General features: G+C 35.3%; 7 protein-coding genes across 13 annotated transcripts in view; 3 read left to right on the top strand and 4 right to left on the bottom strand.

Moving 5' to 3' along the window:
- Positions 1 to 1,202, top strand: part of LOC113738924 (cytochrome P450 736A117-like) — a 2,152-nt gene extending 950 nt beyond the window's left edge. The window contains exons 1-2 of the mRNA XM_027266191.2: positions 1 to 39; positions 514 to 1,202. The exon at positions 1 to 39 is cut by the window's left edge and continues 950 nt beyond it. Of these exons, the coding sequence (XP_027121992.2) occupies positions 1 to 39; positions 514 to 1,119 (645 nt within the window). The 3' untranslated portion in view covers positions 1,120 to 1,202. The remainder of the gene's footprint in view (positions 40 to 513) is intronic.
- Positions 1,203 to 4,337: 3,135 nt separating this feature from the next.
- LOC113738923 (berberine bridge enzyme-like 21) lies at positions 4,338 to 6,808 on the bottom strand. Its single transcript, XM_072045982.1, has one exon. It carries the CDS (start codon positions 6,694 to 6,696, stop codon positions 5,098 to 5,100), a length of 1,599 nt encoding a protein of 532 aa, XP_071902083.1. The 5' UTR covers positions 6,697 to 6,808; the 3' UTR covers positions 4,338 to 5,097.
- Positions 6,809 to 11,788: 4,980 nt separating this feature from the next.
- Positions 11,789 to 14,441, bottom strand: LOC113739462 (cytochrome P450 71AP13). Of its 2 annotated transcripts, none has more exons than XM_027266681.2 (3): positions 14,303 to 14,441; positions 12,817 to 13,741; positions 11,789 to 12,673 (listed from the first exon to the last, which is right to left on the bottom strand). In XM_027266681.2, exons 2-3 carry the CDS (start codon positions 13,717 to 13,719, stop codon positions 12,044 to 12,046), a joined length of 1,533 nt encoding a protein of 510 aa, XP_027122482.1. In that variant the 5' UTR covers positions 13,720 to 13,741; positions 14,303 to 14,441; the 3' UTR covers positions 11,789 to 12,043. The 2 variants fall into 2 exon arrangements, with proteins under 2 accessions (XP_027122482.1, XP_027122483.1); XM_027266682.2 differs by having other exon boundaries at positions 12,817 to 13,821; positions 14,303 to 14,437.
- A 10,942-nt stretch (positions 14,442 to 25,383) lies between these two features.
- LOC113738727 (cytochrome P450 71AP13) lies at positions 25,384 to 27,279 on the top strand. The gene is made up of 2 exons (XM_027265974.2): positions 25,384 to 26,315; positions 26,469 to 27,279. The coding sequence occupies exons 1-2, from the start codon at positions 25,437 to 25,439 to the stop codon at positions 27,078 to 27,080; spliced, it is 1,491 nt and encodes a 496-aa protein (XP_027121775.1). The 5' UTR covers positions 25,384 to 25,436; the 3' UTR covers positions 27,081 to 27,279.
- An 887-nt stretch (positions 27,280 to 28,166) lies between these two features.
- On the bottom strand, positions 28,167 to 34,572 carry LOC113740402 (rhodanese-like domain-containing protein 11, chloroplastic). Of its 3 annotated transcripts, none has more exons than XM_027268027.2 (10): positions 34,267 to 34,570; positions 34,065 to 34,160; positions 33,366 to 33,473; positions 32,914 to 33,010; positions 32,617 to 32,656; positions 32,450 to 32,517; positions 29,892 to 29,983; positions 29,743 to 29,810; positions 28,693 to 28,765; positions 28,167 to 28,609 (listed from the first exon to the last, which is right to left on the bottom strand). In XM_027268027.2, exons 1-10 carry the CDS (start codon positions 34,405 to 34,407, stop codon positions 28,526 to 28,528), a joined length of 867 nt encoding a protein of 288 aa, XP_027123828.2. In that variant the 5' UTR covers positions 34,408 to 34,570; the 3' UTR covers positions 28,167 to 28,525. The 3 variants fall into 3 exon arrangements, 2 of the variants coding, with proteins under 2 accessions (XP_027123828.2, XP_027123827.2); XM_027268026.2 differs by having other exon boundaries at positions 29,892 to 29,979; positions 32,443 to 32,517; positions 34,267 to 34,565; XR_003460449.2 differs by having other exon boundaries at positions 28,441 to 28,609; positions 29,892 to 29,979; positions 34,267 to 34,572.
- Positions 34,573 to 36,324: 1,752 nt separating this feature from the next.
- On the bottom strand, positions 36,325 to 55,671 carry LOC113739855 (isoleucine--tRNA ligase, cytoplasmic). Its single transcript, XM_027267236.2, has 27 exons — positions 54,992 to 55,671; positions 54,075 to 54,140; positions 53,329 to 53,472; positions 51,793 to 52,007; positions 50,937 to 51,102; positions 49,373 to 49,486; positions 48,951 to 49,048; positions 48,230 to 48,308; positions 46,169 to 46,327; positions 45,750 to 45,839; positions 44,678 to 44,811; positions 43,737 to 43,896; positions 43,500 to 43,583; positions 43,132 to 43,344; positions 41,983 to 42,108; positions 41,515 to 41,652; positions 41,308 to 41,411; positions 41,030 to 41,093; positions 40,052 to 40,140; positions 39,824 to 39,965; positions 39,107 to 39,170; positions 38,950 to 39,017; positions 38,651 to 38,773; positions 37,281 to 37,346; positions 36,911 to 37,022; positions 36,731 to 36,822; positions 36,325 to 36,634 (listed from the first exon to the last, which is right to left on the bottom strand). Exons 1-27 carry the CDS (start codon positions 55,523 to 55,525, stop codon positions 36,518 to 36,520), a joined length of 3,561 nt encoding a protein of 1,186 aa, XP_027123037.2. The 5' UTR covers positions 55,526 to 55,671; the 3' UTR covers positions 36,325 to 36,517.
- A 6,525-nt stretch (positions 55,672 to 62,196) lies between these two features.
- On the top strand, positions 62,197 to 69,218 carry LOC113740211 (uncharacterized). Of its 4 annotated transcripts, XM_072045980.1 has the most exons (11): positions 62,572 to 62,710; positions 63,097 to 63,240; positions 64,178 to 64,660; positions 64,766 to 64,923; positions 65,177 to 65,260; positions 65,371 to 65,423; positions 66,355 to 66,436; positions 67,294 to 67,401; positions 67,798 to 67,921; positions 68,088 to 68,173; positions 68,773 to 69,218. In XM_072045980.1, the coding sequence occupies exons 2-11, from the start codon at positions 63,216 to 63,218 to the stop codon at positions 68,992 to 68,994; spliced, it is 1,425 nt and encodes a 474-aa protein (XP_071902081.1). In that variant the 5' UTR covers positions 62,572 to 62,710; positions 63,097 to 63,215; the 3' UTR covers positions 68,995 to 69,218. The 4 variants fall into 4 exon arrangements, 3 of the variants coding, with proteins under 3 accessions (XP_027123545.2, XP_071902082.1, XP_071902081.1); XR_011813057.1 differs by lacking the exon at positions 63,097 to 63,240 and having other exon boundaries at positions 62,197 to 62,710; positions 67,798 to 67,926; XM_027267744.2 differs by lacking the exon at positions 63,097 to 63,240 and having other exon boundaries at positions 62,197 to 62,710.
- Positions 69,219 to 70,567: the final 1,349 nt, after the last annotated feature.

Raw genomic sequence — 70,567 nt, 5'->3', positions numbered from 1 at the left:
ATACCCATTGATAGGGACAGCATCAAAGCTCTCCTTCTGGTAAGTGTGTCCCCAACCCCCCCCCCCCCCCCTCTCCTTCCTTTCTCTCAATTTATGCTAACGTTGTCAAGTTAAAGGACTGAACAAATTATATATTCTTAAAAGTTGAGTTTCCAATGATAAAAAAACCGATTACCAATGAATTGTCACCTTTTCATAGTCTAATAATGATACAGTATACTTGTTAAGTGATTCCATGTTAGATGGTTCTTACAACGCCATTCAAGTTAAAATGCTAAAAATTGTTAAAAAACCAATTTGCAGGAGTAATATTATTGAAAGGGATTGCCAAATAATTCGTAGGACCAGCATACATCTGTTATTTTGGCATTATTGTGGGAATATATGTTTAAGACAAAAATTTTCCTGTTTCGTACTTCCAATCCTTAATTCTTAGTTCATCAAAGATGCATTTCATTCTCTAATGGAAGAGAAAATTAGTATATAAGCTTGTTATTTTGCTTTTCTATTTAGGACATCTTCTCCGGTGGAACGGATACTACCTACACCGTTCTAGAATGGGCAATGACAGAGCTTTTAAAGCATCCAAAAGCGATGAAGGATCTACAAACTGAGGTGAGAGGAATTGTCAGTGACAGACTTGAGATCGATGACGATGATTTGGAAAAGATGAAGTATTTGAAAGCAGTCATTAAAGAAACGCTACGATTACATCCTCCAATACCGTTATTGGTCCCTCGCAATGCTAGCAACGATGCTAAAATAATGGACTATGATATTTCAGCTGGAACTATGATTATCACCAATGCCTTTGCAATTGGAAGAGACCCTTCATTGTGGGAAGAACCAGATGAGTTTAAGCCCGAGAGATTCTTGAGTTCTTGCATTGATTTCACGGGCCATGACTTCCACTTGATTCCTTTTGGAGCTGGGAGGAGGGGCTGCCCGGGAATTTCTTTTGCGATGGCTACAAATGAGCATGTTTTAGCAAATCTTTTGCTCAAATTTGATTGGGATCTGCCTGATGGAGCAAAGGGCTCCGATTTGGATATGACTGAATGTACAGGTTTGACAATCCATAGAAAAATTCCTCTTCTTGCTGTTGCAACTCCAGTTTAGTGCTACAGTAACTTAGCTTAATGTAATAACTTTCCATCCTTAGAGATTCTAATTTATCAATAAACGTTTAATTTCTAATGTTATGCACTCATGTATATTTCCATCTTTTTTTTTATTTATTTCTACCTCTTCTTCCCACTTTTCTTTGGACCTAAATGATTGCTGAGTAGATCATTTGTTCCACCCCAATCTTTGTTTTACTTGAACTTGATCCGAAAGATTTGGACCCAGTATTGCATTGGTCATTCATTCTTTAATTTAATGCGTAATTTTTTCTGATCTGAAATTTTTGAGATTCGTGGAAAACGACCTAGGTGGCATTAGGGCAAACTTTCTACTCAAAAGAAATTTTAATAAGATACATTTTACTTACGTTTAGGTCCTTAGGACAAACTTGATAGTTGTTTTATGAATTACTATTTGTTTTCTGACATATAGTTGTCTATATTCTAATTTAACAGCAAATTTAATTTTATCATATGGTACGTTTTGTTTTACACATTACAAGTTTAATCCCTCATGTTTCAATTGGCTTCCTTCTTATTCATCAGACGCACTTATATACCGATTCGCTGTCCGAATTGCTAGATCAAGTCTGTAATCCCATAAGTTTAGAAGCATAAGTCATAAAATATTGAAAAGGAAATATGAGGGACTAAGTTGTAAACTATTGCCAATACTATGGCTTGTCTATGTGGAAAAAAGAAAAACAAAACACCAAGAAATTACATTGAAACTTATCCAAAAGTGCAATTTTCCAAATACGATTGTAGATAAATAACCTACACATTTTAGGTGAATTTGCCTAGAGATGGCAACGTGTGGGATAAAACTCGATACTTGATGGATAATTTGAACTTTGATAGTGAGAGGTTTTGGTAATGAGAGTTAAAACTCAAAGGACTACCTAATAGAATTTGATAAAAAAATTTGGATATGCAAGTTAGAGTTTGATAAGAGAAATTTTTTAGGATACCTGACGTGTTGCCATCCCTATATTTACCAAGAAGCATAAACCCCAGATAGCACCTCTAAGTGCTTATACTTTGGTTTGGAGGTGTGTTTTCCTTCAGGTCTCCCTTAATCCAAATGGATTTCCCCTAACAGTAGTTAAATAAGGATAGGTTAAGTGTTGCTTGTTTTTTTTTTTTCAAGGGACCCGCAATCACTACTCGAGAATGCGCACTGGATAAATTCAACCAACTTGTACAGTAGCCTGTAAATCACCTGGAGGGGTAAGACACACTAAACAAGTCCTATGCGACAAATAGATGTCCCAAGAGAGGAACGAACGCTAATTGTAACATGTTCTACAATTCACTAATTTTGTACACGTATAGGTCGACAATTGCATAAGTAAGCTACACTAAAACAAAATTATTGCTGCAGAGATGCATTACATACTCACAAATTAACTTAATCATTTTATGCTAGCTCTTACAAGATCAGGTTATCATATTTTTGTCTATGCTTAGTCATTATGCTTTGACAAAGTTTTATTCAAAGTTAGTTCACTTGTGCAAAGATATTTTTTTTAACTCGTACAAGGAACATCGCCATGTGGCCGATGTGGTTCCAAATTAATTTTCCCAACAGATCCAGAAGCCGTATGCATTTTAAAGACACTATGTCCTATAGAAGACCATTTGGCTTGACTTATTGGTTAGGTGAGATGAAATCTTTAATTACACTTTTCATGACCAATTAAATAGTTAGGCCCTTTGAATGTATTTTGGTTAAAAATGGTTTCTTAGCCTATTCATTTTGACCTGTTAAATACCCCCGTATAGATTATAAAGTGAAAAGGACATCCGAATGGGTAGAATTTTTGAGAAAAAAAAAAAAAAAAGCATTCGAACACGATTGATTTGTTCTTGCCTAATTAGGTGTTCTTTTGGTTTAAGAACAATGACTGGGTAAAATTTTTTTTCCCGAGTGGATTAGGTTGATGACTGATTTTGTCATCTTGCTTTTCCTCGTATTCCATAATCATGCACACATGTAGCTATTTTAACCTGGTTCAAATCTGTGATCCTTGTTTTCAATTACTAACTAACTTATACTAGTCAAAGTCTAAACATTTTGTATCCATCCTCCTTGGTTGAAGTCACTCGTGGAGCATGGGGAGAAGCTCTATTTCTTAGCATCCATCAATATTTCATCTTTATATAAAACTTGATAACCCATATGCGTTAAAAAAAAAATCTAAGGACCCGAAAAAAAAAAAGGAAGTCCATTTTCGATTCAACTGATTTTTGTACTTTAGTATGTGTATGTAGCTTTCTACAAAGTGATTAAAAAGATGTCAACAACAATCAAAGATGAGATGATAAAACCTCCAGGTGATAGATACAAATAACTTTTTAAGTATTAAATGCCACACAAGATAAAGAATAATGGTCCATTCTAGTTTACTTGTGCCCACATGAGTGGTGATAGGTTTTCTTTCAAAATTCGATGAAATTCATCTGTCTCAGCAAGTATTTCACTTGGCAAGAATGAAGCAACCTCATATAATGGTTTAGTCTTTAATACTGACTAGATTGAACTTTAATACGGCTATTTATCAACCGGTTAGGATCCGTTAAATAAGATATATTGAGTCGTCTGGATTTTATCATTTCAGCCATGCAGGAGAGTTTGGAATTGGATAGAACATAGAAGCCCAGGCATATACATGAATAGGGTTTTGCCATATGGAAAAGTCCATGTATTTGGATTGAATTTTTTATGATGGACTAAGGTAATAGACTGGCTCGGCCTGTGATGACTTTCGAATAGGGTCTTTCGATTACACTTTCACATAGAGTTGAAAGACAAAGTAAGTTGTTAGTATTTGAATCGGATTCGAATTGATAAAAGCTTGATTCATCTTGATTTTTATTCCTTTTCAAATTGGTTTGTTAATTAATGACATTAAATATAAGTAGTATTTTGTGTTCGGTAAGTTTCAACTTCAACTTGAAATTGACTCGACTAGTTTAAAAATTGAAATTTACAATTTAAATTGCTCGAGTTTGGTTTGATGAATTTTTTTTTTAAAATTTGGCTTGATAAATAAACAAAACACAATTTCAAATTTGCTAACATGAATAATGAAGCTTGAAAACTATAGTATTTTGCTTGATTAACCTCATTTACATCTAACATCCTTATTTGCTAACAAAATGAAAGCCTTGTAATTTTCCATTCTGTGTGATTATAAAAGCCTGCAAGAATGTAAAAGACATCCAATTCCTTTTTCATTTCATTTGTTGATCCAAACAGTTAATGAAAAACAGATGTTTGGAGATTATGGGTGAGAATAGTGGCCTGATCCATGAGAAATCCACTGCTTATCCTTGAGAAATCGGCTAGTTAGAAATAATAATAATCAAACAGCATGTGGCCGCCAACTCCTTCAAACTCTCACCACAAATGGAGAAATGGCTGCCTGTATCTCTTAACAGTGATTACTGCAACTATCATAGATATTTTACTTCCAACAATGAACTTGCACTGCAGCCTGGATCACTCCAGTTGAGAGTTGTAGGTGCAATTTTCCCAATGTTATTCTCCTAAAACAAGTCTATACAACAACCAAAACTCGAGTGCAACAAACAAGATAGTACTATTATACATTTAACCTTGTATAACAGACATAATGACTAGAACACGCCATTGGAAACTATACTATTTGTAACACAAAATATATTTTGACCCGAGCTATTCAAAACAATGCTATTTGTAGAACAGATGCTGCAAATAGCAATCAGGAATGTAGATCTGGATATGATATCATTGCAAGAAACTGGCAAGGCAAAGACAAAGAACACAGGCTATTCCTGACCAGAAATATACTGGGCCTGAAGGTTGAGAACTGTACTTCAATTAAAAATGCAGCCGGGCCGAGTCAAAAACTTTAAATAATAACTTTTGCACCCAATTCTGGATCGTAAAAGAGTAAAAGTGTTAATAAGCTTGAAAGTTTTACCCCAACTAAAATGGCCGGAGGGGCCGAGTTGGTATACTCTGCTCGTTCCTGAAGAAATTTTCAGGATCTATCATGGTCTTGACTTTCACCAATCTGTAAAAATTATTTTTGAAATATTTGAGCCCATAAACTCTTCCTTCGTTGTAACTGTTCTTCCCGTTGTCTGTGGTTCCAATATCAAGGTCCCTGTAATTCAGAAAAGCCTGCCTAGGATTTTTTGAAACAAAAGGAGTCATCAAACTGTATAGCACCCGTGTCTGCTCTATGTACTTCTTGGCAAATCTAGGACCTTCTTCCTGCCAAATCACTAAATACTCGATCTTGAAAATGATCCCAGAACGATGAGGGAAAGGCGTTTCGCTTTCTGGAATTTCACTCATTCTTCCGCCATAAGGATTGAATTCCAGTACTGTTTTATTTAGCTCAATCACTTTCTTGAATATTGAGGCCAGCCCATGCCTTGGAATTGGATTCTGCACATAATCTGATTTCCTCTTCGCGAAGTTGGCATAAGTCTTGTCAAGGATGGCTTCCATGGGTGTACCACTCGCGTAACCTTCCCACCGGAGGAGTGATTCACCCCAACTCATTTCCAAACAGTCCTGTTTCTTCAATCCCAATTCAGAAAATCTTCCATTCATAACTGATAAGAGTCTATTGGCATCTCCAAGGAATAATGCTATAAATGTTGCTCCAATTGTAGTCTGACTCTGCCCATTGATTTGTTCAGTAACTGGTTGGACCAGAACTCTGATGAAGAGATCATTGTCAATCGTGTTGGCTACCTGTTGCCAGCTATAAACAAGATCTGTTACATTTTCTTCCATGGTCCTAACAATCCTGAAAAATGTTACAATTTCCGGTACCCTGACTAACTTGATTTTGTACGCCAAAACAACGCAAAAACTCGCACCACCACCACCCCTAATAGCCCAGAAAAGATCTTCCCCCATTGCTTCCCTATCCAAAATCCTGCCTTTAACATCGACGATTCGTGCATCAACAACATTGTCTACAGTTAGGCCGTATTTGCGTAGCATAGCGCCATAACCTCCCCCACTTATGTGGCCGCCTACGCCTACTGATCGGCATACACCGGCAGGGAATGCATGTACTTTGCACTTTTCCCAAATCCTGTAGTAGAGTTCCCCAAGTGTCGCGCCAGCTTGTACCCAAGAAATTTCATTTTCAATATCAACATGAATGCTACTAAGGTGGAACATGTCAAGAATGACGAATGGAACACTGGAAACGTATGAGATTCCTTCAAAATCATGACCGCCACTTCTGGTTTTCAGTTCCAGCCCAGTTCTTTTTGTACATAGAACAGCTGCTTGGACGTGGTATTCTTCTAAAGCTGTGACTATGAGAAGCGGTTTTGGGGTTGTGGAAGTGTTGAATCTCCTGTTTCTTATATAAGCTTGTAAAACTGAAGTGTAGGAAGCGTTAATGGGGCTATAAAGAATGCTTGAGATTTGGTCATCTGGGATCCCTTTTCCTGCAAGGCAATGGGCAAAGTTGTCATAGATGAGGTCTGAGGCTGCAGATGTTAGGGAATTGAATGCAGAAAGAAAAAGAAGAAGAAGAAGAAGAGAGGGTAACATTGCAGGCAATCTAAGTTGTGGACTTGGTGTTGATCACAATTTCCATGTACCATACCAATTTATACTTGGTGAATTTAAGTTACTAGCAATATGCACCCCTAGGCTATGAGTGAATTGCTCATTACTTCAGAACCAACAGTAGACATGTTCCACATTTGGCATATTATTCAACTTGATTAATAGATAAATAATTTAAATAAAGAATTATAAATAGCATTTTCACATATCTATATCAAGAAATTATTGCATTCCAACTATTGAACTACCATCCCAATTTTTCTAAAAAGAGTTTATACATAAATATACTATTAGGTGATAATATCTATACATCAAAAACTACGTTATTTTTTTCTTTGAGGTAGTAATTAATTAAATTTTTACGATAATTATACACCCAAAACTATGTATTTTTTCAATTGTACACAAAAGATTTAGCATTTTAGCCGTCCACTTTCACGTGAACAAATATTAGTTTCCAACAAAGTTCATAAATTTATATACAAACCAACAAGAAAGCAAAAACATGTTTATCTGTTTGTGCGCTGGCCTTCTAAACCCAAGATTCCTCGCAAACCAACAAAAAAACAAAAAACATATCGCAAATATGGCTTAATTTATTGAAAGACCAATCTTAATTGGCATTTGCCAGCTCAAGCAGAGATTAGTTTATCTTCCACCAGCAGCCAAAATCCTTCATTGTCCAAACGATAAATTTTCGAAGACTAAGCAACAGGAATCCCCCAAATATGGACGAGAAGAAACGATTGATAAACTCGGTGGCTTCTAACAAGGGAGGCATGGGAAAATCAAGCTTGAGGACGGCTACCTCATTGAATTGTTGTAGAATGATTCAAATACAAGAATAGTATTGATGGAGTGGATTACCTAAATAATCCCTTTTTTTTGAAATTATGAAAATAATAGCAAATTTCGAAGTTTTCCAACAGTAGAGATTTCGCCATTTATAAAGGTGACTCACTTTGTTATTTTAGCTAGATGACTCACTTTGGGTGAAAAAGTAGAAAAAGAAAATAGAAAAACAAATCAAAATCGCCATCTCAAATGACTATTTTAAAGTCGCCTTCTCCTGTAGTGACTTTAAGTCGCCTTCAGGCCACCATGTAAGCATGCTTTGAAGAAGCCATCTCAGGCCGGCAATGGCCCGAGCAGTGACACTAGAAGATCCGAGAGGCAATAGTTGTCAAAAATCTTTCTCTATCATTTTGGACATCAAGAAATAGCGGTTGGTCGATGCTATTGATTAAAGAAATAAATAAGTGACAGTGGAATACTAGAATCCCATTTGACATCATTCACTAACTAAAGTGCAAATTGAGCTACCTATGATTACAAGCATTTCTTTCCTTTGGATATATACATTGTTCAAAGAGCTCTCTCAATTCAAGAATCCGAATTTTGCAGTTTCACTGACCTGAGTCTCCTGAGCATGGATCTTATGAATGAGTGCTTTACACTTAGATTGTATTTCCACTCTCCTGCAGTCAGCTTCCTTGGCCATTAGGAGAACTAATCTGACTGCAAGTGCCTCCTCATTTAATGGATCCCGTCGTTTTCCCTGTTTAGTTGAGAATCAAAAGAGACAATTAACTTTTCTTGTATGAATGGGTTAGATGATGCTGTTAGTTTGGGGGGGAAAAAAAACAACTAAAATGTTAAGGATGAAAGTGAATGTCTCTGGAGAATTTTGAGTAATCGACTATGTGACTTCATAGTCACTGTTTCATGTTAAAGACCCAAGGCTATCAACCGAGTTATTCAAGGTAGGCTTTGGCATTTCGAGGTTCGAATCACAAAAGCAATAGAATTTCTGGGTTTTGAGCTTTGAGCTCTTACTATGAAGATCATACTCAACTCACAAAGATAATGGAATTTTGAGTATACTTTGGACTAAGAACAAGTTCATAATTAAAATATGCTGTAAATATATACAATGTGTAATAATAACTATATAGTCTCATATAATTATACATATTAGGATTTTACATTATTTGTGTACTTATAAACTCTATAGAGTGTTATTAATATAGACAACTGATATTGGCAAATCCCAAAAAAGCTCTAAGCACTCCATCCTCTTCTTCTTCTTCTTCTTCTTTTTTCTTGGTTAATGAAATGATACAAAAACATATAAGATATTCTAAGAGACGGATTGGCCATCTATGCATTTATCGGTAACCCTTCCTGTTTCATCTTTTCAGTTTGTCTTATTTTCACTATTCTTATATCAGTCCTAATTAAATTGTTGTAATATTAATAATGGAGGAAATTTTTTTAAAATTATTATTCTATAAACTCTTTATGTGTATAACTTATTTGCTAATTCTTAAGTATTAGTCATTTTGATCTGGAGTTGAGCATTATTTTTTAACTCGTTCATTTTTCTTTAGTGGACTTTTACAACTTTAACCAAGATTATGTAATCAAAAGTGTAGTGGTCTCTATGAAAATAATGCAAATCGATCATTTACTATGCCTTGGGGGTAGTTTTTTTATTCACATTGTTAGAGAATATATATAGGTTTTGGATCTTTATATCACTTTTAACAAAAATTTGCAAATTTAGAGTGTTTGAGAATTTATTAGAGTGCAAATATTATTTATCTTCATATAATATATATTTATACATAGAATTGTTTGGGCCAGCCCGACACTAATTACAATCAACTTCAATTCGAGTGACTTTAATTATCATGTTTTGTGTTTTCCTGTTGTTAGATTGTTGTGTGGAAACACAATGAAGTCCTTTTGGAAAATCAAAATCTTTACTATCTTTGGAAATTTTCAATAATAGTAGCATTATTGTGCCCCCATTAGAGTGGCCTGAGAGGCAGAGTCGGGATACTCAGCTCATTCCTTCCTGAAGAAATTTTCAGGATCTACCATGGCCTTGACTTTCACCGATCTGTAAAAGTTATCCTTGAAATATTTGAGCCCATAAACTCTTCCTTCATTGTTGTAACTATTCCTCCCATTGTCTGTTCTGTAGTATCAATATCAAGGTACCTAAAATTCAGAAAAGCCTGCCTAGGACTTTTTGGAACAAAAGGTGTCAATAAACTGTGCAGTTCCCTTGTCTGCTCTATGTACTTCTTGGCAAATGCAGGATCTTCTTCATGCCAGTTCACTGAATATTCAATCATGAACAGGATCCCAGATCGATGAGGGAAAGGCGCTTCACTTTCTGGAATTTCACTCATTCTTTCACCGTAATGATAAAAAACATGGGCTTGTAGCCCTTATAGGGGCGACATGTATAAGGCTAGAAGTGGTTTTGGGGTACATGTCGCCCTTGTGTAAGGCCATTTCTTATATGGGCTTGTAGATCTGAATTATAGGAAACATTCACGGGGCTGTAAAGAATTCTTGATATTTGGTCATTGGGGATCCCTATCTTTATTAGGCAATTAGCAAAATTGCCATAGATCAGGTCTGATGCTGCAGAGGGTAGGGAGTTGAATGTAGAAAGAAAAAGAAGAAGAAAGGGCAACATTGCTTGATATTTGAGTTTAGAACTGCTAATCACAATTTTCGTGTAGCATACCATTTCAGCAAACACGCTAAGTTAACCATTGAATTTACGCAGAACTTTGCTGAGTCCAATTTGAGAGTTGTTTTTAGTATCAAGTGGTAGTGCAATGACAAAACATAGGATCTGGATATAAAACCAACAACAAAATAGAAACATGGTTTTCAACTTCTCTCTACTTCTTCTCCTCTTTTAAGGAGGGAGGCCACATCCCATGAATTTCAGTTTGTTTTATTTATTTTTTCTAATAAAGTATCTCCTAAGTTTTCTTAGTGAGAGTTTTCATTTTCTGCTACTGAGAATTTTCTATTTTCCTAGAGATTCTTGTGGAGATTTTTTTTTCTTTTTTTTATTGATTAGATCTAAATTTATTTCAGATTTGGTTGTTAGATCTAAGATTTTTTTGGATCTTTGATCTATTTTGATAGATGTCATCATCATCATTGGAGTTTAAAACCGTTGATTAATAGATTGCATCATGTATAGGAGAGAATTGCAGTGATTAATCTATTAGAAGACGACTTTAAAATTTCTTGTATTTTTCAGATTTGTTCATAATTTTTCAAATCTATTATATTGGTTAAATTACAAATCTGTAATTTCTAGTGCATGTTTAACATGCTATTAAAGCAGCGATGTACAAACACGGCTCTTGTAATTTGTTAATGAAATTTGATTTTTATCAAAAAAAAAAAAAAAATAGAAACACGGTTTTTACTGTACTATAGCTTAATTTATTGAGAGACCATTAATTAGAAAATTGGTAGCCCAATTAGATGATCCAACTTTCTAGTTTCTACCGACGGCATAGTCTTGCAAGTTGCACCAACCAAATACTAGATCTTCGAACATTACAAGGAGAGTAGATCGATTAAACTCCGCGTCACGCTAATGTACGACACTCGTTAGGATCCAATAAAGAAGATACTGAACTCTGATTTTATCATTTTGTCTTGATTCTACACTACCGGTGAACCTAAAAATATTATGATGATCCAATTGGCGATGGATATTCAATTTGTCTTGATTCAAGTTCTATGCTAGACTAACTCCCCCCACTTTTTTGATCTTCAAACAATATGATATCAAAGAAAATGCCTGCCTGAGGAAGCCAGAGGAGGAAAATTACAGTTGAATATAAAGCCCATGTTACTGTCCTTTCTGTGAGGTTAATTAAAAAAAAAAAAAAAAAAAAAAAGCCTGCGAGATCGTCAAAGACTTCCAATTTTCTTCTCCATTTAATTTCAAGATCCAAACAATTAGTGGGATGTATTTAAAGAATGTTGGTGTTTGCAGAATAATGTTGTCTCGGTGAATTCTTGCTGCGAGAACCGCCTGGACCTGTGAGAAGTTGGCCAGTTTATACTTGAGAAGTTGGCTAGTTGTGAATTTTCACAGAACAGGCAGATGTATTTCGTGAATATATATTGCTGCTACCATATCAATTTTCAGACGGCTTTGAAGCAATCTTTAATTGAAGCACAATTTAGTTTAACTTGCTTTAGTTTTTGGTCATTCTATCTTTACCTATCGGGGACTTGGAGCTGACACAATTAAGCTTTCATTCTGGTGCTTGTCGTTGGTGCATTAATTACAAAATCTGAATACACAGAGTTAGTACTATTGCACATTGATTCCTGTAACAAGTACAAAGACTGGACGTAACTGCGAATATGCCCCGCCTTCGGTTATTCAGGGTACTTAAGACTATAATTTGACTGAAAGAAATACCAATTGTTCAGGGACATAGCATTTTTCCTTAGAAGCAATTTCATGGAATCACCCCTCTCAGATTGGTCTCTATTTTCCATTGAGACCTTCAGAAAAGTTTGGTTTTGCAAGCACCATGAGAGGAGATATTTTGTGCATGGTGATGCCGAAAGCTTCAGTCAGGTCCAAATCTTTTGCTTTAACTCCTGGAGGAAGCTCCCAATCAAAGCTATGCAGAAGTTGAGCTAAAGCAAGCTCAAATGTTGCTGTACTAAATGTAACAGCAGGACACATTCGTCTACCGGCACCAAATGGTATGAGCTCAAAATCTTGGCCCTTGTAATCAATAGGATTATTCATGAACCTCTCTGGTTCAAATATGTCTGGATTTTCCCATGTTTCAGGGTCTCTTCCCATTGCCCAAGCATTGATGAAGAACCTTGTTTTGGCAGGAATGGGATAGCCATCAATTGTCACTTCCTCCATGGATTCTCTAGGGAGTAATACTGGAGCTGGGGGATGTAGCCTAAAAGTTTCCTTCACAACAGCTCTCGTGTAGTGCAAGTGAGACAGGTCAGTCTCTGAAACTGATCTTCTTTCTCCAACAATACTTCTGACCTCGGCCTGTGCTTTTCGTAGCACCTGGGGGTTCATTATGAGCTCTGTCATTGTCCAATCCAAGGTGATGAAGTTTGTATCAGTACCTGCTGCAAACATGTCCTGCATCAACAATATCGAAGCAATTAGGAACTGGAGCTAAGTAAGACAGCATTAGAAAATAATAGTTTTGAGCAGAGCATTTGATTCTTCTAGTAGGATTAAGCTGGAGTCAAGAATGAAATAAGAACTTTGCTCTAACTAACCAAAATTAGTGCTTTGATATTGTCAGTGGTGAGAGGAGTTTCAGGATCCCCATGTTTTTGTAGTTCAAGTAACACATCCACCAGGTCCTTGTGGTCTTTCCTGTTCTCCGGATTTCGATGTTCCTTCAAAATCTCATCAAAAAACTGGTCAAAGCGTCTGAAAGTGTCTTTTAGTCTTGATTCCATCCCGGTAAATTTGTGTAGAAATTCCATGGATGGGAAGAAGTCTCCAATGCTGAATCCTCCCAGCAACATTTGATACTCTTCAAGCAGCTTTTGAAAATTATGCCGAACATGGTCTCCTCCTTGTGAGAAATCTTTACCAAATGCAATGCGACAGAGGAGATTATTTGCATATAATCCAAGCATATGGCTTAAATTGGTGGGACTGGGGTACGATTCTGCTACACGATGAACTAGATTAGCAACTTCTTCTTGCCTTGTGAAGCCAAATGACTGAACTCTTTTTGCACTTAGTACCTCAAGGATACATATTTTGCGTATATTTCGCCAGTAGGCACCGTATGGAGAGAAAGCCATATCAGTGCAGTTGTAGAAAAGGTGTTTGGCTGAAAATATTCGAGGCCTATTTGACAGGGCTAGATCAAAGGTTGTCAGTGCTTCCTTCGCTAATCTAGCTGATGAAATCACTATTGTTGGCACCTGCCCAAGCTGCAAGAACATGATAGGACCATACTTCTTGGCAAGGATGTGAAGAGATTCATGAGGCATGTTACCAAGCAGATGCAGGTTACCAATGATGGGAAGTTTTGGGGGACATGGCGGGAGTTTGCCATTTCTGCTTTCCTTCTTCTTCAACAGCAACTTTAGCACCAGAACCATTGATATTGTTGCAGATATGATGCATAGAAAGCTTTCCCTCTGCCATTCAAGGAGATCCATTGAAGTTTTTCCTTGCAATTTCCTGGAATGGAGAGGAGATCAGTATTCATTTGGAATACAGCTATGATGGTGTGCTTTAGTATGTCTCTCAAAAGGTATTCTCTGCACCATAACATCAGTAAGAGTTTGTCATATTTTGTGACACTTAACAAATTTTTCTAATTAATACAGCAAAAAACTTGCGTCTTCGGTTTTATTCACCATCCAAAAAGGATACATTTGTATAAATTTCTTATTCTTTTGTTTTATTATCTCTATCAAATACTTTTTCTGTAACTTCTAATTTATGCAAAGTGGTGTTGTAAAAACGTTTGAGAAAAAAGGTAAGCCTTTCTTCACTTCTTAGATTACTTTCATTCCCTTATTTCATGATATAATGAAGAATCCTAAATCTTTTTTCACGAAACTACACAAAAATCACATTAAATGTGGTCAGTGACAAAATATACCATCAGAAGGGGGGGAAAGAAGAGACAATCCCATAAATTTTAATGGCCAAATATGATCAACGACAATAAAACAAGACTAAACAGGGAAGCCCAGAAATTTAAAGAGTTACTAAAGAGGAAAATGAGTACAAAACCTGATGTTTCAAGTAAGAAATGGTGGGATGGAAGTGCACTTTGCTCCTGCTCTTTCAAGTAGAGCACACTGCAATTCTGAGCTTTCTAAGAAGAAAAATTAAAGGCTACGAAAATGAAAGGTACATTGATTTGATTGGCCAAATCGATGACAAGGGTACGAGGTCAACATCCATTCTCTCGTATACTTTTCAGGCCAACAGAAACTAATGTTAGTGGACATTAATCAGTAAGTTATAATTTGATTGGACTTTCATTTTTTTATCGTAATGTCAATATCCAAAATTATCGAGAGTTACTTCAGCGACTGGTTGAAACGATTTTATTGTCCTTGACTCAGGAGCTTAGTGTCTCAATGATCTTTGTCAGAGGCAAGTTGGAATCACCTGTATGATTGATATTTCATCTCATTCAATAAAAAATGGGATAATTGCAGAAACCTCTCCTGACTTTTATAGTAATAGCATTAACCTCCCCTATCAATTTTGAAATAGCACTGACCTACCCTATCAAAAGTTGGAGGCAATTTAATAGGCAAAAGTGGATCAATTTACCAAAGTACCCCTGACATGATTTAATTTTACCAAATGAATGTGATGAGTACTTTCATCAAACCCAACAAAACATTTGTTAATAAAAATTACACAAAATTAACTATTTCTGCACAGTTTAACTAATTAACTAATTAACTAATAATCTAATTAATTAATAAAAAATTATCTAATTAACTAATTAACTAATTATCTAATTGTTAATAGTTATTAACTAATCAAACTATTTCTGCATAATTAAACTAATTAACTATTAACTAATTATCTAATTAACTATTAACTAATTAACTAATTATCTAATTAACTAATTTCTGTTTATCTAATTAACTAATCTCTATTTATCTAATTAACTAATTATCTAATTAACTAAAGCTGTTGTCTATCCGAAACTAATAAATTATTTGCATGTTAAACTAATTAACTAATTAGCTGCTTAACTAATTAACTACCTAATTATTTAATTAACTAATTAACTAATTTTTGTTTATCTAATTAACTAATTAACTAAAGTTGTTGTCTATCCGAAACTAACAAACTATTTGCATGTTAAACTAATTAACTAATTAATTGCTTAACTAATTAACTAAAGCTATTGTCTATCCTAAACTAACAAACTATTTGCATGTTAAACTAATTAACTAATTAACTAATTAACTGCTTAACTAATTAACTAACTAATTATCTAATTAATTAATTAACTAATTTTTGTTTATCTAATTAACTAATTAACTAAAGTTGTTGTCTATCCGAAACTAGCAAACTATTTGCATGTTAAACTAATTAACTAATTAACTGCTTAACTAATTAACTAATTAACTAAAGCTGTTGTCTGTCCGAAACTAACAAACTATTTGCATGTTAAACTAATTAAATAATTAACTACTTAACTAATTAACTAACTAATTATCTAATTAATTAATTAACTAATTAACTAATTTCTGTTTATCTAATTAACTAAAGCTGTTGTCTATCCGAAACTAACAAACTATTTGTATGTTAAACTAATTAACTAATTAACTACTTAACTAACTAATTATCTAATTAATTAATTAGCTAATTAACTAATTTCTATTTATCTAATTAACTAATTAACTGCTTAACTAATTAACTAATTAATTAACTAACTAATTAACAAATTATTTGCATGTTAAACTATATACAGTACGCATTACTTATTTAAAGTATCGGCTCTTTATAGGCATTTTACTTTCAAACATTTAATTTATGATAAAAATATCAATGTTTGTAAGTAAAATTCAAAAAGTGTTACAAAAAATATCAATATTCTTAATTTCAAACATTTAATTTATGGCCCTATGTCCCTCCCTTTTTGTAAGAATATTACTGCAACATTTTTTGAATTTTACTTACAAACATTGATGTTTTTATCATAAATTAAATGTTTGAAAGTAAAATACCCATAAAGAGCCAATACTTTAAATAGGTAATGCGTACTGCATATAGTTTAACATGCAAATAATTTGTTAATTAGTTAATTAGTTAAGCAGTTAATTAATTAATTAGTTTAACATGCAAATAGTTTGTTAGTTTCGGACAGACAATAGTTTTAGTTAATTAGATAAATAGAAATTAGTTAATTAGTTAATTAATCAATTAGTTAATTAGTTAATAATTAATCAAATAAGTAGTTAATAGTTAATTAGTTTAACTATTAACTAATTAGATAATTAGTTAAGCAATTGTCAAGCAAATAATAATTGTCAAGCAAGAAGATGGCAAAATTGGAAGAAATTTCTTATCTCACTTCTACAAAAGCTGCCAGGGAGGTTTCTGCAACAAATTGTTACTGTTCAGGGGAGGTGAATGCAATTTCTAAACCTAGAGGAGAGGTCAGTGCAAATGTCAGAAATCTCAGGGGAGGTTTCTGCAATTATCCCATAAAAAATTGACATCCGAAACTGTTCATGTGGAATTAAAACCAGAGAAAAATGCAGTTTTTGTACCCAAACTTTGACGCACCAGTAGTTTTAGTCCTCAAATTTTGGATGAAAACAAATTTGGTACCCAAACTTTCAAATTTTGAGCACATTAAGTACCCTTGACGATTTTTTCCTAAATTATTACCAAAAAAAGCCATGTGACAGTTACATGTCCAGCCACAATTGTATAGAAAAAGGCCAAAAAAATGTCAAATGTCATTCTAATACTAAGTATTAAATTGAAGGACTAATAGCATAATAAATAAAAAATCCAAGGACTAAATAACATCACATGATATTGGTCCATTTGTTATTATGATATTGGGTTCATTTGTTATTATGATATTGGGCCACGTGTCCGAACCAATGACACAAAATTGTTGACGAGTTTTTTTGATCCTGTTATCAAATATTAAATTTTCATTAAAGAACTATATCGATCAATTTATAAAATTTAAGCAATAAATTTGGTGTATCAAATTTGTAATGAAATTGTATTATCTCTCTCAAAATGAGATTTTTAATATTATATTTTGAAATGAATTTTTAATATTACAAAAAGTTTAAACAGGGGAACCAAGCGAAATTTTTTAAAGTTTGAGAATGCTAAGTGAAACTATCAAAAACCTCAAGGGAGGTTTTTGAAATTATCTAAAAAAATTTCTAGTTTTGACCATTTGGTATTGAAAGCCAACTAATTATAAGTTTGGCGGTCACTAACTAGTTAGAAAGGTTTCTAAGAACACTAAGTCCGGCAACCCAACAATTAAAAAAAAAATCCAAACAAGTTGTTGGGCTGACAGCCCGGCAGCCTTTAAGGAAACTTCCTAGCTGGTTGCCGTCAACTGGGCCACCCAACAGTTTAAAAAAAATAATAATAATTGCCTTGGCAGGGCTGCAAACGAATCGAGCCGCTCGCGAGCGGCTCGAGTCAAGCTCGAGTCGAGCTCGAGCCAGCTCGAGTCAACCTCGAACTCGAACTCGAGGTCAGAATATTAAGCTCGTTAGCTCGCGAGCCGGCTCGCGAGTTTGAGTATATATATTTATATATATTTTTTATTTTTATTTAATAATAAAATTACTTATATTATATATAAATATATTTTAATTTTTTATTTTCATAGTGAAATTACGTATATATCCTTAATATTTTATTATTTATTCAGAAAAAAATATTATTTTTTTTTATTTTTTTAAAAATAAAATAATTTTTTTTTATTTTTTTCGAGCTCGAGCTCGAAAATTGCCAGCTCGTCGAGCTCGAGCTCGAGCTCGAGCTTGGTAAAATTTAGTCGAGACTCGGCTCGATTAGCTCAAAACTCGACTCGGCTCGGCTCGTTTGCAGCCCTACTTGGCTCTATACCATTTTCCTGTCAGATCAATATTTTTGCGATTTTTTTTTTAGTAATAAACAAAAGGAAGTGGCCTTTTTTTGGTGGGGTCCAGAGGAGAAAATATACTGGGTCTAGTCACTTTTTTGGGTACCCACGTATTGTTTTATTTATTTATCTTTTTTTTTTTTTCTGAATCTACTGATGCCAAAAATTGGCTCAACGTCTTGAGGTGAAATGTAGACTGTCTTGCTCGGGTGTAACCTGTGATAGAGGGAAACTCTGATGTTTAAGTTAGTGGTTTTTATAGCGAGACAAAACCTTAAGAGGATAAAAGTCTTAAAATATAGAAGCTTGAAGAATCAAAATGGGATGAATCACGACTGAAAATTAAAAGCTAAACTCCCTTATCTACCTTGTATATAAAAAGAAGCCAAGTTACTGTAGCTAACCATCTTTTTGACACATGTATTCATTGTATTGTATATATTTTTGACAAGTAGACCTTTGATTATTTTACCTAAATTTTTCCTTCCCTTTTTTGATTCAATTGGGCTAAAGGATTAAAATATTTTTTCTCCTTGAGAAAATCAACCCAATCTCTTCTTTTTCTTCTTGCAGTAACTACTGTTATCCCTCACCTTTTTTATTTTTTCTTTTTTATTTTTTAAAACTAATCTAACTAAGATTGTTGCCATGTTCTTTTTTTTTTTTTTTTGTCAAGATGATAACTACTTAGCAAAAAGAATTCTTTATTATTTTTTATCCCATTTTACATTTTCTTTTCTTCCTTTTTTCTTCATCTCTAATCTCGCATGTTTGCTCTATTTTTTTATCATAATGTTATAGCCAACTAGCATTTGTTTGTTAAATTTATAGGATGATGTTTTATTTGGTAGTTCTTCATGGATAAAAGGTAAAATTTTAAAATATGTAAAAAAAATTAGAATTCATTTTTTACCAATGATAATTTTCTATGAATAATAGAACAAAAATTCATTCTTTTATTTTCTTCTCCTATGATTTGATTTCTTACTTCACATTTTGTTTCCTTTTCTTTGTTTTTTGGTTACATTTTGTAATTATCTACAATTTTGTGTATTTGTTTAGGAGAAAGATATATCATGTGATGTTTTCACCAAGATAAATCTAGCTAGGCATTCTTGTACCTCCGTTTTTCTCCATTTCTTTCTTTTTGCAATCACTTTATGGCCTATTAAATTTAATTGAAGGATCCAATAAGATTTTGTATATATTTAAACTAAAGTTAAATTTTGTTTGTTTTTTAATTACTCAAGTGTTGTAGTATGAATTGGGTTGGTATACAAGGATTGCAGTTGGTAGTGGAAGTCACAATTGAGACTTTCGGCCTAGAGTGTGACTTGACAAAAAATTGTTAGAAATTTCAATTTTGATTAGGAAGATGTTTTTGCAATAAAAAAATAGTTCAATTCTAATTTGTATATGTAGACCAGGAAACATGGTAATTCATATTTTTATCTAACCTTGCTATTTATATTCAGGAGCTGCAGGATAATGTTGTCACCTTTAAGCAGAATTTAAATAGATGAACTGGATTCTTCTATCAAAAGAAAGAAAAATATGAAAGTTTATAGTAAGCTATATTGATGTTGAAGATTGTGCCATGTTTTAGTGGCTTCCTAAACTTTTTCTCATTATTAAAGTACTAAAAGTATTACGACTGCTTTTGATTTAGTTTTAACTAAAACTATATTACTATTAATACACCAATGCACTTATAGTATATTAAGTTTCTCTCCTTTTTGGATATCATCATAATAGTGGTTCAAAAATCTTTATTCAAATCACAATAAATAGAGAGGTTGACTTCATAGATGGAATTTCTCTTCACAACAAATTTTGAGAGAAATTTTATTTATACTCCATATTGTGTTAATTGTGTTCCTACAATAAACAAAAACTATACGATAAAAATAATAACGAAAGTATGATTAACAAAAATGAGAGTTCAAATAATATTTGTCAAATTTAATTGCTTTAATGCTCAATTTTTCTCCTATATTTCTATTCATTCATCATGTGTCAAAATAATTTGATGTTATGCATTCGACGGACAGTGGGCATTTTGGTCATTTTACACAGCACGTAATTTTGATTGCACGCGGCGTAACTTTGTTTGCATAACGTGTAACTTTAGTACAAAAATTTACGGGCCCCACACACGTTGTAAAAATTGATATATAACTTGTAATTTGGACCGCACATTTTTTTTGGCCAAAATCTCGCCGTTGACTGTTCAGGTCCCTACCCCTTGTCCACATTCGACTAAATTTCTAGGGGGCCCAAACTGTGCTTTGCACAGTTCAAGTACCTCTAGTCATATGAAGAATTGGGAAGGACCTTAACGGGTCCTTGGGAGTCGGCGCGTCGTAAACTAAAAATTGGGAGGGTGAAGAGCAAATTCTATTATTGTGTCAAAATTCAATAAGTACTTTCGCGTGAACAGCTCACCATTAGAGAATACTAGTAATTCTACCTTTAAATAGTACTCCCTCCATCACACTTTGATAGTTCTGTTTTCCTTTTTCATCTGTCCTAAATTATAGTCCATTTTTCAATTGAAGAATGTAGTTGTATTTTAATTTTTCTAAAATATCCTTATTCAATATAAGTTGTTGTTACTATAAACTTATCCCATTTAATAAGAGTTGATTCTTTTTTTACTATCAATTCAAGTTCTCATAAAGTTGTACTCTAATTAATGTGAGGGTATTTTAGAAAAATAACTATCTAAATTGATTGTTCCAATAAAGTTAACTACTTTTCCTTAAACTGTGTGAAAAAAAAAAATCAGGACCATCAAAGTGGGACGAAGGGAGTATCATTTTTACTCTTTTAATCACTCATTCCTTCACTTTTCTGCACCGCTCGACGGTGCAAAGTACCAAGAACACCTTTTTCTGCACTTCAAAATTTGTCATGGAAAAAATCCCCTTTCGGTGTTTGGTCCAGCAGATTCATATTGGAAATATTTAGCCATGAAACTACATGAGCTTCTAATATTACTATAGTCCTACCAGCTACCGAAAGAAGACAACACAAAGTTTTGTCAAAATATACTATTGTATGGTTCACTATGTACACATTCTCTTCTGTACTATTTTTATATGGATGGGCAGGGATTTGGAATTTTTGGATTCGATACCTAGTGCGAGCTAGGAATATTTTATTTAGATTCACAATTCTCTTATAAGGTTTGAGTTTTTTCTTTTTCTTTTTTTTTTAATAGGAAAGATATAAAATTTAAGAAGCGAGAAGATGATAGGAGGATTAGAATCCAGAACTTCTATGATTCGGGGTCTCAACCTTAACTACGAGCCTATGAGCTATGGGAGCAACGGTTTTGAGTCTAGACCAACATTTGAGTTAATTTAGATCGATTTCTATAAAAATACTATGGATTTGAGTTGGATCTACGTAAAACAAATTACATGCTTGTACTATTGTACCTATTAGTGAAAGCCTTCGAAATAATGAAATGCATCTCTCCATATCATTTCTAGGTAGAATTAATATAATTGGATTCGCATTACCTAACTCTACCGGATTCAATCCTACAGCTAACAAGTGCCCAGTCCTGCAGGATGGAACGCCCAAGTGCAGTGCAAGGGAACCTTGCTTTGCCGAATCCCCCGCTGGCTCATATCATATGTGTAGAAGATCCTTGAAATTAAGGATTCGATTCTCCCATATCCGGCAATCCCTACTCCCCATATCATTTTCCTAATCCGTATTCAATGGACACTCTTTAACACACTTGAATTCTATCCAATCTACCATATAAATAAATTATATGGCCTCATAGTTATTAAACCCAATCCGAGACTTAATCCAGAGAGGTGATCGGGTCACTGGTTCAACCACGGGTTGCACAATAGTTATATTATATAATATAATAATATATTTTAAATTATAAAAATAGTTAAATTTTTAAGTTGGTGGTACATTTGGCGGTTTAATCGATGATTTTTCGGGTTCATCGATTGAACCGACAAGTCGTTGACTGATCAACAAGTTTGTTGCTTAATTAGTTTAATTAGCAACTCAATTCGATCCTATGACAGATTTACCGAATTAAGACCGTTGGATCGGGCTAGATTTTATAACTATGCTCTGAATAATCACTAAAATATCGTTTGTCATGATTTTGACTTGTTCTCACCAGACACCATCTAAATATTCTGTGAAACTTAAATGATAAATCATTATAGATGGATCTGTTGCATGAATAGATCATAAAATAGAAAGATAATGGAGAACAGCTTAAATATCAATATGAATTCTCAGTGACTTAGAGAAGGGAAAATAAACACTCAGTTTGGAAGATAACAAAGTATATCAAGTTAAAACGAGTAATGACAATTTTTTTTATGAGAAATAACGACCTGATGAAGCTAGACCTGTCTATTTAAACCAAAAAGCATTGTTACATACCCTAAGATGTTCTGAAAGAAAATGAAAATTTCAACCTCAAATTCATTAGAATAAGTTTTTACACCCATGCCAACAAAAGAAAATATTATGACAAAGGAAGGAGTAATTTTAGTTGTATGAGAAAATTTGTGAATTACCCTGAAGGAAAGGACCTCTCCTTATTTTAGGTCTGCGTCCATGTGCTATATGACCATTTTCTATATTAAAAAAAAAAAAGGAATGCAGGATACTGGTAAATTACAAAAAATAATGAAAGAGAAAAACAGTGCCACAATAATGTTCTATTGTCTTGTGGAAATTGATGCAGCTGATAGGGTGAAATGCACTGATTTTTGTGTAACTATCTAATTTCCTATTTCCCTCTGTACGTCACTTTCTTGGTATCTTCTACCTGTCCATACCTTTGAGTCTTCCCAAATCACATTAAGCACAGCAGAAGGGAAAAGATACTTTATGATTTTTTCCTCAAAAAATATAATATAAAAAAAAACAAAGGACAAAAGATACTGCTTGATTTGTGGCTATCAATATGAATTTTTGTCGGCCCATGCAAAGAATTCCATTTTCTTCTGGAAAAAAAGGCAGAAGCTTCCCGCTTGGCGACAAGTTTTGAAAACAGATGACCGTGATATTGTAAGAATATCAAATTTGAATCCTGTTTCTTCACTGGTGATGAATAGGGAGGTTGGAGAACTCCAGGAAGAAGTAATATTCTATCCCTTCACAGTACCATACAATATAAAATGAAGATTAAAGGAAAGTATCTAAGTTGAAATGAAACAGGAACTGGGTAAGTTTAGTTGAGTTTTCTTTTCTCCAACTCTAGTGATTCTATTCAGTTTATATAATTTTTATTATAAGATTTGGCTTATTTTCATGTATTTTCTATTGAACTAGTGTTCAAACACAATATTCATAATTACACCAAAATTATATGCAAGGACGAAACTTGGACTAGAGGAGGGGGAAGGACGGAAGGAAGGCGGCCATGGAGGGGCCACCACCTCCTCTAAGTTCTAGACATTAATATTTTTTTCATTTTAAATTTAAGAATTTTCAAAAATTCTTATGTATTTTAATTAATTTGAAAGTTTATATACACCAACCCTAGTTGTATAGTTGTATGATATTTCAAGAATTACACCAACCGAACATAATAAGATAAAACGCTCCCGTGGGTAGGGGTGGGCATGGGTCGGGTACCCGCCCCTAACAAGATATGGATGACCCGACCCTAAAATATCGGATCAGCTATTTTACGACCCTAATCCGCTCCTAATGTTTTCGGGTACCTGAAAAAAAGGGGGGTCATAGGGTACCCGCCCCTAATAAAAAAACTATTTTCCAATAAAAAATATTTTTCACTTAATATCAACATGTTTTCCAATAAAAAAAAAGTATGCTTTCCAATTAACATTGGTAGATATATTATAATCAAAATCCATGCATCACCATTCTCACACATTTCATCCAATAATCAAATCGATTTCATAAATTTAGTACATATTAGAATTATAATATCTAAAAGATAAAACGAAATTTTATGATAATTTTGAGTACATCACCGTTCTCACGCATTTCATCCTTCTATAACATAACAAACACAAGGATAATAAGTATATGGCAACTTTTCCAAGTATAACAAACACAAGGATAAAACGAAGTTTTATGATAATTTTGAGTACATCACCATTCTCATGCATTTCATCCTTTTACAACATAACAAATACAAGAATAATAAGTATATGGCAACTTTTCCAACTTTCTTAAGGATATGATGGTACAAGATTGCATCCAAAATGAGTCAATTATGGAATCAAGTCCGGAAAAGAATTGAATAGAGCTAATAATTTTTGAAGAAAGTATAACCAAAATAATCTTGAAAAATTTTCCCCAACTTTCTTACATCTTTGGAATAGACCTTGTTGCATTAAAGGTGATGAAAAAGAAAAAATAAATTTCTTGCACTAAAATAAAGGAAACAAATTTAAGAGACACAATTGCAATAAAATAAATAAATAAATAAAAGAGACAATTGTTTTAATTATCTAGCTAACAGAAAATTGAAGCTCCAAACACAAATTTTTGATTGAATTGATCAAAATTTTGCAGAAAAGATCGATGGAAGTAGAATAAAAATGAAAAAGGATGAAAGGGATGAACAATTTTTATGATAGAGTTTCACAAATTTTTCTTTGCTTATTCATTTGGTTCATGTTTCACCAAGAATATTCACTTTTTTTAGACAAGATGAGGAGATGCGGATCATATGAGATTAAAATATGAGGTTGTGAACCACTTTACTTACACTTAGGATTAAAAATTATAAAATTATATAATGAACCCTTATTTTTTTAATATTTATATAATATACCCTGCGGGTCGGGTACCCGCGGATTTTTATTTTGCTGATCCATATCCGTATCCGTTTTTGCAGGTACCCGACCCGCATCTGCCCTGCCAAGAAAACTATGATCGGATATTCTATTTTTCGGATCGGATCGGGTTGGTCGGGTTTCGGATCGGATCGAATTTTTTGCCCACTCCTACCCGTGGGTAGCTCGGCCGGTCATGTAGTCTTTCTTTAAGGCATTGACCAGTGTTCGAGTCCCATAGTTACCGTGCTCTGAGTGGGTTGGGGCGCTCTCTTTCAGGTCGCAGGGGATTAGTCAGGCTGAAGACCTAGATAATGTGTGTGTAGTCAAAAAAAAAAAAAAAACAAAGAAGATAATCAGATAAACGCAGCTGGACCAGCCGGTGTCCACACTACATATACTGCCCTCTATGAAGTTGATCTCTTACTCAGCAGCTCAAACTTGAAAAGAGAAAACTTCTTCAATGGCTCTGCCCTTGCTAATCTTTTCATCATTATTCCTGGCTTTGCTGCTAAAATTGCTCTTGAAGCACAAAGATAACAGAAATGAAAAGCTTCCACCATGCCCTCCAAAACTTCCCATTATTGGCAACCTTCATCTACTAGGTAACATGCCTCAGGAATCACTTCACAACTTAGCCAAGAAGTATGGTCCGATCATGTTCTTGCAGCTTGGTCAGGTGCCAACAGTTGTGATTTCATCAGCTAGATTGGCAAAGGAAGCTATGAAGAACTATGATCTTGCGCTAGCAAGCAGGCCACAAATATTTTCAGCCAAACACCTTTTCTACAACTGCACTGATATTGTCTTCTCTCCATATGGTGCCTACTGGCGAAACATACGCAAGATTTGCATCCTTGAACTGTTAAGCGCCAAGCGAGTGCAGTCATTTAGCTTTATTAGGGAAGAAGAAGTTGCTCATCTAGTTCAGCGAATCACAGAATCATGCCCAGGTACTACAAACTTAACCAATATGCTTAACCTGTATGCAAATAATCTCCTCTGTCGCGTTGCATTTGGGAAGGACTTCTCACAAGGAGGGGATAATGTTAGGCATAACTTCCAAAAGCTGCTTGAAGATTATCAAATTCTTCTTGGAGGATTCACCATTGGAGATTTCTTCCCCTCCATGGAATTTATGCACAAATTGACTGGGATGGAATCCAGACTCATTGACACTTTCAGACGCTTTGACCAGTTTTTCGATGAGATTCTAGACGAACATCGAAATCTTGAGAACAAGAAAGACCACAAGGACCTCGTGGATGTTTTACTTGAAATACAGCGAAAGCAGGATCTCGAAACTCCTCTCACCACGGATAATATCAAAGCAATAATACTGGTTGGAGCAAACTTCTTATATATTGTCTTTCAACTCAATCTTTCTTGGTTCAATGAGTCTAATGCTGAAACTGTCATTTTTCCAGCAGTTTTATCCAGCTTCAGTTTTTGCAAAAGGGGATTTCTCTGATTGCTTTTCTTACATTTGTTGCAGGACATGTTTGCAGCAGGTACTGATACAAATTTCATCACCTTGGAATGGGCAATGACAGAACTCATGGTGAATCCCAACGTATTGCGAAGAGCACAGGCTGAGGTGAGAAGTATTGTGGGTGAAAAAAGATCGATATCCGAGAATGACCTGCCTCAGTTACACTACATGAAAGCTGTTGTGAAGGAAACATTTCGACTACATCCTCCGGCTCCAGTGTTAGTCCCAAGAGAATCAATGGAAGATGTGACAATTGATGGCTACAATATTCCTGCTAAAACAAGGTTCTTCATCAATGCTTGGGCTATTGGAAGGGACCCTGAATCATGGGAAAATCCATATAAATTTGAACCAGAGAGGTTCATGAATTGTCACATTGATTACAAGGGCCAAGATTTTGAGCTCATACCTTTTGGTGCTGGTAGACGAAGCTGTCCTGCTATTACATTTAGTACACCAACTGTTGAGCTTGCTTTAGCTCAACTTCTGCACAGCTTTGACTGGGAGCTTCCTCCAGGAGTTGAAGCAAAAGACCTGGACATGAAAGAAGTTTTTGGTATCACAATGCACAGGATATCACCTCTGATGGTTGTTGCCAAACCACACTTTTCTTAAGGTCTCAATTTAACTCTACAGAGAAACCAATTAGAGAAGAACAATAGCCTGCTCTCAATTTCTATAGAATAAATACTTAGTTTTCTGTAATTCATGAGATGATGTTGTATGTGCAGGATCAATGGCACAACTAATAGTTTTCATAATTAATATGTGGACATTTATTGAAGTGGAATGCACGAAGCATCACTGTTGATCATTTTTTGCATATTCCAACTTAAACAACTTGAGTGTAAACATGTCTGCAGAAAATTTTTTAGACAAATGACTAGAAGTACAGGACAGAAAAAAGTTCAACCGTTGCAGTTTTAACTAGAAGTCAAAGCATGGCAGAGCCCCAAGAATCTTGTAAAAGCAACAGGCAGCGAACCCAAAACAATTAAACTGATGTCCTACCACCTGGATGAAAACTGTCTTAGCTTGGTGGCCCTCTATCTTGGTTGAGGATTAAATGCATTGATCAATTATATGATTTTAGAAATTTCAGAAGCTGCAATGATTTGCCAAGTTTCCATGATCATAGAGCTAAAGAATAACTCAATATTTCCTGTTTCCTGCAAGAAGTTTTTTTTTTTTTTTTTGGAGAAAACAACAGTTTTTGCTTTGGCAGTTGGCAGGAGTGATAGTCACGCACTTTTCCATTGTGATCAATGTAGGAGTTCCAAATATTGTCAAGCATTATCATTCAGTTTCGTCGCGGTCAGTTACCAGCTTATTGTCTTAATGCTTTTGGCTAACTTACAGCCCCAATCAGCCAATTGACACCCCTATTCAGAAGGTTAAAAGAACTTGTGTATGACATTCTTATGGCCTAGTGATGAAATCCTTGTATCCATCATTGATTTTTGTCATATCTTTCTCGGATTTTATATATCATGGATTCGTGCATCAAAGTTTATCCAAGATTCTTATGCTTTCTTTCTGAAACAACGGTTAAAAACTCTTTCAAAGCTCTGTAGAGAGTTCCACAGATTAAACATCAAAGCTCGAACCACAAGAAATGGAATTCAAAAGGGAAAACTTTGTCTATAGTTCCATCTACAAATTGTGGGAGAAATATGAACAATCTTGGCTGGCAAACTCGAGTAGTCCAAGGAATGAGTTCGGAATCATTAACTTGTGAAAAAATGATTCGAAGCAATCAAATATTTCACCAACATTGAATACGTTTGAAAGCAAGTAATCCTTACAACAAAATTTGACGAGGCTGTCACACAAACACAAAAAGGTCACACCAAGATATGTTGCAGCGGTAAAGCAATGACCATCGCTTGAGCTGCAGGCCAAAAGACCGAGAAAAGGTATACAACAATGGCATCACCCACCATTTACAGGTTTCTTGGATGAAGTCTGGCATGTCTTTGGACTAAATAAGGCAAAATGGAGAGAGGACAAGTCATTTCTTGGATACTTGGGCCAGAACCACCTTCTATGTCTAAAAGCACTTAATGTGCCCTTAAATCTTGAATATAACGGCCTACTTGCTGTGCTCCAAAAAACAAGGCATCGGCAGCGAGAATGACGCCAAGCTGCAACCATATAGTCTTGTTACTAAATTTCAAATGAACCACAACACAAATCATTCAAAAGAAGGCCAGGGATGCATAAATACCAAACGACCAGTAAAAACTAATCGGTAACCCCAGCCTTCCTTCGCAGCTGCAGCTCGTTGCTGGTCAGTCCAACTGAGGTTAAACAAGGAAACAGCATCAGTGATTGCCCAAAACTCAAGCAAGAACTTCTAGCTGAGGAAGTTGTGCTTCAACTGGATATGTCATGAAAAATATGCAGTGAAGGTATGAAATGTAATACATGGGAGGTTGGGTCTAATAACATTGGTCTCCCAGGTCATGAAGGCACATCTGTGATTTGTTTTCACATAGAAAACAAAACCATTTCATAGTGACACTAATTGCATTCTTAATTCGTGAAGTAGCCATGTTCCATATTCATCTGTTTAAAGCAAATGTTCATGAAAAAGGAAGCTTTTTTCCAGGACTTTGATCATCTTTTGTTGAGCATTAGGGCATTGTTTCATCTTGCAATTTCTTCAAGCCCATTCCATAAGGACTAACAAAAGGTTAGAAAACTGCTTGAGTCTAATATGTTGCTATAATTATTCAACAACGAGACCAATGTGCTGCAAAACTACCAAGGAGTTGTTAGCTGAAAGTCTAAGATCAAGATGGCATTAATACGACAAGGAAAAAAGAGGATTGGTTGGATGTATAGTTTGAGAACATAAGGGACTTCAATAGCTCTTTGGCCTTTTCCTTGGTTTCATTATTTATCATATAGTGGTACAAACGCAACACATTTACACAAACAGAGCAACATATCCATTAGTAGTAGACCCAACTGTACATGAATTCTAAACTTATATATGACCATTTTGCAAATTGTCATTTTGGACCATGCAACTTTATGAATCAAACTAGTGAAATTCAGGCATGGTACCATGAACGAATTTGTTCACTTAAAAGGCTGAAATATGATTTTAAATATAGTGCAACTACCTAGAAAATTGCATCTCCTATGCCTATTCAACTCCCTTGATCAAATCATAGCAACTAGCAAGGTTTCATATTTGGAACTAAAGATATCCACATGGTAACTCTTAAATTAAACAGGTCTGAAAGAACAAAGAATCCTAAATTGTTACCCTAAGAACTCTGACACTCCACCAATTCCAGCAAGTTTAAATGGTTGAGGACCTTCTCTGTCAAGATCCTGTCAAGAAAAGACAAGCACGGGTCATTGAAATAAGAATTATGGCAAGGAAAGTGGAGTTATCTTCTATTGACCAAATACCTCCTCTTCTGCAGCCTCCAAACCTTCTTGAACCCAGAAAAGGTTTCTGTACCCAGCATTGTATAGAAGTTCACAAGCCGCAAGGGATCTGTCTGATGCATAAAGTATTAAAAACATGACTTGTGTTATTTCCCCAATGCCTAAACATAACTTATCTTCAAACATCATATCAGTTAGTACCCAAAAAAGAAAATTTGACCAAAGGCCAAAAAGCAGTAAAATGGAACCAACAGGCATATAATACACTGACTTTTTTTATTAATATGGACTCATTTTATTCATAATATTCCATAATGGCACATAAAGTATTGCAGAAACCCAAAATGTTAACCATTGACCTCTACTTATATACTATCTTGTTTGTTAATAATTACTTTGTAATCCCACATCATGAACAAACTTCCCATAGAAGTTAAAAATTTTGGTCCTAAGTGAAAATCAATAGTTTTGGCCGCAATGCACACCAGAAAAAAAGTATGTGTACCTTTTCTCTAAAGTGTAAAATTACCTCACTCCCCTCTCTTGAAAATTGGACTCTCTTCTAGAACAGTATAGTCTACCATGCAACACACACTGGACAGAATATGCAAATGCATTTAAATTTCTACAAGATCAAAACACACAAATACTGTAAAAATACAAAACAAGATCCCCTCAGACAAATTTATACACACTTCAAAAAGGGTTTTTTGAAGATCACTGAAAGTATTGTCTTTGATGAATCAAAAAAGATCTAAAGTAAATCTCTCATTTTCTCTAACAGTTCCAATAGAACTTGGATGCTCATAAATGCCCAATTTGGATGTCTTTCCAATGTGCCATTTTATACTATGTTGGTATACACTATTTTTTTGTCCACGCTTCTGTTGTACTTTTAGTCTCAAGATACCAACTTTTTGTAGCTTAATATTGTAAATCTACATTAGTTATACCTATTTTGTAAGGACCTTAATTTATTTATGCACAGTTTCCCTACAACATTAAAATTACAAAATTTTCATTTTTGCAACATTGATAGAGGTTACGGTCCTAATGATCATTTGACATTATGCTGTACAAGAACCTCTAGCATGTGCTTCTACTTTCACCCTCTCAGAGATTTGCATGGAACTCCAACTATCAGTCATATAAAATTAAATATTTATTGTTCCATAATGACATGTTTCTAACACCTCGCTGCCTTTAGATTTATACAATCTAAATGTCTTTCTTCAAGAGGTGATAGTATATCAAGGGAGAAGTCAGACTGACCCACGCTTCACATTCACCACCACAACTCAAAATTCAAAATTGGGCTGCAACTTGCCAAATTCATAAAACTTCATCTTTTGGTCACTTAAAACCAAGTGGAAGCCCCATCCAGAATACGTATTTCTAGCACCTTATTCCCTTTAAACTCATGTCCTACTATGTAATCGTTGTTCACGAAAGGGTGATAGCAGATGGAGGTATAGATGAGATAGTCCCTTACATTCACCACCACACATCCAATTTTCAATATTAGCTCCCAGCCTCCAATTCTGGAACCCAGTCATTCTGGTTTGACAGATTTTTCCAACAGTTGGGTAAGCTTCCTCGGAGAAAAAAATCTAGACCATGCACATTACAGTAATAGCTCATCCCCTATGAGTTTTCTGCACTGGATAAATATATTTCTAACTTCTTTCCTTGAAAAATGAAGAGAATTGAGCAATTGTGAGCTGACTGTAAAAGCTCATGGTATCTACAATATATGCATACTAATTTGAACTTAATTACTAAGAAAAATTAAGAACTATGAATCAGCTATTTAGACAAATATTTTGACCAAATGTTTTGATCAGAAAAGACAGCAGGTAAATTATTTTGTTAAGATATGCAACTTCTCTGCAAATTTTTTAGCAATGGAATAAAAGAAAGTAATTGTTGAATAAGTCTAATTGTTAGAATAGTTCCACATTTATTGTGTTTGACTAGTTCAAGTTTGATTGAGTTCTAAATATTATGTGGAGATTTCTTAGGAGATATTTGTGTCGGGATTTGTTAGGAGAAATTTGTGTAGAGTTGTTTCTTGCACTCTCTATAAATAGAGTTGTTTAATGAGAAATCTAAACTCATTTTCCAGCCCTCAACACAACTCTAAAATATCCTTGTTTATGCTCTTTTTTTCCAAAATGTTTTTAATGAAGCACAAAGTTGGTCCACGGCTTTCACGACAGGGTGCAATGGTAATAGTTCATCCTCTATGAGTTTTCTGTAATTTGGTACATATATTTTGACTTTTTTCTTCTCTTGCAATATACAGAGTTGAGCAAATGTGAGCTGACAGTGAAAAAAAAGGAGTAGATACTGACACACACCCCTAAAGCCTTGGTGTTTCTGGACATTGGGATACTAAAGATTCATCTATCTATGATTATGTAGCAATTCTACCAAGTCTACTACAGACACAAGAGGCACTGAATACACTACATATCTATTAATGTGTATTGAGTGGACAATGAATCAGAGGATGATGTGCAATCATTTGAAAACTGGATTTACACTAACAGAAATTAAAAATGAAATTCACCTCAAACCTTTCTGACAGGCCACTATAAGATCACTATCTTTCGGAAATTTCTCCTGAACTTTTGATAAAAATTTGCTGTCGAGAAAATGAACTGGTGAATGAACAGAACACAATACACCAAAGAGTTGTTGGATACTGATATTTATTTGGAACGAGAACAATTAAGCAGCTTACTTGTCATACGCTAATGCTGGCACACCACTCCACCAGCCACCTACATGGTATAAAATTCTCACACTTATCAATAATTACATTAAAGATTTGAGATATTTCTTGAATTTTTTTCCTTAATAATATTGAACACATCAAATTTTTTTATTTCAAGAACAAACAATCTTGTTTGAGTTACAATATAGCTATTTTTGTCCTCATCTTTCATTATATCGTTGAACCATTTGTATCACCTTATGAAACATGCAAATGGTGTAAGCTGAATATGATATTGAGGCAATGTAATAGGACAGTGCATACCCATCATGAAATTTGTCATCTTCCTGGAAAGATTAACAGCATCAATACTGTTATCAACATCAAATAATGGAATCCATGTTGAGCCTTTAACCCATGCCTTCAAAACAGCAGTTTAATCGAGGTAACTGGATAAGAAATGAGACATGGAAGTAGGCCCATACTAACCGGTACCCCATACCCTCCTAAAAGGAGAATCGATAGAATGTTTTTACCTTAAAAAAAATGGGGCAACAACTCTACTAATTAACACATCAGTAACCAGGAATGTCATTCAATTACAGTCGTCAAATCATCACATCAACCACATTCAAACTAGATCATTAAAAGACCATACTCAAGAATAACTATGACACAGCAACTTGTTGAAGACTCAGTATCCAGGACAGATGAGCCAAATCGAGGTACCTGTCTAATCTAATCACAAAATTTGATTTAAAGGCAAATAAAGCTACCTTTTTACGCTCTGTAGATGGACGGACATCGAGTAGAACTTTATTTGAGAGTTGAATAGCATATCCAGCTTCCCTAGGTGTGAGAAATTTTACTTTCCCATTCCTTATCTGTGATAAAACAAGTCAATGCCACATAAGTAGAAGTTAAGAAGAATGAAACAAAAAGGTACCCATAGCCTAAATACTAGAGTATAAAGCTAAGGCCCACAAAAATAACTTCCATGATTGAAGGATGCAAATGATCACTAACCATATCATGTTGGTTATAATCAGCACTCAATTTCTACACCTGAAGTCAAAAGAGTATAGCATGGACTAAGATATCAGACCTCCAACCACTTAAGCCCTTTGAGGTGTCCTTGACTTTTGGGTCACCTTATAAGTTTCTAAGTTGTCAAAAGATGAGATTCAAAAATGGCTTATTTTTTGAACCATTTATTATCATATTTCAGTTCGATTGGCAATATTAAAAATTAAAAATTAAGGAAGAAACATACTTAAACCACTCAACTAACCAATGACTCTCAAACACCAATACAGAATTAAAAATTCAGTTGCAATCCACACAAACCAACTACTTGAATGCTGAAATTAAGCAAAAATTACCAAGCAAAATTCAAATCCAAGAAACCAAATTACATAAACACCTGCAAGAAAATACTAAATCAAAGCGTTATAAAATTAATGGCAGCAAAATACCATGGCCTCCCATCTTTTTTTTGCAGCAGCCATATCTTTTGCTTGCTGCACCTCATACTCTTCTTCAACAATTTGCATTCTTATGCCACCCCTGCACTGCCAACAAAAACTACAATCAATATATTCACATCTACAAAAAAATTACAGAAAAAAAAAACTTGATTCTGGTGAGGTGGGAGTGAGAGTTTGAGCATAAACGGACGTTTTGCTGGGTTCTGAAGTTGAAAGAAGGCATATTTGTAGAGTTGAAGAAATGGGCTGTGCCCAAGTTCTTCAAAGTTTGTTGTTTGCTGGAGGTAGTGACAGCATTCAGAGGTGAAAAACCAAAACTCAGCGCTCCCATTGTTGTTGAGGCAGTTGAGAATAAAGCTCAATAACTCTGTTCAGTGATTAAATTTGCTGGGCGTTATCCATTTGAGTCACATGAGGTACTCTGGAGTGTAGTGTAGACAGATTGGGGAAATTTGTGAGAAGAAAAATTGCAGTTTTACTCCCAAACTTTATGTATAGTATTAGTGTGGTGTGGCTTTCAAATATGTTTCCAAAAAATAGTATGAACAAAATGGTCTTTAAAGGTTCGACCAAAATCCAATTTAGTCATTAACAAATGTCAATTATGTTGAGGTACTACGCACAAGAGTCATGTAACTAAAGTTTAAAAAAAGAGTCATGTAGCTAAATAGACCATGTAATGTACATTTGTCATAGTTGATTTCAAGATAACTCTTTAAAATCACTTATTTGATATGATATTCTTTCAACAATACTTATTTTTTTGACATGATATGATGAAATTCATTTAGTAGAGTAATTTGTTCCATGTAATACTGCAAACGAATTGAACTGCTCACGAGCGACTCGAGTCAAAGCTCAACTCGAGTTCGAACTCAAAAATATTAAATTCGTTAACTCGCAAGTTTAAGTGTGTGTGTATATATATATATATATATATATATATATATAATTTTTATAGTAAAATTACACACACACATATATATATATATATATATATATATATATATATATTTTTCTAATATTTTATTATTTATTAAAAATTATTATTTTATTTATTTTTTAAAAAAATAAAATAATTATTTTTTATTTTTCGAGCTCGAGTTCGACTCAAATTTGGGTTGAGTTCGAGCTCGAACTTTAAATTGACAGCTCGTTGAGTTCGATCTCGAATTCAAACTTGATAAAACTAAATCAAAGTTCGGCTCGATGAGGTCAAAACTAAACTCGACTCGCCTTGTTTGTAACCCTAGTTCCAAGACACGATGAATTTGATGTAGTAGAGTAATTTGTTCCATGATATATCTATCCTAATCTATATATAAAGGATGAAGCATGATCTTTAGTGTTAAAATATTTTTGTCATAACGTTACTCTCATGTAAGTAAGAATTTACACTTAACCACTACAAACAAATTATTGGTAGTAATTAAATTTCATTGACTTCCATTAACTTTTATTACTTCAATAACTTCTACTATTTTCATTTTTAACATCTTCTTTTATTTTTCTTTTTAAATTAGATTTCATATTACTACTTTACGAAGTATGCTGAAATGAAGGGAAGAGGACCATGAGGATTTAAAAAAAATAATAATAACAAAAGCATCACTCATGAGCACTCATTTTGACCAGGCATTTTTTTTTTTTGTTTCTTCTTAATTTAATCTTGTTTATAGTAGATCTCTAATTTCTAGGACCTCAATTTTAATCACAAAGTCTCAATATCAGTCATTAAATCAAAACCTCCTTTGGCCGCGCCGGGCACTTTCAATTATGATCAAATGCTGAATGACCTGACAGGCAAGACATGACCACCGCCACTCAGTGATGGATTTCTTCCAGTATCATCCTTATATAGCTTCAACCACGCCGGAGCCTAAGGCTTCTGCCAGGGCAACAACACATACAATGGCATGTATCTATCAGGCGGTGTCAATCATCAGTCACACTGTAAAAGAACTATTAAAGAAGATTAAAGCTGTTCCAGATTACTGCAAACACTTGGTGAATCTGAAATTTCAAAATTTAATGAGTTCTGCTGGAATAGATAGAGAATACAAATTGGTTGTAACAACTGAAGGTGTCGTATTTTGATGGCGATACTGATGAAAAAGAATTCTTGATGCATAGTAATATCATCCCAGTTGATTCTTCCATTGACAGGCGTTGTATGGCAAAGAGTCTTGGACCTTTGTTCCCTACATTATGACTGAAACGACCAAATTTAAGAATGAAAAAAGCGGTCTCGCTACAACTATAAAATTTCTTTCATTTTGCTTTCCAAAATTTCATTTCGTATACAAACAATAACACGTATTAGGCACCTCTATCTTGCTTTGGCAGCCTCTAGGTTTTCCTTGTCTGACCCATACGACTAAGAGGATGGGCAAAAAGAAGAAAGAGGAGAATGGGGGGAAAAAATAGAACAGTATAAACAATCAGTTCGATTGTGAAGCTTTTGTGCCCAGTAAGTAATAATCTCCAACGCTCAAGTAGACGTGTTCTCTTAGCACCACTTCCACTGGCGGCTGATTTTCAATGCAATTGACTTGAATCTGGGGAAGGCAGATAATATTGCAACAGATTAGGCGAAATTAGCAATTCCACTGACTTGTTGAAGCAGATGGTCAGAGAGGGTGAAGAAAACCTACCTTCCCATTTCCAAGTTGAAATTCGGACTTTAAGTTCGATAGATCTCTCATTAACAAAAAAGCTTGTAAACCTTGCGCAAACTTCAAATTTCCTGCAAAAATGAATTCGCAACGGAATAAAAACCCATAATCTTCAATCAAAATTACGTGTACAAGTACAGTATAACCCTAAAAATGCACCTGCATATAAAGAGACAATGGCATCCGGGACAAATACTAGAGATGGTCTTGCCAATCTGACTGCAAACGAGAGATTCGAGATTCCATAGAACTTCTCTTCAGCAAGAATAACCTGCAAAGTCATATTATCCTGTTTGAGAATATAACCGACCAGAGGAAAGCGAAACTCTGACGCCCTCTTTAAAGAACAGGAAATGAATGCATGGGTCACTGTTTACTTGAGAATGCTTCATTGGATGATATCTAAAGATACCCCAGAAGGACATCAGGAAACATCATTAGCCTACTAAAAGAAACGGAAACTTGCGCTATTGGAATACTCCAACCAATGTAATAAGAAAAATAATATCAGGGGCTGAAAACAACTTACAGCATGTGGTGGGATTAAGGTGGAAGGTAGCAAAGGACACCCAAGCGCATCCCTGATATTTGCCTCCTGTAAAAGGTATTTGATTAACTTGTTATGACATGCAATTGGAGAGCAAATGCATACAATTTCCCAAATAATATAAACAACTGTACCAAAACACATTCACCCAACCTAAAGCAGTGGAAACACAAGCAGAAGAGGACAGAACCCTAAATCACATTGTAATCACCATATGCCAGTGTTTGCAAATAAAATGTGAAGAGATTGGTTTATAGAGACATCAGTAGGTAGCTAGATACATTTTTTTTTTGGGGGGGGGGGGGGGAGGACAGAAAGAGGGGGAGAGAGAGAGAAAGGATTGCCCAAAATTCAGGTCCATGGTTACTAAGGTATAAGTTGTTAGCGCAACACAAAAAAAAAAAACTGACAGCAAGGCTGCTAGTTCATTTCCCTCCACCTAGAGGTGTCAAAATGGGTGACTTGGGCGGGTTTGGGTTGGGTAAAATGGGTAATGGGTATAAGTGAGTCAACTCATTTATACCCATTTAATTAGATGGGTATAAATGGGTAAGTCAAAAAATGAATTGGGTAACCCAATTACCCATTTATAACTCATTTATTTTAACTTGTTGCAAACTCATTTAAATTCATTTTTGCAAACTAAGTTATCAATTTATACCACTCTTTGTACCCATCATTAGTTTTAAATATTTACTTATAATGTTCAATAAACTTAATTACCAATTTTTTTCATTTATACTCTATGTCACAAAATTACCTATTATTTAATAATTGAATAATACGAATATAAAAATTTGAATTAAGTACTATAAAAATTAATATAAAACTTAATCCAAAAATTTTGAACCCCTAACATTTTTTCATATATAAATTTAAAATTTCATTTTATAAAGATAAGAAAATAGGCTAAAATTTATCATAAATTGGTAATGCTAAAAAATGAGCAAGTTAACAAACTAAGAAAAAATAAAATAATAAGATAAAACCAACAAATAATAATAATAATAATAATAATAATGTTAACATCATGACAAAATGAAAAATTTGAAAAAAAAAGGTAGGGGAAAAGAAGAGACTTGGGGGAAAGAGAATTTTAAATGGGTTAATTGGGTTTGATGGGTTACCCAATAATACCCATTTAATAAATGGGTATTATTGGGTAACCCATTTAGACCCATATACAAAAATTTAACATACCCATACCCATCCATTCATGGGCGGGTATGGATAAATCTAGTTAAGTGGGTTGATTTGCCACCTCTACCTCCACCTCATAACCTTATTGTTTAAACATACATAGAGATATGCATCAAAACCAGTTGGTGGAAGAAAACTCTATGAAAAATCACCTGAGCCTCGAGAATTTGTTGAGAATTTGACTTGTCCTCATCCAATGATTCAAAGTATACTTCAACAGTGTCTGTAGGTTCAAGCCCAGCTTTCTTCCGCAATTTCTGGATTCTATTGACAACCTTCAAATAGCGATGCATAAAACACCAGCAATCACAAATATGAACTGGCACAAAAAACCAAAGAGGAATACCAATGCAGCAACAAGAAGTCTAGTAAGATGCCCCCCAACCCCCCCCCCCTCTCCGAGTGTGAATGTGTGTGTGCCAAGAGCAGATTATATTAGTCCACAAAGCACCTCACGAGCTACACCAGCTTCAAACAGTGATTCGTCCTGACGTAAATCCAACACCACCAAAACATCACCTGCAATTACAAGTGAGAAAGTTTCATTTTCATCATTACATGAAAAGGAATATAAATGGAGGAGGGGGGTAATTTTACAAATAATCTACCATCTCCTGCGGCATCCATGTCCTTATCACTAATATTGTCAGGACGTCTGAAACCACGAGAGATCTGCAAGTTTAGGCAAGTAACAGTAAGTCAATAGTTAATGGAAATTCCCTTCAAAAGTGTAAATGGTGAAACATTAGTCAAATTCCAGCACAGGTAACTAATGCCAAAGATACTTGAATAAACATCCAAGAATTAAATGGAGTCCAAAAGAAAAACTAAAAGCCTTTCAAACAACCCGAAAAATATATGATTTAACCAAGTATTTTAAAATACAAATAAAGCGTTCATTCCAGAAGTTTCCCCAAAATTATAAGCACTCAAGAAATTGCATCTGATCTAGCTGTACAGGAAAAGGAAAAATATGTGTGATCTACAGATTTTCAACTTTCAGCCTGCCATTCTCTTGTACTGAGTTCACGCAGCATGTCTATCACCTAAACCCAAATACATAGCACTCGATAATCAAGGTTTGCACTTACAAAACCTGCCTCTTTTGCACCAATTTTTCTAAATTTCTAAAACTAAGTTCATGCAGGAGTAGCCGTGAGAAATACAGCACAAGAAGCTAAAAATCTTCTCAGTGTTAATAAAAAATTGGATTCCCAAAAGTGACAGTATTTATCAAGATGAAGAGAATGTTATATAGCTCAATGAAGAATTTCACATTCAAACAACAAAAAAGTCATAGCAACTTTGCCAACCCAGCTACAAACCTTAATATCACTAAGCTTTAGAGAGAAAGTAGCAATATTTATTTCTCCAGCCTTTTCAAAAGCCAATATATCATCCGTGGACATGGCCTTAACCTCTTTTGCAACAACTCCCATTGACTTTCCAAGCCTTTTCCCTAATACACTAAGGAAGAAAAAACACAATCGTCACAAACTAAAATTGCCAAAGGTCCAAAAAAGAAAAGCCTTTCAGCACAGAAAATTAATTACCTAAAATCAGGTTCTGCACGTAAAGAAGCATACTTCAAAGTATCATTACAAGGGACCAATGACTTGATGTTGAGTTCCTCAAGCACATACTACAATTGAGAAATCACAATATCAAAGGGAACAAAAATTAGGTTAGATGAAACCCGCAAGGAGAAAATAAACAAATTTCCAACATAAAGGCTACCATATAATATATGATACAGCAATTACACAATCTAAATGAGACAATATAACCAGACAGAGATTCAAACAGATGCCAGTAAGACGTGAAAATAGACTCCTAGGCAATAAGCAAAATTGGTACTTTAGCACTAGTAGCTATTAGAAGAACCATGCTGCATGAAAGTCAGCATCATATAAGCTTGTACCAGTATGTTCGTAGTTAAGGCATTCATCAAACTGTCATTAGCTTAAAATGTTAAGATTCCCATAGCAACCTGAAAGTGACTGTTTAAATTTGCAAAAACTACTTTTGTTTCACCACACGTGCAAATTAATAAACCAAAACAGAATGATGGAAACTATCTCACAAAACACCCTCCATCGTTCCAGTGAATATAATGATATTTTCATAAAATAATCTATTTACAGATTTTTAGAAGGAAAGTTAATATGAATTATCAACCTTTACATAAAGACACAGTTTTAGCTTCTTTATAACCTCAAAGCTTATCCCAGAAGCCCCTCTCGTATTGCTTTTCAGGGAGGCCTTTGCTTTCGAAACTCTTTCAAGCAAAACCACCATTCCAGTGTTTGAAACCAGCTTTTCAACTAAGCACTTGTCTTAAGCTGCTTTAGAAAAACTAAAGCATATGACATCAGGGACAACATCCCATTCACAATCACAGTGAACAATGCTTACTGTCAGTTTTGCGCCCAACAAAAACAGTTACAGCTAGACTTCTCTTAAGTAAACAGTGAAAAGAGTTCAATTTTAATATTTAGCTGTACAACTTTGTCGGTAATGCCTTCACATACCTCTTTTAGTTTGCCAGCAATGTCACCAAGGAACTCTGCATCAGGGTGCACCACCACCATCTCCCTGAATTAGAGATACAATTACAAAAGATCAACATAAGTATGTGCGTATGTGTGGCAATACAATAGATTGTGTATTCTAAGAAGCAAAAAATTTCTTTAAAATTACTCTTATTCTGCTGGAGATTTAGTTCAGAAGAGTTGGAGCGGGAATGTTCAAGGAAGCAAACTTAATCGTGAAACAATATCTAAAAACAGATGCAATCAAAAGGCACGACCTGAGTGGTGTCTTGAGAGGTTTGTTATGACGTTCACGAATGTTGCGTGCAAGATCAATGATAGTCATCATCCTGCTAACACTTTTTTCAATGCGTTCTCCTCCCTGATATCATAGCAAGTACAAATTTTTACCAGAGACAATTTTGTTTTCAAAACCTGATAATAACATGATGAATAGACATCCTTCACACAAAAATCAGCTGTACCTCCCCTTCAACCTCTGGAAAACTACAATAATGAATGCTTTCTTCTGATCCATTGCAAACTTTTCGCATATTCTGATAAAGAACCTCCGTGAAAAATGGTGTAAATGGAGCCATTGCTTTACATGAAGTTAGCAGAACCTGTTATAACCAAAGTAGCAATATGACAAAGATTTAGAAGCAAACAGCAGTCAAAAAAATGGGAAATGTTTACAGATGTGAAATTTAAACTATGGTAATTTATGTCATAAAACACACTGAAATAGATAACCAGATCATCCATTAGCAGGACTGATCTTTTACACACTATAAAGATTTCATCAGAGGCATAATCTGTAAGAACAAATAATCCCACTGAGATTATAAGACGCAAAAAACAAACTACATGTTGCTATTAGTAAAAAACTCAGAATCTTCACAGATAATAATCCATTGTAACCCTAGGAACCCACAAAAGTAATGCCAGCTTACATGGTAAAGAGTTGATAATGCAACTCTGCAATCCAATTCACCTGTACGACCTTTCAGTCTCTTCCTATTGAACCGCACATAGATGTTTGTCAGGTTATCCAGAAATTTCAGGAGTTCAGGAACAACCTAAAGAAGAAAATATGATGGAAACCATAAAGTCACATGGATTGATCTAAAATAACATTACATGTGCAAATGCAATAAAATCAGCAAACAAAGCAAAGTTATGTTAATTAACTGTAAGTTACTTAGTTTTCTTCTTTAACCCAGGAAGTTGCAAGACTTAATTGACTATTTCAAGCATATAACAAACTTCAATTACAAGTACTTGACTGACAAAGCACTCTGTAACTGCCCCCTTGCAAAACACCCTACTCCCTGGCCGGGAGGCAGCCGGTAGTGGGGAACCAACTTGATGTTTGAAAATGTCAATTGGAGTAGAGAGAAAACATCCCATGCTAGAGAAAATGGAGACTCGTATATTGCTTCAGACGGGGGAAAAATGGCCCCAAGAATCAACGTATATCACATCCTTCACCAAAGTGAAAAATTACTTCCCTTCCTCATTTCCCACACTGCCCTTCTCCATCCTTGAACTACACAATTCCAAATCACCATACTGACCTAATTCCTCGTTCCAGAATCGGGTACGAGACCAAGAATCGTGCACACTGCTTTCATAAAATGTGGAAAACTAAGGTATGCTACTTCAGAACAGTTAGAAGGAATGAAGGTTAATACACTTCAAACATGGAACATCTTATTGGATTTATGATTTAACCAAGTCCCAAGTACCACTGGATGAACTAATTGCATCACTGTTTAGCATGCCAAGCTCGTGGATTTTAAAAACTAAGCAAGCCATTCACATGACTTCTTGAGTCAACTGCAACAATAACATCGTAATTCAAAATCAAGTTCTTAAGACCTAACTTAATAAATTTAAGAGTTAACTAGGTTAAACAACTGATAATTACTACCAAATGGCAGATGCCATCGACAATGATGCTTGCATTTCTAGGGAAGCAAATGGATTTCCCATACCTCATCAGGCATTTCTTTCAGGAAATTCATCATGAATCTAGAATAATTGTCAGTGATGTCATATAATTCCCTATTCATATCCATTTTTCCCTAAATGAAACTTACCGTATACAGTCTATAAGCACCCATTTCTTTCCGTACAAAATGTACCAAACTCAGAGTTGCCGAGTTGATCCACTGATCAAGAACATTAGAAGAATTCTGGAGAGTACATTGATCCATTGGAGCAAATGGTGCAAGACCCTCAACCTCAAGCCTTTTTGCATTTTGTACAAGGAATCTGTAAGCATTATACCATGGCAAAAAGACATCTTTAACCTGCATAAAGAAAAAAAATTTTAGTGGTTCACGTTTATAAAGAGATGAAGAATATCTCAAGACCTTTGACAAAAAGAATGTTATGAACCAGTGAAATCTAAAAGAAAGTAACATTAATCAATTCAAACCAAAAAAATTCCTAAAACAGTACTAACCACACCATATACTCCGTCTTTTTTAAAACGCAAAGGCTCAGCACGAACAACTGGAGAGTTAATAATGTACAATCGCAAAGCATCCTGCAAAAAATGGAAGAGGTAGTACAAGTCAACCACTTGCTGCACCCAGGGTCATGTAGTTAAACAAAATCATAAAGTAGAATGCATGAGTCAGAAAAAAAATAGTAGCTATCAGTGGTAAAAATGAAATAAGGAGCATGTAAAAATACTTACAGCACCAAATTCATCAATTACTTCTCCTGGAGGAGGATAGTTCTTCAGTCTTTTGCTCATCTTTTTTCCATCTTCGGCCAAAACAAGTCCATTGCATATGAGGTTTCTGAAAGCAGGTTTTTCGAATAATGCAGTAGACAGTACCATAAGAGTATAGAACCTGTAAAATCATGAAGCAAATCCACTATCAGACTTAACCATGTAATGTGAAAGTGAGATCCACACACTCATTAAGATAAATATCAAGAAATCCCTCTACATCTCTCTCGCCCTTTAAATTTGATACATTTACTTTTCTTCAATGCATCTAGAATAAATTGAATTAAAAAACTTGCATATGCCATAACAACTAGTTATTATCACTTAAACATGGCGCCCTGCATATAACTATATGCCCTCTCTTCTCTTGACCATTTGCCAAAAAAATCTTATTGTCTTGGAAAAAGAGCATAAAAAAAATGAGAATTGGCAACATTAGCTATAGGACAAAGTAATGTCTATTTATTGGCAACCTAAGTGCTAACAAGGCATGCTCTACATGCCTAAATTCATGCATGAAAGCGCTGAAGATCTAAAATAACATGTCTTTGCATGCTCAAATTGTAGGCCTAAGAATGAATTGGATAACATGATGCTAGGTCTCTTGGAACTACAACATATGTCAAATGCCCTTGACCCAAACCAGCCTTTAACCCAGAGACCACAATCAAACCTCAAAGTTTGAAGGCTCAAGAGATGGTACTACATCAGGCTATTCCTGAAACCTTTAAAGGCTCCTCCATCATAATCCAAAGAATGTTTCATGGCCACTTAGATCAATATATATCCAGGATGAACTAAAAAACATCAAAAGTATATATATTATCCCCGATACTTATTTTTATTTCATGTCATGAAAAGTAAAGATCAAAGGTAGTAAAACATAAAAAAGAATAACTCACCATCCACGTGTCTGATCCAGCCCCTCAGCCACAAAATGACCAGGAAAGTTATTTTCAAAGAGTTCAACGTTTTCAAATGGATAATGGATGTATGCATATGGCATGGACCCACTCTCAAACCAGCAATCAAATACCTGCATACAAGAATGCAAAATAGTGAGGCCAACAAAAAGCTAAGAAAATCAAATCAGCTATCCTCAGACAAACAGAAATTCATGATGATTTTTTAAAAAAATAAATAAATAAAGACAAGAAGAAACAAAGCTTATATCAAGACCAATCAGCATGAATAAACAACTACAAATAAAAGCAGATTTGACATTCTTAAATCATCAAAAAGTTTTATAGTGATGTACTATTTGGTGTACAAATCTTGTCCTATAATCAGAATGCTTGAAGAAACAATGATACTGGCTGGATCATGCCAAATAGAATGAGAAAGAAGATTACAAAAGAATTCAATGATAACAGAAGATGCAAGCACTGCATGAATCACAACTAATCAACATCAACTTTCATACACTTAAATGAATTCAGATCCATCTTCTGGCGATGAGGCACTGAAGGAAAGACTAAGCTTCATGCAATGCCACCCAAACTTTGTCTCATTAAAAAGTTAAAACAAAACCAAAAAAAGATCCATACACAAGATTCCAATATTGTAACTGTCACAAGAAAATATGATAACTGGTTAAACCTACTCAATATCCCCAATGAAACCATTATGCCCCCAAACCAGTCCAAACCCCAAGGACTGATTGTTTTCATTGAACTGTATATTCCTGGAAATCAACAAAAACAAAATAATATCTAATCCTTCAATCTAAAGTTCTGTAACATATCAAAGGTTACAGGCAACCTACATGTTCACCATCTTACATAATATATCAAAGATTACAGACAAACTACATGTTCAGTATCTTACTGATTTACACAACCCAATAGAGTCCCAACTTTTTCCTCACACTCAACTTCTCGACTGCAGCAGGGATAGAGGATCAGGACCAATTATCAAGATCAATCCTATGGAAAAACATGAAGAATAATAGCAATTGCTACTAAAGCAACTTACATCCTCCACACGTCGAAGCACACCAAACTCTGGGCCACGACGGGATTGAATTGTGAGATGATCAATTTTGTGACGATGCAAATCAGTCACCTGCATATTGAGCAATATGAGAGAGAGAGAGAGAAGGGGGGGGGGGAGAGGGACTTCCATTCATAACCACGTAATGTCAAATAAAATCTATATTGACCATATTAAACAATTGCCTACATCTGTATTTCTGTAGGTAAAGCTTAGACATCTTTCTAGAACAGATAACTGTCCATAAAATGTTACTGTACCCTAGTACACAACACTAATTGCTGATAAAATACCCAGATAACCCTTCAATAGCAACAATACACAGGACAGAACCCTGCATACAGCAGAATATAATAACTGCACTTGCATGTATGTATATAGAAAAACTAGAAACAACAAACCTTAGAACCAGAGAGCCTCTCTAACTTCTCAATGGAATCCATGACTTCAATTTCTACGCCATCCTCACTAATCCATAATGGAAGTGGAGTACCCCAAAATCTACTTCGACTGACTGCCCAGTCTCTTGCATTTTCTAACCAATTATGAAAGCGCTTCTCCTAATAAATGGAATGCAGAATTAAGTATCAGTTAATACACAAAGAACGTCATTGAAAATTCAAAAGAGAAGGAAAATTCTTTAGTAATGGATATCTTATGTGTAAAGGATGTTAAATCCATCTATAAATACAGGTCATCAATTTTACAATCATCTAGTTTATTAATACAGATAGCAGCAGTAGTGGATGTATTAACTGACTGAGGAAAACCAGAGTCAGTGGTACATGCGATGACAATTAAAAAGCTAAACATATATATAAATTAGCAGAAGTAACAGGCTTGGTACCATCATCAAAGGGTATAAATATCAATACAAAGTGGCAAGCAAGCATTCATGATCGAATGATGGTTTTGAGTTGTGTCTTACTTACAATATGACTTGCAACATAAAACTTCCTAAATAACATTAACAGCACAAAAGACATCAAGGAATAGGCAATTATGAAATCAATGTTTTGGTAAACAATACGGAAAAAGGGTAATGACATTGATCCACAAGAAGTTCAGCGAAGAGGAAGCTAATATGAAAAAAGCTGACAACAAAGAGAACCAGTCTTAAAGTGAATGAATTCGAAAGAAGAAAGGAAATGAAACGATCTTTCTTGAACTATATCATAAACAGATCTCCTCCTGTACACCAATCAAGGGTTTTTCTCCATTCCTCTTGTATATCAACGTAACACCCTTAATGCTAGGATTTGAAAGTCACTTTCCATTTCATTCCCATGCTTTTTAGTTAAGTCCATACAGTTGCCAAAATAAGAGAATTTGAGCCACATGGTAAAGTTGTTAATAAAGAAATTGTTTATCTTAAACTGGACATGATCCTCAAAAGGAAACAACACAGCAAGGAAATGAAACAACTCTTTCTTGAACTATATCATAAACATATCTTCCACTTGTACACCAATCATGATTTTTTCTCCAATCCCCTTGAATATCACTGCAACACCCTAAATGTTAGGTTTGAAAGTAAAATTTCATATCATTCTCATGCTTAATTAATTGAGTTCATCCAGTTGCCAACAGAAAGAGTTTGAGCAAAACGATGGGAAGTTTATTGGCCACATGGTCAAATTGTAATTAATGCAATCGTTCATCTTAATAAGGACACAATCCTCCAAATGAAACAACACAGTTTGAAGGTTCAGATGATTTAACTGTTTCTATGTACTCAACCAGCTATCCATATATCAATATTGTGATACAAGCTGGTACCTGCCTAAGACATAAATTCATCACAAGAATAAGCTTGTAAAACAAATTATTAGACATACCAATGTCTTCCTAAGTACAAAGCCATAAAGAATCACGCTCTTAAATTGGTCCATGGAAAAATAAGGTGATAGTAGAATCATGCTCTTAAATTGGTCCATGGAAAAATAAGGTACTCAACTATCTTCAAAAGTTAAGAGCTAAGTAGTACTATCCAGCATGTCAATGCATGGAAAGAAGGAAAAGTGCTATAAATCCATCTGATCCAAGCTTCACATTTGAAGTGACAAAAATTAGTTATCGTAACTCAAAAATTACAACTTTTTTTAAGTTTCAGAACCTCACCTCATTTGTTGAAAATAACACACTTGGAAGCTTTATAAAAGTGCAATAATTCAGTGGTACCATAAAATCATCTGTCAAGACTGAATCTTCGGAAAAAGTGTAGATAGCAGACAGAATTTTAGTGTTTCAGTTACCAACCCAGAAACCCTTGCCCATACCCCCTATTCAAGCACAGAAATTTAAAAATCACCTTTTCCAAATTATATATTGCAAAGTAAAGATAAAGGGAATCAGAACAAACAAGACAACACACAGAAGAAAGAGAAAAATTAGAACAGAAGGGCATCCGAGCACGTCTGTGTACACACGTGCGCGCATGAGAGAGAAAGAGCATGCCAAACCTTCACAAAATCTGGAACCCAGTATGTCTGTTTGTTGTTCTCCAGCAACTGATCCTTTATCTTTTCTACAGCAACAAACCTAGACATAGAAGTGTAAATTCAAATCAAACAACAAAGATAAACAAGCCAAAGACCTACAATAATATCTATTGCAAAGACAGTTGAGCCACAATTTTGAGATATCTAGTCTAGCTATACAGCGTCTCCAGTAATGTAAAGAATCTGATTTGTGTTATCCTCTTATCTAGCAATTCAATTGCATCAATGATCTCCATACCAGTTTGACTTGCACTTAATATCCGATAAAGAACCCAACAGTTCATGGGACTGAATCATTCTGGGTAGTTCCCCATTTTGGTTTTATAGATTGTCTTACCATCTCAAGCAGCCATTGTTGGAAAGCTTCCTAAATACTTTCAAGCACTAGGTGTATCATGTGGAAGAGGTTCTACTTCCTATATACTTGCAAGCACCATGTATATCATATGGAAGAGGTTATGTTATAGGTCCATAGATTTGTCTATTAAATTGTGAATTTAATGGAATCAAAAGCTGGCTCTTCTGATGAAAATGTCCAACACATTGGCAGATATGAACACAAGAAGGCGACAAAGAAATTAAGATAGAACCAACATACAGATATTCAGAAGAACCAATAGCAGAAGAAGATTCAATATGAAGAGAAAGGAACGACACAGGATATGACAGACAGAGAATATACCAGCTAGGAACTGCTCTATATATAAGGGGGGTATCAGATCTCCAACAGAAGGGATATGAATGCATAAAGCTTCCAGACTTGACAAGCCTGCCTTTTTCCTGCACAAATGAGACTGTTTTCAAATTCGACAATAAACAGTAGAAACTTTAAGTTGTGTAGAACTGCCTGACAAAAGGGGTTCAAATACATTGAGTAAAATTATTGACTATGAAAAGATTGGAAAAAAGACACCTCCCTAAATGGGGTAATCAAATTATCAGTGATGGATAACATTTATTATAAGCAGCATTTCTTCAAGATGTAGCTATCATAAAAAGTTTAAAACATCATAGGATAGACACAACATATGCATTAAACATTAGCATTCAATCATATAGGCATTTTTATATAAATGAAGATAAGAACATGTTACTAGATCTTGCCTTCACAGCCTGAATTATGCCCTTGTCTGCATCCTTAACATAGCAGCCCTTGAAATCAGTTATCCTTTCCGTAAAACATCCATCGTCGTCAACCGCTACAACCAGGTTCTCACCCTATAAAAAGGAGGCCCGATGAAATTGGTGCCAAGAAATGTAAAAGAGACGGGACCAATTTCAGAGCAAGACAACCACTCAGACCAGAGTATGCTCAAAACTTTGATTGCAGAAAAACAACAAACAGATGGTATTCCATGGAAAGCAAGAAACTAAACATAACCAAAACAAAGCCATTATTGTCCTGATAATAAGCTAATTACAATGCAATTCTACCATCAAACCAAATCGGGAAACACTTGAAATTGCTAAATATTAGATTTGATGAAGCATTCTACTTTCATCTACTACAAGATAGAAATGTCCACTCACAAGCTAAAACAGACAGAAACAAATACCATAAACGTATCCAAATACATTTGTCATGGTCAATTATGCATGACCAAAGAACAATTAGATGGGTTGGTATGCTTTAGTTCGTCATTTCAAATGGTTAGCGAAATTCCACATTGAACAAACCCAAAAAACCATATTACAATTCTAAGATGAAAAATGTCCTTGAGGCTTCTAAGTTTCTTATCTCTTAACTCACACACCCGGACGTTCATTTCTTCATCCCTTGTAACTCTTCAGCCATCTCTGCTACTCTGTCTCCCTCCTGTTTTACTATTTCTGTCCTCCACTCCAGTTATCTAGTTGTCTGTTCCCTGCAAACCCTGCCGACCCCTTGATTACAACTTCACCCTCACAGTTCCTCAATGAGTTAGAATACTCATCCAATCCAGATCGAAACCATAGTGGCATTGTGTCATCTTCTTGGAAAGCAGGAACAGAATTGAATAAATTTCATTTTACATGTTTCAGCATTTCACACTCAATTGTGTTCAAATCTGTAATCTGTTTAAGCTACAAATGTATAGCATATTCAAATCAAAGTTATCTTATACATCACATGCTTTAAAATTAGGGTTTTGTATGGAAGTAAAAGCATTTATGTTTAGCCATAAGTGTCATTTTGGGGTTTGTTTAAGCAGTGATTATATGTTTGGTGTTCGTTATTAAACTTCTTCAACCAGAATAGTTAACACGACACCCCACAAAACCAGCCCACCCCTTGCAAGTAATAGAGTTATGTATATGGCTAGGAGGAAAGAGTACAACTGCATTATGTTCTGATTATCAAGGGTATCAGTCCACATAAATACATCAAAAACATCGCCAACACCATTAAGAAACTAAATCAACCAGAAAACATTCCAAAGTTCTGAGCATTAATCCTAAAAGGAGAGAAATTTGTTGCAGGATCAGAAAATAATCAGCATGTTATACATACATTATGCATGTCAACAAACTTAGATTCGCACAAAAGTTCGGAAGCAAAGAAATAAAAGAACAAAATATGACAGCACACACTCTGATTCAAACAAGTCAAAAATTTGCCACAAATCTAAGAAGCAGGCATCATCTAAGACAGTATGACTGAATCATACAATATACCATAAATAAACACCTTAGTAATGATGTGATTCTCCATACAAACACGATAATCATCTTCACCGAATGCCGGAGCACAATGAACTATTCCAGTACCACTGTCAGCTGTTACGTAGTCATCTGCTACAACTTTGAATGCTACATCTGAAAAGTCTTTGAAGTAATCAAACAGAGGCACATATCTGCAAAAAAAAAAAAATAATAATAATAATAAATAAACCACTTAACAGAAATCAATATATTACAAAACTACTAGATGAGATTTTTTTTTAATTCTAAACTCATGTAAATCGAAGTTCCTACTGGTATAAAGTACAATTCTAAGTCGACTTGTCAAAAGAAGTTCCAGCTTGAACTTATTCTACAATTAACTGGTTCAGATCTATTAAAACAAGCAGCCCATCACATGAATATTGGGTTTTGCATGCGTGCACGGAGGGGCGGGGGAAGAAGAATATACAACAGATTGGTGGATTCTGTGTTCATTCTTGCTGAGATATAACATATACAGATATATTATTTTCTAATTTCAACCGATAAATTCCACTACATTCTGTCAAACAAGCATCTTCATATAAATGTGAAGCAACCAAAGTAACTAAAATCCAAGGAGGTTTTTTTTTTGGGGAGGGCAGGGGGGGGGGGCTTCTTTTTGACAAAGTATTGAATTAGGTTGCTTGACGCCATCACATCCAACACATAAGAAACATCTGCAGAAAGACATAAAATTGAGCATAATCACAAAATAATTACCAAAGAAAAGAACTTGTACTGATGGAGTCAATCCACGAAATAAAACCCCGGACAGAAACAAATGAGTAAAAAGAACACATACACACGGGGGAGAGAGAGAGAGAGAAGACAAGGCTCACTTTTTCCCCACCAATGAGCTCCCAGAGAATTTTTCCAGCACCTCATAAGTAGCGAGATCCTTTCCTTTCCCACCAGAAGACTTTGTCTTAGGATTTGTGCTCTCAGAATCATTAACGGGTCCATTAGGTACACCCTTTTTTGCCTTCTCCACAGGAAGCTCAGATAATCGAGACTCTGCTACCACATAAATCTTCCCATTGAACTTGTTGCGCACCTGGTTATTTGTCCACCTCAAAATCAATTTATAACTTACAAAAAATGAGAGACCAAATAAATATGAAGTCTATTACAGCCATTTGTAAAAGCATAATACACACCTTACTTTACTTCCATCTAAACAAAATATCTATGCAAGACGTACCCATTTCAAAAGAAATCCAAATACCTCAATAGGCACTAAATACAACTAGAGAAACCTCTCGTACAAGACTAATTCATCTTATGACAAACAAAAGCAATATTTAAAACAGCCACTTCTTCTCAGCAGAAAGTAACAGAACTAAAATCAACTGCTTCAAAAAACACAATAAAACAAAAACATTGATCCAAGGTCACCAGGCAGATGATGATTACAAGTCTCTGAAGCTCAATTCATTTATTAAGTTTATGGCACAATTCACAAGTAACCCTGGTGCCAAAAGAGATGCACCAAACAACTCAATAACAAATATTAGCATCTAAAAACCTTATGAATATCCAAGAATAGAACTTAAAATTGACAAGATTCTACTGGAATTCAGCTGATGCAGCAGCAAGAAAGCAGTTTGTGGCATAGATTAATTAGACAATTCTTACTTGTAGAAATAGATGATAGAACACATAGCAGTAATTCAGAATATGAAGAAGAAAAGAATGTCCAGCAAGGACCTTTAACTTAAGAACAGTATTTGCATTTGAATCAAATTTAACCTAAATGCTGGTACAACAGATATGCATGCACATAAAATGCACACAGAACACACATTTAGGAAACTAGACATAGAGGCCAGGGCTTTTAAAGGCTAAGACAAATTTAAAAGCTAAGAAAACTTGATAATAAGTATGTTAAAAGGGAAAAAAAAAAAAGCGGGCAATTTACAAGGATAAGAGAAAGAGAATCAAAATTTTGACTCTAACACCCAAAAAATGACTCTTATAGAAAGCCAACTTTAGATATTATCCGATGTAGAACAGAGATGAAAGAGGACTGGACCAGTTCCATCAGCAGATATTACCAAACTAAACCTTGCACTCTGAAATACTAACAAGACATTGTACTACAATCACTATTAGCATATAAAAAAGTATATCAAATTGGTAATAGACATAGGCATAAGTTGACAAATCCAAAATTTGCTGAAAATTCTGAAATGCTATACAGTTATTTATGCATTCTGTATCATGACTCAATTGACAATTTATCCGTTCAGCATATACAATACCAAATGTCAAAGAGGCGGCAGCAACAGCATTTAAAGCAAAGAAGATATCTTGGTTGATCTAATGCATGATCTGTATCACCCATGGATGATAAAGAAAGCATAGCAGCTACTAACCTTTACATAGACAAAATCCTTGTTAACGCATAGTGCCAAATTACTAGGTAGCGTCCATGGTGTTGTTGTCCAGGCAACAAGAGATGTACCCTCTTCATCATCCGCTAAAGGAAAAGATGCCATTATCTCAGGATCAGGTACTTCCTATAAAGCAGAACAAATTTGAAATCAGCAATGCATTGTAAATTCTTGCAACTGATACATTCTTGAATAACACAAATACACATGATTATGTTCCTGCTCCACTTGATGCCAAAAAGGATAATGCAAAGTAACATACTATACTCACTCTGCTTGAAACCATGTCACCATTAACTTCACTACAAAGTTTTTAAGGCAATCCATACAAAGACAAGAATTTGCAAATCATAATTTCCAACAAAAAAATAGGTGAAAACTTCCAAAATTGAAAGAGCAACAATCCAGGAGCGAAAATTAGACGATCATAAGTTGACATATTCAAACGCAATCAAAAACTGGAACGTCCTAAAATAAAATTGTGAATAGGATAATCATAAATAGAGTAAATTTTCAAGATAGCCCAATGAAGTCCGTCGCAAAGATATTAAACATCATTTGACAGTTGCAAAAGCAATGAAGAGCCACATGAGCGTTTGCCAGCTCTATCATATAGGATTAATTAAAATAGGAAGAATAGATGTTGAATTTACTGCAGTGTTAAGCTGCCAGTCACAGTTGTTAAAGAAGATCAACAACGAATTCAATGAAAAAATCAGATTTCAGACCTTATAATTCGAATTTGCTTCAAAATTGGACAGAGGAGTTTTGCAGCCAGTACTGTATGGCATAACCTGCAAAAGTCAACATCAAGAAAGTCTATAAGTTTTAACTCCATAAGACAAAAGAACCAGATAGACGCATTTGGCAGCATTTAGAGAAACAAAATCATAAGATTACCAAATATACAATCAGTGGCAAACGATCCCTTTCATCCCTGCTTCTTCAAGTTTTTCAGCATTTAAATAGATTACAGAAAATAGGAGAGAGATAAACAAAGTAATCAACCTCTACAACATGGAGAGACAATTATTTAAATTACACATCTCCAGAATATTTCATTTCCCTCAAGTTTATGAGAAAGCCAACAAGTCTCATAAGGCTAATATTTCCATCAATTTCCAAATACAATTCACCAAATATAATCATGAAAAGATACTTTAACAGAATATAAAAAGACAGAAAAATAATTAAAGACATAAAAATTTAGACATGCATAATCCCGAAAACCCAGTTCGAAAAGTTCGAGAGAACTGCACAAATTTTTACCCATCTTCACTAATGCAAATTATTAAAGGTTACAGAAATTATCCGATCCTAAGAACACTTCCTCCGCAGTTTAAGCAAAAAAACTATTAAAGAAAGAACATCAAACGAAGAATTAAGGTTAAGCGAAATTCAGAGATACTAAAATTACTACCAACTTCACAATAGAAAGAAAATATCACAATCCGCTTCACCGGCTTCATGAAAACCCAAAAAACGGAAAAAGCAGAAGAAAAAGACCGAAACTTGCACCCGATCTCACTTGCACAAAAGCTCATTAAGCAGAGAATAGCATAATCAACATTTCGAGCATACATACAAGCCAAAACAACAAGATTTCAGCTAACATTAACCACAAAAAAAGAGATTTTTGACAGACCTTGAAGCCTCGGTAAACAAGTCCTTTGTTATACAATTGAGCAAAAACCCACCAAACACTCTCCATAAACTTCAAGTCCATAGTCTTATAATCATTCCTAAAATCAATCCACCTCCCAACTCTCACCACAGTCTTCTCCCACTCCTCCACATACCTCGAAACGATACTCCTACACTCGTCATTATACTTATCAATCCCCATTTTCAACACATCTTCTCGACTCTTAATCCCCAATTTCAAATCAATCTCGTGCTCCACGGGCAACCCATGGCAGTCCCACCCGAACCGCCGGGTCACATGATGACCCGTCATCGACTGGTACCGGGTCACAATATCTTTAATGGTTCCGGCCAAAATGTGGCCGTAATGGGGAAGGCCGGTTGCAAATGGGGGGCCGTCATAGAAAATATATTCAGGAAAATCCTTGGTCTTTTCCAATTGGGTCTCGAAGGCTTTAACTTCTGACCAGAATTCGAGGATTTTTTCTTCTTGGTTGGGGAAAGAGAAGTCCTTGCCCTCGCAAACGTCATCCATGCCTTCAATTGAGCTGAAATTTTCACTGGGTTTAGTGGGGAATGAAGGAAGGAGATGGTGGGCTAGGTTTTAGAGAGACAAGGGAAGGTTTGGTGGCGTTGGAATTCCGTGGGAATTGATTCGTTTGCAGGGTTTAAAAGGTTTATGGAAGTTTTTGAGAGACAAGGGAAGGTTTGTGTGGCGTTGGAGTTCCGTGGGAATTGACTCCGTTTGCAGGAGGGCTTAAAAGGTTTATGGAAGTTTTTGGCATTTGAGTTTTTTTGCCAAATTTATTTGCTATAAATTTTTTAAAATCTTTATCTTCTAGCAGTATTAAAATTATATGAGTTGCTACTCAAGAATCCTGAACCTATTACTGATGAGTGCATAGACGATAGATGGAAATATTTTAAGGTATTGTATATTATAAATTGACATAAATATTTTGAATTTTAATGAAATTTTTCTTTGATTTACAACATATTTTGTTACTAATTTGATACGTTTGGTTCTATAATAGAACTGTCTTGGTGTTTTAGATGGGACTTTAATTAAAGTAATACCACTTAGTGATCACAAGCCAATATATTGAACAAGAAAAGTAAGTATTGCAACAAATGTATTAGGAGTTTGTTCCCCAAACATGAGATTTATATATGTTTTGTGTGGTTGAGAAGGTTCTGCACGTTATGGTAGTGTGCTTCGAAATGCTATCTCTAGACCTAATGATCTTAGAGTACCACGAGATAAATGTATCATTGGAATATCCAATATCCTGATATGATTATCTTCAAGAAAAATTTTATTAATTTCTATGTGATTTAATCTTGAAGGTTGTTATTACTTGGTGGATGCTGGATATTGTGATGCAAAGAGATTTCTTGCCCCATTTCGAGGATAAAAATATCACCTTAATGAATTTCATGGTCGTCGACCAGAGACATCAGAAGAATTTTATAATATGAAGCATTCGAAAGCGAGAAATGTGATAGAGAGATGTTTTGGACTACTAAAAGGAAGATGGAAAATTCCAACATCACCTTCATTTTTAACAATTCGAACACAAGTACGAATTATAATGGCTTTTTGTTTATTGCATAATTTGATTCGAAAGTTCATGTCCTATGATCCACAAGAACAAATGCCATGTGAAATGTCAAACAGTGAAAAGGATGAAAGTGATGTCAACGATAGAAAAATGGAGTATATAACAACTATTACACCAAGTGATGATTGGACCAATTTTAGAAACAATTTAGTTGAAGAAATGTTTACCACCTGGCGAGCTACATTTGATGGTTAATTTTTAAAGTGTATCACCCTTTAGTCAATTTAGCCAATTATGCAATCTTATTGTATTATTTGTTACAATTTCAAATTTTTTATTTACTTGTAGTTTGAATGAACTTTTGCTTCATAATTTGACAATTTCTTTCTTGAAAGTTTGTTGTAATAAATATGTAAAATTGTGAATTGATATTTACTTTTAAACTAAAGTTCATTTGTTGACATTAAGGTTTATTCTTATAATTATTTAGAATGATATTTTATGATAGGATGGAGAAAGACGAAAGCATTCAGGAACGAAAAAGAAACAAGTGCTTTTGGAATGATAATGAAGTCAATGTATTGATTGAAGCACTACAAGAGTTAGCTTGTGATCCCTTATGGAAGACGGATGGTGGATTCAAAAACAATTATATGAATGAGTTACACAAGATAATGCTATGCAAGCTTCCTACTTTTGAAAAACAAGTTTCTCCACACTTGGAGTCAAAGGTAAAATAGTTGAAATCTAGATATCATGCAATCACTGACATGTGTAAAGAAAGTGGCTGTCAATAGAATGATGTTGAAAAAAAGATTCAATGTGAAAGACAATGGTATGAAGATTGGTATAAGGTAAAAAAACTTCTAACTATAACTTTTTAGTATTAATAATTATTTATATTTTCAAATTGTGAAGATTTAAATTTCTGCTTATTTATTTGATTACTACTTTTTAGACGCACATAGAAGCAAAAGGCCTTTGGAATGTTAAATTTCCATATTTGGATGATCTTGATATAGTATATAGGCGAGATAGAGCTACTGGAGTTGTTGCTGAAGGTTTTGCAGATGCTGTCAAAAATATGAAAAAAGAAGTGGAAGAGGTTGCTGCTCAAGTAGACTTAACGAATAATGGTAACGATGATGATGATGATGAAGCAAATTCAGTAACACAAACAGCTTCAACAAGTACAAGAAACTCATCAAAAAAAGCAAAAGAAAGTATCACCTACAATCGAAAATCCATCAAAAAAGATGAAATCAACTACAACATAGTCAACCATTGATGTTCCATTTCAACAACTAACAGGACAGTTTGGATCCTTCATGGAGGGTATTGCCACTAACTTCACCACTATGGCAAATGTCATGGCAAATGAAGATACACATGAACAGTTGGCTGTAGATAGAAGCAATAATTTGCCTACTGAGTTGGTCAATCTTGGATTACCAAATGGAAATGTTTATAAAGCAGCCAACATTATAGGAGCAGATGCAACAAAGCTAAATATGTTCTTTAATCTTCCTGTTGACATGAGAAGACAATATGTCATTAATCTCCTCTATCTTTCATCTAATTTCTAAAGTATAACTACTTATTATGAATGTTTGGAAAAGTATGGCTAGTGAACATGATGATAAACTCGATAGAAACTTTTTGTCTATCTTGGAACATGTGACTCTGTTCACGATCTTTTGGGTTATGCCATAAACATGTTGATCTTTTGTTTGGATTCTATGTAATATCTTCTATTTTTGATAAAATGAAATGACAAAATATTATTTATGTCACATGATTATTTCTAAGTAATTATTGATATGTTACATTATTATGCTCATGATAACTTGTAATTATATGACGAGATTATTAATAAGGTTTATGTATTTTTTTTTTAAAACCTTTAGACAAAGTCTATTTTCAATTTTACAGGCAGGGTTAAAATTGAAAATTTATTATATTTCATTCCGAAAGAATTAACGAACCAAACATCAAGTATAGTAATGATACCCATTCCAGATACTTGAACCAAACAAATGTATTGGAATGAATGGTTTCATTCCAAACCTAAGATATCCGATTCCAAATCTGAATCCGATTCCAAGTTGCGAATCAAACGCGTACTTAGTTTGTGTTGTTTGGTTTGATTTTTGAAGAGAGAAAGTAAAGGAAAGGGATGGAGGGAGTGTGACGCCCCCACTTCTCTCTAAGGCGAACCAAAGGGTATTCGCAGGACGTCTGCCCAACTCTCGCCAGGACTCACTACAATCCATCATTCAACAGCTCGAAATACTTTAAGTAACTTCAATGCATAATTAAAGTATTTCAAATATCTCACACTTACAATTATGCAGCTTTCAAGCTTAAATACAACCCAACGGAAAAGGATACAATAACCATCCGTTATCATATAACTTAAAGTCTTCAAAAGAAAACAATCTAGTGCTACTCACGAGCACCCTTAGTCTCGAACCCTGTAAAAGAAATCCACAACGTGGTATGAGCTACACAACCCAGTGAGGTACCAAGACACTCTAACAGTTCAAATAAATCAAGTAAGTTGGGCATATCATATGCATGGTTCAAGGTTACACAATGGCGTGTTATCATGAGGTGATTGGAGCTTATTACAGATGCGAGTAATTAAGCATGTTACAGGTATGGAGCATTAACATGAAACAGGTATCATGATATGAGTACATTTGACAGGTAACAGGTAGGAAGCATATCACAGGCATGGCTCAGGATTTCATGTTGACATTTTAGCATGAAACAATTATCATGATACAAGGTAAACATATACTGTAGGATACGGTATTCCAGTGGAACTCTGTCGGTCATCTACACCTTATGACTTCCGGATCCCCTCGATTTGACTGGCCATCACCTTATCCCTCCAGTGGTAATACTCGAGTATACCGAAACGGTGGCCCAAGGTTCCAACATACCCGACCGAACCCAATCCTGGCTCGAGTAGGTCAGTAACCAAAGGCAGGACCCAAGTTCAGTTTAGAGCTTACAACATGTACAGGTAACCAAGTAATTCGACAAGAGGTAAAATTCATCATTTGAGTAGGTTGAGTGAGGTAAAGTACACACTCGCCTAACAATGATGGACAGCTTCATATAACATGTGATTCATGATAATCAAGTAGTCAAGTGGATACTTAGCACGTAAACACGTAAGCAATACAAGTTGATTTCATGGGAGCATGTAATTCACGGATAACGAGTAGTCATGTAGATAGGAAATCATGTGAGCAATTAGTCAAGTAATCAGGTAGTCATGTGGGTTGGTAAACGGTTCCAAGAGAGTGATCAGATTTTTAAGCTTCCAAGAGAAGATACTAACTTGTGACTACAAATCACCCATTAGTCAACTCATATTAGGGGGCGTTTCGCGCGATTAAGGCTCGATTTCTCGCGCGTTTGGTTCACTAGTGCACTAAACCTCAAATACACTTATTTTCATGTAAATATTATTCACTCTTAATTGTCCCGAAATAAGGGTCTAAAATCCCTCAAATAAAGTCGCGCGTGCGACAACGCGTATCGTCAATTTTAACGCTATAACGCGAAACCTCCGAGAAATTCTTATAACGACTGTACTACTAACTATCACTTGAGTATTTATTCATAAGATTACCTATTTTAGGACCATAGTACAAGTCTCCAATTTTTCAAACTCACAGTATCCCCAAATCAATCACTGTCTCGAAAACGCGTATTCACTATTCTCACTAAACGAGCTTTCAAAAATTAATTTTCATAACAAGTCATTTTAAAAATACATGTAAGTCATAGTTCCATGTAATTGGGTCTAAAAAAGGTTACAAAATAATATTCGGGGTAAACGGGCATTTAAATATTTAAATAAGCTCGTAACAGGAGTTTAAAATAAATAAATTTTACGAGTCCTCACGACTTTTCTTAATCTACTATTGATCATTCTTATTTTTTCAAAATTAATACACTCTCAATTTAAATATAGTCTTGAAAAACGTGTACTCATTGTTCCGAACTAAACGAGTTTTCGAAAAGTAACTTTTCTATCAAAACATTTTAAAACATAAAAGAGGCGTTTTTTTTCATATAATTGAATTTTAAATAGTCGAACTAAATAATTAATTAAACCAGAAAAATAAAATAAAATAGGAAAATTTTTGGGTCCTCACAGGGAATCTAGTTATTTTGTTGAATTATGGTTTCCGTCCAAAAATAGGTAAAAACAGAGGGAAATGAACTAAATTTATTGAAATAATTTAAAATTTTTCAAAGATTCAAAATTTTCCTATCTTTTCTAGTAAATTAATTCTTGATATGTTCCTTTCCTTTCTTCTCCTTCTTCAATCCAAACAAAAATTCAGCAATTTTTTTCTTTTTCTTCTGCATTTAATCCAAACAAGATGGATGGAAAGCCACTCTTATCTACTTTTCTTTCCTTTCTTTTTCATAGATATCCTTCCTTTTCTTTCCCTTCATTTCCTTCAATCCAAATGCTGCCTAAGGGCCTGTTTGGAACCTGAGTTTTTTGGGAGTTTGTCTAAAACTTTGCTGTAGTACACTGTAGAAGTTTTTGAAAAAATTTGTGTAAAATTTTTTGTAAGATGAAAAAATTTTTTGTAAAAGTTTTTATAATGTGAAAAATTTTGTAAAAGTTTTTAAGAGGAAAAACTTTTTTTTTCTTTTTCTCTTTCTCTTTTCTTTTTCTTTTTCTTTTTCTTTCTTCTCTTTTTCTTCTTCTTCCTTCCCTTCCCCCTTCCCCGTTACCAGCCCCCTTCCCCGCAGCAACGCAGCACCCCTTACCCCTCCCCCTCCCTCTGCCGTCACCCTCCCTCTCCCCTTCCCCCTCCCTTTGCCGTCACCCTCCCTTTCCCCTTCCCCTTCTTTCCCCTGCCACTCCTCTTCTCCCTCCCCCGCCACCCCCCTCTGCTCGCCACCCCCTTTTCCTCCACTCTCCCTACCACCCGCCACCCATATTCCTCCCCTCTCCCCCGCCACCCCTTTTCCTCTCCCGTCTCCTCCGCCCGTCACCTCTTCTCCTCCCCCTCTTCCCCGCTGCCCCTCTTCTCCCTCTGCCCCGCCAACCTCCTCTGCCCGCCACCCCCTTTTTCTCCTCCCCTCATCTATCCCCGTCACCCTCAGTAGCCTCGTTGCCCTCGCGTGAATAGATCGCAACTCCCTTTCCCTCCACTTTTGTGATCTGGTCATGGGACCAGATCTGGTCGCGGGAGGGGGAGGGTTGCGGGGGACACACAAAAAAAAAAGAGGAAGGCAGTCAAACTAGGTAAAGGAGGAGGATGGCAGGGAGAGGGAGAAAGGCAAAAAAAAAAAAAAAAGAAAATGGCACCGGAGGTGGTGGTGATCGGCGACGGAGGTGGTGGACTGGGTTGGGATGGTAGAGGAAGAAGAAAGCCAAAGGGAAGGGAATTTTTTTTATGTGTGTTTTGTGTATTGGGTTGGGATGGTGGAGGAATTTGTATATGTTTTGTGTATTTTGAAGTGCGTAAAAAATTTTGAAAAGTTTTTTGGGTTCCTATAGCAAAAGTTGTTAAAAAACTTGTAGGTAAAAAACTTGCCCAAAAAACTAGCTTCCAAACAGGCCTAAGTTATCCTTGAAATTTTTTAAGGGGGAAAAAAGAAAAGGGATGGTAAACAAATGATAAAATATTCTATTTTGACCTCAGCAGCTACAAATTACAAAAGAGCACCAACTCAGGTGTACAACGCAGCAGCCAAGTCAACCCGGAGACACCGCTACACCGCCATGCCCACGAGAGCAATTCTTGATCCGGGTCGGGTTAACCAAATCAGGTGTAATCCAAACCCATCGCCATACGTCAAATTAAGGCCTCCTCAATGCCTCTCGCCGCAATTTTCCCTCCATTTCCTAGCATCAAATCATCTTGGTCGCTTGATTATCAGGAAAAATGTCCGCCCCCTGGCTGTTAAAGCAGTTCTGGATTCGGTAAGGACAGACGTAACCGGGTCGGGTCTTCGAAACCCGTCCATTTCAACATCGTACCGGAATCCCAATTTTCCGATACCCAATCAGACGCTTCTGGAAGCTCAGACGAGGGTCTGCACTGGGCCTACTCAAACTCGGCCACTTAATCAAGAACAAGCTTTTAAGGTTCTGGAGACAATACTTAAATCAGGTAACTAATCTAATTGAGTTGAATATAAGTTTTGTTTAATTTTTTATTGCATATGTTTATTTATGAACTCATAATTGAAGTTTCTATGTTGTTCAAATTCCTATTTGGAATTTTTTACTTACTTTATTGATTAATGGTTTGCATTGATTTGTATAGTTTTGTGCTGCAGTATTTTACTAGTATGAGATTTGGATGAACTGTTAAAGTTAAGAATGTGTTTGGTTGAGGACAAAGTTCTTTTTTTGGTGGTCCTTTTGCAGATTATGTTTTAGAATTTTCAATGGACTCGAGGTGCCAGGAAAAAAAATGTGTTCTGAATTTCTTGAATTTGATGAGGATATTCATTTAGGAAAGTTAACAGAGAGTTCTATGCTGAATTTTTGAAGGATGCGTTGTGCGAGTGATTTACTTGAAGGGCATGGTAGGATGTTAAAGACTTAAGTTGGGATCAGAAGAGGTGGTTAAAAGGACAGGAGTGCATTTTAATTAAGATCTGCAGAACTCAATGTTGACATCTAAACTAGCTAGAGGTATTCTCTAGTTTATCTGACTATCACATTTTGAATACATTAGCACGTTAGGCACCATATTTATGCTATTTAACTGAGTTCAGCATTGTTGTGTACCATTCTGGATAGAACTACTGCTTTATGCAGAAAAACACTGCATTGATGCCTTGGAAGGAAAAATCATGTTAAATATAACGGAAAATGAGCTTGTCTTATTGTCCTTCGAGTGGTTAGACATATATGTGTAAGATGCAGATGACTTTTATCATGTAAGAAAAACTTCATGGAACATATTTTCCTGGACAAAGCATTTAAATCAGTTCAATTAGAGCTCCATCTGGTTGCTTGGCTCCGCAAAAGATTGAACCTTGGATAAAAATGTTAAAGATGAACGTTTCTCATAAAATTCAGGGATTTTTAGGTATATGTAAATGTTGCATAATTCAGGGTGTGAACCAGTTAAGTGTGCAGATTGTTTTACTTTTTTCTATCAGTTCTTGCCTGTGTTTGTTTCTTTCTATTATTTTTCTTTTTCTATTCGTTTCTGGAGGGGAGGGAAGGATGGGATGGTATGGGCATGAGGGGCAAAGGAGGAGGTGTTCAACGTTGCCATGTTCAAACTACCAATTTTGTTAGACCACGGGATTTATAAATGGAAGATGACTATGGCATAATTTGACAATAGAGTGGGCTGAGGTTTAGCTGTAAAGCATGATGTTAACTCTTCCTTTGATATTTAATATCTTAGAGATACTAATAGAATCCCCAGGCTCCCACACTCGTAATTCTGGGTGCTGTGGGATTTGATCATTTATGATCCATATAGAAAGTTTCTGCAGTGTGTATAAATATCTTTTCCAAACTTTTTTTAAGTTTCATGCAGCTATTCTTACTTGAGAACTCTGTTTTTTTTTGGTTGATTTTTGGAATTAAATCACAAGGTTATTGTTGAATTCAGCAAAAGGAGAACTCAAAGATGAAGAGCAAGTGTCGAGAGCACAACTTGGAGCTTTTTTTGCTGCAATGACAATTCGTGCTAATGCTTTCCCTGAACCTACCCAATGGAGCGAAGGAGAAAGGTGCGCAATGAATCATTATTGGCCACAGTTAGTGCGAGCACTACCTCCAGATATAATTTTTATTGCTGATCCTGAAGGATCAATAATGGGAGCTGGAAATTCTATTGGACCCCGATTTGGAGGCAGCATTCCTTCTGAAATGAGATTAGTCGGTGCCCTTAGGGAAGTTTTAGCTGGCGGACATCTTGGGTATGAAGAGGTTCAGGGTGTTTTAAAAGATGTTCTTCCACTAAAATTAGATGGTTCGGCATCACATAGTGTTAGTGAGTCATTGCTTTCAGCCTTCTTAATAGGTCAACGAATGAACCGGGAAACAGATCGTGAGCTGAAAGCCTACTGCCTTGCTTTTGATGATGAACTTGGTACTTGTTTCGTAATTAAGGATCAGCAGGTTAATTGTAGCTTTGTAATAATTGATCCTTGCGCTGTTCTTTTCTTCTTATGGCTGCTTATCACTGTATGATCAGGTCAACCACCAATTGCTGACGTTAAATCACTGACACATTATGGTGAACCATATGATGGAAATACACGCTTCTTCAGGAGCACTTTGTTTGTAGCTGCTGTTAGATCCTGTTATGGTGAATCTTGCTTGCTGCATGGTGTGGACTGGATGCCCCCAAAGGTAATTTTCTGCTTACTGTTATTAAGTTTTGGGGTCTTGGTACACATTTAAAATGAGGAAGGATGGTTTTCTCTCCGGAAATCTTGTGAACATTTTGTGTTTTTTCCATCCTAACCATTCTTTTCAAATATTCCATGGTAGTTATGGTCCATAAAGTGATATTTCAGCAAAAAGAAAGAAAACTAAGAAAGGTGATTGCATGTGCAAAGCGCAATATAGAAATTGAATTGATTGCCTGCTGCTCTTTTTTAAGGCTGGGATCACTGAGGAACAAATGCTGCAGTTCATGGGAGCAAACACTCATTTATCTCCATTGCAAGCTAAAATGCTTCTTGAGGTTCTTCTTCCTCCTTTTTGCTACTTCTACAGAACTTTGTATCTTGTTAGCCTTTTTGTTGCGTCATCACTTGGTTGCAACTCATTAACATTTTTCCAGTGTCATTGCAGGATGGGGAGGTTGGCTTTGGTTATGTCAGTCAACGGGATACTCACCCCTCACTGTATGTGGATTTCGCCAATTGTATCTTGCAAAATTTTTTCTCGCCTTCTATTTTCTTAAATGCCGTTTGTGTTTACATGTATGCCTACATTCCAAATGCTCTTTGCTTATGTCAATCAACAGGATACTCACCCCTCACTGTATGTAGACTTCACCAATTGTATCTTGCAAAACTTTTTCTTGCCTCCTTTTTTCCTGAATGCTATGTAGGTTTACATTCCAAATGCTCTTTCAATTATATATCCTCTATTTCACTGTCAATTTTGAAAGAAAATACAATGTCTGATTACGGTTGCTATCGTATGAAGGCTTTTAGTTCTCAGAGGCAATTTCATTGGTAATTTGGCTCAGGAGTTTTTCTTGGATTGATTTTATTCTGATGTTCTGACTTAATTGGTGTGGAGGCTAACAGCCTAAGCTTCCATCTCCATCTAAAGGGGTATCATTACCTCTATTGCTTTTTCTCCTTTATTTAATCTTTCGGTGACTTGCCAAATTATTTTCCACTGTGATTGTGATATTTTTCAGTATTGGTGTGAGCAGCCACTTTTCTGGCCTTGAAGCCTAGGGTCATTCGACAGATTTGAGCTGACAATCTCCTGAAGAATTTTCCTAGAAGTTGTTAGTTATGTCTCATGTTGCTAAATTTGTAATGGGAAAGCATGAAAAGCGTTCTGTCTTTAGTCTTCTCATCCCTCATCTTCTAAATTTATTCTCTTAGAGCACTCCTGTTTCTCTATAGCTAAAGACGGGATATGTTTTGCTCATCCATCTAGGACCACTAATTTTGTAGATTTGCTTATTTATTAGTACCATGTCATCTTCCTAATGAGATTGCTCCCTTCCCACCCCCGATAATTCCTTAGTGATTAGTACTATGTCGTCTAGCCCATTCTGAGGTGCTGCATCTAATGGCGTATGCTTTTGTGCAGACATTCATTGGTAGGATTACGGGAACATATAAAGAAACGGCCGCCACTGGCAACATCTGAAAAGATTCAGCAAATTGTTAGGGTAAATTCGGATTGCCTTTATTTCATGTCTCACCCAACATTTTTTTGAATGTCTATGAAGGGCAAAAAAATTTCTTTTTCTTTCTTCCTCCTTGTAAGCTGAAGGGCAAAAGTTTATTTTACCCCTTGGTCATTTGCTTGATTTATATATATATATATATATATAATGTTTTGTCCTTCCGATGTAGTAGTCTTGCCCTAGAACTTCTGAATTTTTCAGATTACTGAAATTCATATCAAACTGTCCGTTGCATAATATATTTCATGTGCACATGTTGAAGCTTAAAAACTGTTCTACCTTCACGCGATTTATTTTGCATAAGGCATTACCTTGTTTCATATTTAGGGAAGTAAATGTCTTTTTCTGCTGAAGTTCCTGCAAATTGGCCGTCTTCGAACATATATGGATACTGTGTTGTTCTTTCATGGGACGAATCCGTATGAGGTTATAAACATATAGAGAGATGTCTTCTACCCGCTAAATTTAGAGTAAAAAGTTATTTGCCGTCAACATAGGTGGCATCACATAGCTTCTTTGACATGGGATTAATGATTTGACAAAGAAATTGTACAAATTTGAAAGTTGGTGATTTAGTTAAAGAACAAAGAAAGCTATGGGAAAATCAAGCAAGTCAAATGATAAAACCTGAATATGACCGGTGTAAATAAATGAAGTAGTTGTTGAGTAATAGACCAGAGATTCTTGCCCGCTATTGTGCATGTGGTTCTTATTTTATTATTGGTATATCAAGAGCCAAACTACTAGAATTGGTTGAGAATGTGCTAACCCACTGTCCCTTTTTTCTTTTCTTTGCCGCCCTTTTTTCCTTTTTTTCCTCTGTTGGGCCTGCACATTAGGCTAGGGGAAGAGAAGCAATTGTTGCCGGATTTTATCATGATGGCTATGAGGAGCCACTACTAATGCTTATGAGAAGAAGAGGTGTCCAATCTGGTTTGGTGGTTAAGGTATGCCATTAGATTCCATAGTGGTTTACTCTTTGAGCAAAGTAAAACTTGAGGATAATGTTTATTCTTCTGCAGTATGTATGCTTTATGGTTATGTACTGGAAATGTTCATCATATCATAGTTTTGGATCTCTTATTTTTCCTCTGAAATATACACTATGTTGAGTTGTATATCTGTATACTCATATATGAACCTTTTTTTTTCCAGTAACATTAATTGATCTGAATAGAAGCTTTAAGCACACAAGTGTTTACTATTCTGTAGATTTTCCAACGTATGAATTTTTTAAAATGTACGAGTTTGTTGGCCGCTAGACTTCATTAATAAGCTGATACAGAAGCTTTAGGTGTTCCATTGTAGACATTTTTATTTTTATTCACTTAAATAAATTTCAGGGTGAGGAAGGGGCTCTTTCAATGACAACAAAATCAAGATCAATTCATGCATCAAAGGGGTTACCTGTCAATTACTGTTCAGGCTTTCGCTCTTTGAATGTGGTATCTGCTGGTGCACTGGATGGTATGGTATACATCTCATTTTTATGTCTTGCTCTGCTTTGTTCGTTCTGAAGCTTAATGAATTACGTTATTAAAAAAAAAGTTATTAACAGAATGTTTTGGTAGCAGCTAGAAAATGGACAGTGGTATACCTTCACAGGCCAAAACTAAAATATGCATTACTGTAGGTGTGTCTCGTGAAACTTTTACCATGGAGGTGAACGCCAGGGACCTTGGATTTGAGCCTAGTGATACTCCAAGGACTGATAGATCGGTAACGTTGTTTTAGACTCTCTTGTTAACTTTTTATGCTTGTCCAATTTTACATGCTTGTTTCTATTCCTGCAGTGTTGCTATGATATATGACGCTAGGTAGAAAAAATAATTTACTTGATGTTCTTAGAATTTGGTTGTACTGAAATAACCGTTCTCCAGGACAGTGCAATTTCAGTGATCATGATTCCGCTTCCAAGTTCTTCAAGTTCATGCAATAGTTTAAACACACTGTAGATAGTGCCTTGCCAAACTGTACACCATGACCCGAGTATATCAGGCATTTGAAAGCTAAGATGTTGTCATAGATTTTGTTTGCTATGTACATCCTGCTTACTTCTGCCCTACATGATTTATGTTAGGCATGTGTTGGGAGTTAAATAGCTAGTCTAATTCTTGTAGTCAATAGCTTTATTACAAGCTTTTGTTTGGTTTTATGTTAGTTTCCCTCATTCAACTTGTATCTTCTGTGTGTTAGTTAGTTCTTGAAAGTGCAGCTTTTGGTTTTTGTAGAAAATGTTAGTATGCATTGTTATACAATCCTACTACCTAAGAGCTGATGATCATTAATTGGCCCCTTTCTTTTCCTAATCATTATAGGTCTCGAGGAACCTGGAGTTGGGGTTAGCAGCTCTGGGTGGTGAGAAAGGTCCCGCATATGATCGAATTGTCCTCAATGCTGGAATGATCGATCACTTGCTTGGTTGCGATGGTGCAGAAGATATATCCAGAGCTTTGGATAGAGCTAGAGAGGCTATCGACAGTGGCAAGGCCCTAAGTAGGCTCCTGAATTACATCAAGGTATCCAACAAAGTGAAGTAGGAGAGCCACCAAGGGTCACCTTCTTTCTTTTCCACTTTTTGTTACATGGATAATTAGAAAAAGATGAGCTAGAATTTGTTGTTGCGGCTTTTTCTGTAGAGTACAGTCGTTTTCCTCTCTGGGGTGTACATGAGTTTCAAAAATTTTGGTGGCAACTTCTAAGAACAAATACTCAACATCTAAAAAGACGTCCATTGTCCAGATATCCATGGAGATTCATACTATTCTTTGTTTGGTGCTCTAAAGTAGCTCCTGATTGTGCTTTTACTCTGACATGCTTTTAGAAGCATTTTTTCTTTGATCTACTGTCATCCTACACCTATTTCTACTCATATTTTAACCTATACTAAAGGGGTGACCCAACAGAGTCACGAGGAATCGATGAGAATTGAAGCACCATCAGACTATATAGATGCGAGAGGCACTCATATGGATATAAGAGATGCCACATTAAGTGGCAACTTTTGATGGGAGATAATGTTTGAATCCTTGACCTTCCACCTCACAAAGACACGTGGTAGCTAACTACTGTAGAGGTAATTGGTTTTTTAGAAGCATATTAAGGACGGCCATTTTGAATTTTAGACATCCCAGTGAGCAAAAAGAGGAGCCAGAGGTGTAAGCGTCATGCAACAAGATTACAGTTCAAAAGATGATAGGAGTATATCTTTCAACAGTCAATATGGGTTATATTTCGAAGTAGCTGAGAATCCTTTTCGTTTCTTTCTTTAACTAATGGTACGAGGCAACTAAATTCGGTGGTTGAAGACTAATGAAACATCCATGAGAAAGAAATCTTCAGTATAAATTTTGAAGACAAAAGCCAACGTTTGAATTGAAATCAAAGAAATGGGGAAAGTATAGCTCCAGTTTCACGCTATATCCTGAATAGCAAAGCAACAGAAGAACAGGGAAGCATGGTCTGGCTGTTGCCATAGCAAGAGCAGCCGCAGTTGAGCAATCTTCCAAATGGTATTTAAAAGCAAAGAAGAAATACTGCTGGTAGAACTTCAACAAGAAATATGTGCCATGAGCCATCGACTCTCCATCAGACCATTGAACTTCGACAAGCACATAGAATGTAGCATCTTTGCAAATTTGTTCATCGAAATCTAAGAAAATTTTTACCCATGAAACCTTTGCTTGATGAGATGATACTTTTCATGGTACCTACGAAAACAGTATAATCCGATGATATGCTTAAATACCTTAAAGAATGCGAGTTTTCATCACGTGCTGGGGGACATAAACATGATAAACAAGACTTGCTTAATGGAGTAGACATTGCTGATTTCTTTCTATGGATGGATGGCATGGTTAAAGTGGTTTTATGGGAGGCCAGAGAAGAACTGTTAGGGAACTCGTTAGCTTCCTCAACGGAGTAATAAAGGAGCATCTTGATCCCGAGATTTCTGAGCCTGAATATGAAGACTTTGTTGAGGTTTTGCTTCGTATTCAGGAAGATCCAAGTCAATCAACAATCAGCAATGATGAAAATGTAAAAGGTGTTCTTGTGATGCGTATACACATTTTCCTTCATGTCCTCCTTGAAAGTTCCCTGAAGCACATTTAC

This window comes from Coffea arabica, chromosome 4c (genome assembly GCF_036785885.1).
Source record: "Coffea arabica cultivar ET-39 chromosome 4c, Coffea Arabica ET-39 HiFi, whole genome shotgun sequence".
Classification (NCBI taxonomy): domain Eukaryota; kingdom Viridiplantae; phylum Streptophyta; class Magnoliopsida; order Gentianales; family Rubiaceae; genus Coffea; species Coffea arabica.
The sequence above is the reverse complement of the archived record's forward strand: the minus strand, read 5'-3'. Positions and strand labels throughout refer to the sequence as shown.

What these genes read in the sequence shown, in the direction of transcription:
- LOC113739462 (XM_027266681.2), bottom strand. Translation starts at nt 13,719, where the DNA reads ATGGATCTCCTTGAATGGCAGAGGGAAAGCTTTCTATGCATCATATCT. An exon ending in ATATCAAAGCACTAATTTTG is followed by an intron (nt 12,674 to 12,816) that starts GTTAGTTAGAGC and finishes TTGTTGATGCAG; the next exon opens with GACATGTTTGCAGCAGGTAC.
- LOC113738923 (XM_072045982.1), bottom strand. Translation starts at nt 6,696, where the DNA reads ATGTTACCCTCTCTTCTTCTTCTTCTTCTTTTTCTTTCTGCATTCAAT.
- LOC113739855 (XM_027267236.2), bottom strand. Translation starts at nt 55,525, where the DNA reads ATGGATGACGTTTGCGAGGGCAAGGACTTCTCTTTCCCCAACCAAGAA. An exon ending in CATGGATGCCGCAGGAGATG is followed by an intron (nt 39,018 to 39,106) that starts GTAGATTATTTG and finishes TTGTAATTGCAG; the next exon opens with GTGATGTTTTGGTGGTGTTG. An exon ending in TTCAACTTGGAAATGGGAAG is followed by an intron (nt 36,635 to 36,730) that starts GTAGGTTTTCTT and finishes TGCCTTCCCCAG; the next exon opens with ATTCAAGTCAATTGCATTGA.
- LOC113740211 (XM_027267744.2), top strand. Translation starts at nt 62,212, where the DNA reads ATGATAAAATATTCTATTTTGACCTCAGCAGCTACAAATTACAAAAGA. An exon ending in CGGGATACTCACCCCTCACT is followed by an intron (nt 65,424 to 66,354) that starts GTATGTGGATTT and finishes GCTTTTGTGCAG; the next exon opens with ACATTCATTGGTAGGATTAC. An exon ending in AATCTGGTTTGGTGGTTAAG is followed by an intron (nt 67,402 to 67,797) that starts GTATGCCATTAG and finishes AATAAATTTCAG; the next exon opens with GGTGAGGAAGGGGCTCTTTC.
- LOC113738727 (XM_027265974.2), top strand. Translation starts at nt 25,437, where the DNA reads ATGGCTCTGCCCTTGCTAATCTTTTCATCATTATTCCTGGCTTTGCTG. An exon ending in ATATCAAAGCAATAATACTG is followed by an intron (nt 26,316 to 26,468) that starts GTTGGAGCAAAC and finishes CATTTGTTGCAG; the next exon opens with GACATGTTTGCAGCAGGTAC.
- LOC113740402 (XM_027268026.2), bottom strand. Translation starts at nt 34,407, where the DNA reads ATGGGAGCGCTGAGTTTTGGTTTTTCACCTCTGAATGCTGTCACTACC. An exon ending in CCAGCATTAGCGTATGACAA is followed by an intron (nt 32,518 to 32,616) that starts GTAAGCTGCTTA and finishes TTTTCTCGACAG; the next exon opens with CAAATTTTTATCAAAAGTTC. An exon ending in GCCTGTCAGAAAGGTTTGAG is followed by an intron (nt 29,980 to 32,442) that starts GTGAATTTCATT and finishes TGCATCAGACAG; the next exon opens with ATCCCTTGCGGCTTGTGAAC.